We start from the raw sequence: 72089 nt of genomic DNA on the forward strand, positions 1-72089 counted from the left end.
AACAAAATAATTAACTTGAATTGCCGGTTAGTTTGAGTCAATTAGTTAAATAAAAGGTGAAGAATAAGTCCACAGTTTCTCTTCATAATCTAGACAAATACATGAAAGATATGTATTTTACGTATAGCTTAATATTATAAATTTGTTAGCGAGTATTTCGAAGACAAAATGAAGCCCAAATGATTCAACCAAGCGATATCAAATGTCAACTTGCCATTTCCTAACATTCGATCAATATATAGCGAGAGTACTATCTAGCCGATAAATATGTTGATTACATTCCACAACTTGTCAGCAAAGAATAAAAAACAAAGTTTACATTTTTTATTTTTTTATTTATAGATTAAGCTGACAACATGTTCTTCCTCCCTTAATTTGAAGGCTAAAATTATGCATCCATTTATGCCATGTGCTGTGTCTGAAATGGAAGTAACTTTCAACCTTAGATTTAAATCTACTACGGAGTATGAGTCCAAGAAAGGTCAAGAAACACTTGGTCAAATGCTTGTAATAATTAGATAACTTGTATTTTCTTGCATGTTAAGATACATTTACTACTGGGGTTAATTTACATCCACCAAATTTAATGCGTACAGAGCTATGAGACTCCGAGACCAAATAAATACTACGTACAAATCAAGAGCTTTTATCGAAAAAATAAAAGCAACTGAAACCGAGCAAATGCAATGAGAACGAGTGAACGACTAGGTTCGAGACCAAAAAACAAAACTAACAAGAAATGCGAATTGAGCCTAGCTTAACAAAACAGTCGCAAACCCTAAACGAAAACCAAAATATAACACACCTTAAGAGTGCTCCCAATGGAGACATGTCTCCACCTTAGTCCTCAGCGCTACATCAGTACTTTTTCTCACTTCCTTCTCAGGACTAAACCCATGACTAAACACTCTCAACCATAACACTCCTTTCTTCCTTTTTTTTTTTAATTTTTTAATTTTTTATTATTTCCAAATAATATTAATTTATATATATATATATATATATATATATATATTTATATATTTAATGAAGAGGGAAGTGGTTTTTTGGGAAGGGGGAAGTTGATAATCTCACTCTTCATTTTTTGATCAACAGCTCACATGTATTCAACCTCCCATGTTCAGCCTCCTTATTCCCGTCTCATTAAATTACACTGCCAAGGGTAGTTTCGACATTTTGTCAGGTTCATTTTCCCCAAATAATTAGGGTTCAAACTCAAAACTTTGTTCGATCTTCATTCAAGTTCATAATTATCTTTCAAATTTTCATATAATGAACCTAAACACAAAAAAATTACAGATCTGAGACCCTTAACATCAACAAAACCTTCTTCAATCATTATTTCATGATTAACAACATCAAAAATCACATCAAATTGATGAACATATGGTGATACTAACTGCAGATTTTCATATCCTAACATCTAGATCTGAGCTCGAATTTATGAGTCAAATTTCGGATTCAAAAAGTCAACTGAATCTTCATTAATCAAATCCAAAGGCTATGTGTCGTTACATGTTAAGATGATGATTTGCGAGTGTTAGTAACATGGTTTCTAACAATTTTCATGAAGTAATCGTGATCTGAGGTAAAAAAAAATCATGATTTCATATTTGTTCAGATTATTTTTTCTAACTTGTTTATATGAATTTTGCTAATCAACACATGTGAATTGACCTCCTGTTTTTGCTTTGTATGCTCCACTAATTTCATTATCGATTGAAATCTAACTAATTAAATAAATGACATTTACATTATTCATGTTGAATATGTAGGTGCGTAGGGTTGAGTTCAAGTGAGCATAAACATTCACAACAAGTTCTACAACTTAAAAGGCACTTCTTTGTATCAACTTACTTTTTGCACTTCATGTTTTTCAATAAGTAACTGCTACGAAGGCCTGTTTTATGATATATTGGTTTTACTTGTTTAGATACATGATGAAGCTTTGTTTTCTTATATAGGCTGTTGTGTCCCTGTTGTTACGAAAGTCGGCTTCTTTAATGAGCTATATTCAAGTAAGTTTTCAAATAAATTGGATTTGTTTTGGAATTTATAGTAATTTTTCGATAACATTACACATGATGAATGTCTTCATTCAGTGTACTTTTTTGAACTTGTCATTATTGATTTCATTTATAAAAATATATTTGTTTCATGCAGTTTTGACTGTTGGTTTGACAATTTCAGATATTGCTTGACTGTTAGGGTACACTATTATTATTTTTATGAAAGCTGCTTATTTGTATCCTCAAATCTTGATCTATAAGCTTGTAGACTACATTTATTTTAGTTTAACTGATATAAATGGGTCGGTAGGCAAACAATATACCTACAACGAATGGGTTGAAATCACCACCTGTAGAGGCAAAGAGTTAAATTCATTTTTTGTCATTAAAACTTGTAAGAAGCTTAAAGTTTTTCGTGTTTCACAGTTGTGAAACGTTTGACTTGAATAGTCAAAGCGTTTGATGTCTGCAGATTGAAGAATTATAATGCTAATGCATAGTTTTTGAAAATGGAGAATGCTAATATTGTGTTGTTTGTTTGTCTTTTAGGTTTAGGTTCTGGATTTGTTTATTAATAAATAATTTTTATAACATTACACTCATTGCATGTTTTTATGTGACGTGTTTTTCTGATTTTCATACATGATTTTTTATTGATTAAAACATTAAATATGATGAATATTTTTTTATTTTTGGGTTCTGGACCTGTTTCATTCAGATAAACTTGCTCTTCAATAATAAGAGAATATGTTGATGGCTCACAGGAATGGATAACTGTTGTTGACGATAACTTGAAAGATGTTATTGGTGCTTTTTTTCATCATATGATGCATGCTCTGTTGTTCCATGAGAGCTGTGGATTTGTCATCAAAAAATGGGCACAAAATAGAAATGAAGATGGGGTCATTACTTATAATTGTGTAGGTGTAACAGCCTGGTACTTTTAAGAAATTAGGTTAAGATTCTCTATTAGATGTTAGTTTACATTTAGTTGAAGATTCTGTTGAATGTTCTGTTGAAGGTTCCGTTGAAGGTTCTAAAGGTGATAAGAAATTGTCTAATCGCAAGTCGTCGACAATTAAGACAGGTTGTCATGCTAGCCTTAGATGCAAGTTAATTGGTGATAAGGTCCTTATTCATAAATTTTATGAAGGACATAACCACAAGATGGTTTTTGTACTTAATAGAAACCAAATGAAGAAAAATATGAGGATTGGTTTAGATAACGCACAAAGTTTCTTTAATTTAAATAGGAGGAGTTTGACGATTCTGAAGTCTCATTAAAGTTTTCATCTATATATCATATGTTTACCTTCACTGAATGTTATTATATTTAGACTTAGCACTATTACTTATATTGAATGTTTATGTTTTAGACTGTTTTATTTCATATATTTGTTCTGACTGAATGTTATTATGTTTTTAGATCGAGTATCAGTTTATATCAATGATTTTTTCGTCGATAATCATTAAATTAGGGTTTTGTTCTCCATTCGTCAATATTCATTTACGTTTCTTCATAAAAAAATTTCAGTGATTTCGTCTTCATCATAAACGTTTGAGTTAGGGTCTATATGTTCATATGTTTCGTTTTTTTGCTCAATTTAGTGTTATAACCCTCGTATCTGATTCGTTTGTATCTTTTTATGTGTAATTAGGTTTTGGGATGGCTTCCAGTTCTATTTGTGCTTCAGATTCTACCTCTCGTGTTGAAGTTTCTATCTGATTGTTGGTGCTACCTCTCGTGTTGAAGGTTCTATTTTTGTTCATATGTTTCATTTTTTTGTTCAATTTAGTGTTATAACCCTCGTATATGTTTCGTTTTTTTTGCTCAATTTAGTGTTATAACCATCGTATCTGTTTCGTTTTTACCTTTTTATGTGTAATTAGGTTCTACCTCGTGTTGAAGGTTCTACCTCTCGTGTCGAAGGTTCTACTTCTCTCGCTGTTTAATCTGGCTTCGATTCTGGACATTCTGATCCTGAATGTAAGTTTTTCAGTTTATTCTTATCATCATTCAATTCTGGACATTATGATGCTTCTACGATGAATGTTCAGTTTCATATTTTAACTTATCTGTCTGTATTCATTAATATTTTAGTAATATTACATTCACTGCATATTTGTTTTTGACTTTTTTTTATAAGATTTTCATTCATGATTTTTTTATTAACATTACATATGATGAATATTATTATATATATTCTGTTGTATATTTGTTTCTTAGGGTTTATGTTCTGTGTATCTGTTCATTAATAAAAAATTTTGAAAACATTACACTCGCTGCACATTTTTTTTTACTTGTGTTTTTCTGATTTCTATACATGATTCTTTGAGTAATATTACATATGAAGAATACAACAACAACAACAACAATACCCAATTCCACTAAAGTGGAGTATGGGGGAGGTTAGATGTAGGCAGAATGAAGAATATTATTATCTATCTTCTATTATTTGTGTTTTCTTATGGTTTATGTTCTGTATCCGTTCATTAATAAAAAAATTTGAAAACATTACACTCACTGCACATTTTTTTACTTGTGTTTTTTTGATTATTTTTACATGATTCTTTTGAGTAATCTTACATATGAAGAATATTACTATGTATCTTCTGTTCTTTGTTGGTTTCTTAGGGTTTATGTTTTGTATCTGTTCATTAATAAATTTTTTTTTGAAAACATTACACTCACTTCACATTTTTTATGCTGAAAAACTAGAGCTGTTAAAAGACAAGTTTGAGGAGCTTTTCACTGATTTCTTTTAATCCTGATGAGCACACATTGTCTTCTAGATTTGCTTTAATTTAACAGTATGGTTTTCCTAAGCCCGGTGTTTTAAATGTAATGCTCATAAGGGCGTGCGTAAAAAAGGTCAGGTTAGCAAAGGTGAGACAAGTAACAAGAGATATTTACCTGCTGCCCAAAAAAGTGTTAAGAGAAGGGCATGCAAAATATGTGGTATACTTGGTCATAATAGGAGAAGCTGTAAGAAACGAAAAGCTTCTCAACTCGAGCTTGTTGATGAAGAAGATACTGATGAAGATGATCAACAGTTTGAAGGTAATGAAGACTTTGACTCAAGAAATGAACACAATGAAGAATTTGCCAAATCTCAAGACTGACTAAAGTTTTCATCTATTATTTCATATCATTACTTAGACTGAATCTTATTATGTCTTTAAAACTGATTAAAGTTTTCATCTTTTATGATTACTTATATTACTAAATGTTATTATCTTTCTTGACTTATCATCAATTTTATATCATTCATCCGACTCAATATTTTCATTCCTTAAGTTATTTCCTTGTTATTGATTTATATGTTAATACATTTATGACAAAACATGCTAAATCCAATCCGAGCTGTTTGACCCGTGAACCATTTTCACCGAAACCACGACCCAATCGAACACGACCCATTTGACATATGTAGAATAGAAACAAATAGTTCCACACTTCGACCCAAACCTCAACCCAACCCTATCTGACCGAAACCTGTTTTGACCCAACCCAACTTCTTTGCCATGTATACTTTAGTAACATAGCAATTCAAGCACTTCAATATTTCACAGAATGAAAACGAAAACCAAGTATATAAAGAATCCTTCAGACACTTAGCTAATCATATAAAAATAGATGTTACTTATCCCACACACCAATGGTGTTTACTTAATTCTCAATATTCAATTCATGTAATATTATTACATAAATTTTATAAATTTTAATATTTGATTTTAATGAATATTGAAATTAGCTTCATATATTTTGTTATCATTAATTACATTCACTCAATAACTGCAGATGTTTATACTCTATACACCAAGTGGTGCAAATTAGTCAACAATAGATATCAAAGCATGTAACTAGAGAAATATCAACGTAAATCATATGAAGTTATGTATCTTTTTATTGATCGTATATAATACATCTAAAACATAAGGGAATTTCGACCCATGTCATTATAAATGTGTCAATTAATGCTATGTTAAATCTCTAGCTGCTTCTTGACCAGGTAACATCAATATAGTATATCTCAAAATATGCAGGTTAAATGATTCACAACAAACGAATAATATTATCAAAATTCAAAATATATTTCGTTTACATACTGAGAATATCTCTAGTTGCTTGACCAACTAACATTAAAACAGTTTCTCAAAATACATAGGTTAAACGTGTTACATCATACGATCGATATATCAAGATCCAAAATATAAACTGTTTACATTCTGAGCATGAAATAGAATACATTCTATCTTTTGTTATGCCATTCATCGAAATTCTTGATTGCCTTTCTCTTTTCTTTAAGGGTCCTTTGTGTTCCACTGTATTTTCTATTGAAACATTCCATATCTTCAGTGACTTCACCTTTTATTGTATTCAGATCACTCAAAATGATTTTTTTTTTTTTGCACACTTCTTTCTAAGCAAATTCTATTTGACTTCTCTGATGGTTCCCTTCGATATCTAGCCCGCAATCCCACTGAATTTAGCCTCTATACAACTCCATGTGTCTCAGCATAATCACCCCATAATCAATGTTGTTGTCACTTATGCCCCACGATATCATCTTGATTTTTGGTATACATTTTGAAATCAACATCGCTTTCGGATGACCAACCTCATTCAAGTATGTTTAAAACAAGTATGTCTGCAACTGAAAAAACTAAACTTAGGGCTACAAATTTATTAAGTACGGACTAATTAAATGTGCTTTTTCAATTTTATAAATTATTTACTTACAATGGTTGTTGGGGAACTGCCATACTTCAGATGAACACAAATATTATGTTTGCTTTGATCTATTTTTTCAACCTCTGATTTTTTCAGATTAAAGACCATCAGGTAATTCATCCCTTTTGACATTATTGGAAAGAACACCTACATTAATATTTTTACTGTAATATGAGACATAAGAAAACATTACATGTAATTAATGTTATTTATTTTGTCTAAAATGTTAACATTTTTACTCTAAAATCATATTTTTCTTTTATGAATGATGATAATTTTCAACAAAATTTTTAAAATTTCAGATTAATTTTAAAAAATTTCTGCTTATATAATAACATTACATTTATATTTATATAATGTTTTACTTCCCCCTTCACCATTTAAATTTGCTACCCACTTGATTGGCCCTTATAATATATAATCTATAAATTTATTATAAATTGTCTCATACCAGATCTGTTTTATGAATCTGAAGTCTATATTATCTAATGTTGCTTGTAGCATCAAGTTCATTCTGAATCTTGTATAGAATTCTTCTTTGTAAGGAGCTTCATTCAGCATATCCATATCTTCTGACTGCATTTATCATAAGAATATAATTTTTTATTAGTTATTAATTAAGCATTACAAATTACTTATTACTATTTATTATAATTATAATAAGTAACCATCAAACATTTCATGATCAACAGTACAAGACTTACTATGATTGTGCTTCCAAAAATGTATCTTGAACAAACATTACTTCCATGTAATCTTTCTTCATGATTCATGATGGTTGACCCGCAATCTACAACAGATGGCGATATTCTTGTGTGATGAAGTAAACTTCGAACTTGTATTCTATTTAGCGTCTGTCCCTTTTTAGTCCTGAATACTACCTTCCTGTAATTATGTAAATCAATGTATCACATATCAAAATTACTGTTTATATAAACATTGTTCAGTAACTTTGTTACATTATTTATTATTTACAAACTTACAATGGATGATCAAAGAAACAATGCATGAAGGTTGATACTTGATTTTCGAATTCATAAACTTCAATAATCTTGTGTTTTTCTTCATCTTTTGATTCTGCTTTTTGAAAATGATCTTTATCATCTTCACTTAAAAGATCAAATGTCGGAGCAGAAGAATCATCCATTATTTTCGCCTTCAACTTTGATTGCATTGTTTTCTTCACATTTTGATCAATTAGATCAAGGAACTCATTCATAGGAAGACGAAGACCAGTTAATTCATCTTGTACAACTTCTATTTGTGGTGTTTCTTCCTGTTTTTCTTGTTGATGTTCCTTAAATATCTGAACTATTTTTTTCGCACAACAACTTTTATCTTTACTGTTTGGATACTTCTTTAATGCTTCCTTCAGAATTTCCATGAGTTGTTCACTTTCTTCAACAATGTGCGTACCTCAAATTCAAGCACTCAACATATTGCTTTATGTGTACAACAATAAAAAGATCATAAGCATATCAAACATCACTATATTTCAATAACATGCATCATGATTAGTATTTTCAATAACATTCAATGTATGTAATATAATGGATATAATTTATATTCATTTTAATAGTTTTGTTTTAACGTACCTTTTCTTCATTTGGATTGGATATAAAAAGTTATACACATTATTAACCGCCTCAAACAGGCTAGAAATTAATATTAAGAAAAATCAATAAAATTTGGTAGAAGAAATGTAGACCTGTAGTAGTACTAATATAACAACATGAGTAATGTACTATGCTATCCAGTATTAATCACAACATATGCTATATACATGGAGAGAGAGAGAGAGAGAGAGAGAGAGAGAGAGAGAGAGAGAGAGAGAGAGAGAGAGAGACATTTACCAAGTATGGTGAAACTTGCCCAAATGTTAGTAAGAACTTCAGTGTGTTCTGTACTAAAAGCCCAACAACGACCCCCTGACAAATAATTTGAGATTTTAGCCACCAAAAAACATGTTCGCACAACATTTTTTATCAGCTATTCAACTGTCACGCTAGATTAGATCTTGAAAAGTTGGAATAAGCATGGTTGCATAAATTCACAGCAATACCAGAGTTTTAAACAGGGCAAGGATCACTAACGGGTTGAGGTCTTATTTCTAACAAGTCAAATGTGTAAAATTCAGAAAATAAAAGATAGCTTGAAAAGGAACGGGTCAAAAGTGGCCAAGTGTAATAAAATACCTAAAAAACTCCAGATAATGTATAAATCTTGAAATTAATATCACAGTTATAGACTAGTACATTTTTATATATACGCTTTGACATTTTATGCACTAACTTCTTGATAAAAAGTCAACTCAACCTACCCATTTGGATCCTTACCGAATATAATACATGTATGACCTGTTACTCAAACACCAATACCCATATTACCACCAATATTCATATATAGGAACTATTAATAACAGAGACTTAAAACCAAAGCATTTGATGGGTACATAGGGAGTTGCTGACCATAGTAGTAGGCAAAGATGCAGCACAAACTCCTTCACGCTTAAGTGTTCGCTCATCAACTCCCGATGCGACAACCTAAAAAAGCACAAAATCACATTTAAAAATAGTGAGTGAAACTTCTTTTTACAAAAAACTAATACAAGTAATTTGGAATGTTATACAATACGAGATTCAACAAAGTCTTGTGAACATTTAAAGCGTGTTTATATAGTTACACTAACCAGAGGAGGCGCACAAGCAAAACAAGCAATTTCCCAGGAATCAATAACTGTATATGACCCGAAACAGCATCCTCAGACACACCTGCCCAAAAGCAAAATTTAAATCCTCAAAAACTCACAAAAAATAGGAATTGAATTACAATATGAATGTAAAAGTTATGAACTTTAGAAATCCTTCATTATGAATAAATGGTTACATTATGAACCTATATACAAAAAAAAAAATTGAATATATTTCAATATATCAATCTCGTCTGTTATACTTGGAAGGAACTTCTTGCAAATTCCATATTTGGTTGATCCGGCAAAGCACGTTGCAAATAAAATGAGAAAGTTCAATATGAAAATCCTGTTAGCTTCTTTTCTTGTTTTCATATACTCAACTATATCTCCACACCTTATAGTCTGCTTGAGATAATTCGCTTTCCACATTTATTGGTTTTTTCCCTATTTGTTGTTGCACTTCTTTCCTTTTTCTATTTTTCTTTTTCGGGTTTGTCACCTGTAACATTTGTTATAATATTCAGTATGATTATTGATGTTAAGTTATAAAATTCAAGATATGTAAAACAATCAGGATATATATTATAAATAACATTCACTACATGTAATAGTTTTAAAAAATAGTAGAAGTAAATCGTAGTACCCAAATATGTTTTATTATGAAACATTCATCATATGTAATATTATTAAAAATTCCCTGCAACAGAAAATCTTAATGATTTTTTTACATCAAATCTCTATTCTAATGCTGAATTATACAAAATACAATGTACATCCAAATAACATTCATTACATGTAATAGTTTTAAAAAATTGTACAACTAAATCGTATTATCCAAATATCTTTTATTATGAAACATTCATCATACGTAATATTAAAATTCACTGGAACAGAAAATCTTAATGATTTATTACATCAAATCTGTATTCTAATGCTTAGTTATACAAAATACAATGTACATCCAAACATCATTCATTACATGTAATAGTTTTATTATAACTAACTCATATTATCCAAATATTTTTTATTATGAAGCATTCATCATATGTATTATTCCATTACATTCAATCTGTATTTTAATTTTGAAATATACAGAATACAATTCTTTAAAAATTAGAATCGCCCAAAAAATCTTCAAATGCAAAATACAATTAGTTAAAATTCATAATACCTAATAAATTTAGTACCTGAATCTTCAGTTCACTTCGATTTTCCTTTCTCTCCTATTCTTTTACCCTATTCCGACGATTCTCCGTCATTTCGTATTTTGTTGATTCTTCAGTTGTCGTACCTTCAGTTGTTGATTCTTCAGTTGTGGAAATTAACGATGATTATTCAATTGAAGATTTTATGTGTTAAAATCGAGCCAACGAAAGAAGGATGAAGATCGATTAAACCCTAGAAAATTGATCGATCTGCTATTCCGTAATATTCATCTTATTTTATTTTTCCAATTTATTTTTATTCAGCGCTATTTTATTAAATTACGATATGACAAATATACCCCTCCGTGTTTTTAATGTTCAGCATCAGATCCAGCTAAATTGGTTAACTTCCCCCTTCCCCCTAAAAACCACTTCCCTCTTGATTAAGCCCCTATATATATATATATATATATATATATATATGGGCATGATCAATGGGGAAGTAACCAAGCGGGGGGAAGCAAATTTTTTTTTTTCGTTTTATGAAAAAACTTTGTTCACGAACATTATAGATTGGATGAAAATAAGAACATTTAGAAAAGACACTTTGTGATGAATGTTATTATTTTGGCGGGAAAACGATCGACAAAAATAACATTCAAGATAATATTGTTCGTGAAGAATGTTAACGCTTTTTTTTCTTCATGTTTTGTGAAGTAAAATTTAGCCCGATTTAGAGTTTAGGGTTTAGGGTTTGGTGTTTTGGGTTTATTCCATAAACCCAAAACACCAAACCCTAAACTTTAAACCCTAAACTCTAAACCGTTCGTGTTAAAAACTCAATCTAAACCCTAAATCTAAACCCTAAACCCTACATTTCTAAACCCTAATATCTAAACCTTATAAACCTTAATATCTAAACCCTAATGTCTAAAACCTCAACATACGCTCGAAAAACACGATAATTGTTATATATTACTTCTTCGAGCGTTTTCCCGCCAAAATAATAACATTCATCACGAAGTGTCTTTTCTAAATGTTCTTATTTTCATCCAATCTATAATGTTTGTGAACAAAGTTTTTTCAAAAAACGAAAAAAAAAATTTGCTTCCCCCCGATTGGTTACTTCCCTCTTGATCCTACCACTATATATATATATATATATATATATATATATATATATATATATATATATATATATATATATTATAAATAATAAATATGTAATAACATAAAACTAAAATTTCATTGATAAATAAATAAAAAACATTACAAATAATTAAAATTAAAAAAATTACGACGATAAATAAAATGCGACAATTATTAAAATAAAACACTAGAAAACTAAACGAACTGCTCGTCGTCGTCGGGACGTGCCAATTCCTTAGCATATTTCTTCTTAATTCTTGCTCGATAATTCATCATCATTTCATATTCGTTGATGTTTCGCGAGGTGTATATAAAATACTATTAAATTTTACAAGAAAATACTATTAAATATGATACAATTTTACACAAGATATTTATTTATTTAGAGAATGGATATACTTAAACCTTGCTACAACACTTATAGGCAGTGTACCTAATCGTACAGTAGTGTAGTTTTTAGTAAGTCCGGTTCGTTCCACAGGGAAAATCTTTAAACAAAGCTTAACGCTATATTAGTTTACTTTTATTAAAATACAAATATATATATATAAGTAATATTATTATTATAAAGGGGGGGTTTTTACCGTTTAATGACCGGTTTGTCGATTTTAAAACTTTAGTCGCAGTTAAAACCAAATGTAAAATATTAAAAATAAATACAAGACTTAAATTAAAGCGTAAAGTAAATAACGATAATGAAATTGTGAATAATAAAAGTGCGATAAAATAAACTTGGAATTAAAAAGTACGATAATTAAAAGTGCAATTAAATACAATAAAAATAAAAATGTGATAATTAGAAGTGCAATTAAATATAAAATAAAGGAAATTAAATATGAAATAAATGAATTATGCTTATTTAAACTTCCGTAATCATGATGTTTGACGTGTTGATTTTTAGTTTATTCCCATGGGTTAATTGTCCTTTGTCCTAGATTATTTAATATGTCCGTCTGGTTTTTGTCCATAACAGTCCATCAGTCATAAATATAAAGTGCGAGTGTCCTCGTCAAATTATCCTTATACCCGAAGTTAAATATTCCAACTAATTGGGGACTTAAACTGTAACAAGATTTTAATACTTTGTTTAATAATTACACCAGGATGTCGACTGAGTGTAATCCAAGGTTTTAATATTTTGTTATCAATTATACCAAGTGTCCTTGTACATAATTTCACCCCTGTTTTAATTATTCTAGTGGCTATTAATCCATTCCCGTGTCCGGTTAAATGAACGATTATTCGTACATATAAATACCCCGCCCATCGTGTCCGATCGAGTGTATATGGTAATTTATAGGGACGCCCAATTGTAAATCTTTATATTAACATTAACAAACTATCATTTAGTTAAACAAATATAAAGCCCATTAATAGCCCATAGTCTAATTTCCACAAGTGTCGTTCTTTTGTCCAAACCCCAATTATGGTACAAAGCCCAATTACCCAATTTTAGTAATTAGCCCAACATCATGATTACTTCGTTTTAAATAAGCATAATAATAAATTAGCTACGAGACATTAATATAAAAAGGTTGAACATAACTTACAATGATTAAAAATAGCATAGCATTACACGGACAGAATTTCGACTTACACCCTTACAATATTCGCTAACATACCCTTATTATTAGGATTAAAATTAAAATATAAATTATAAATATAAATATTACGATATAGATAGAGAGATGGATATATGAATGTGTAAAAATGATCAGAATTCGGTTGGCTTTATAGGGAATTGAGTTCAGGTATACTCCGCGACTCGCGGCATTTTTTGCCTTCAAACTCCGCGAGTCGCGGAGTTTGAAAATACAGCTCACTCCATCTTGGAGTCTTTCTTGCCGACAGTTTATTAAAATATTATATAATATATAAATAATTATAAGAATTATTTAAATATTATATTATATTTATGTGCATAGTTGATTTGTAATTTTTAGTCCGTTGCGTCGAGCGTTGAGAGTTGACTCTGGTCCCGGTTCCGGATTTTCGAACGTCCTTGCGTACAATTTAATATCTTGTACTTTGCGTTTTGAATCTTGTACTCTTGTAATTTCGAGACGTTTCTTATCAATAATTGGAACCTCTTTGATTGTCTTTTGTACTTTTGAGCTTTTTGGTCGTTTGCGTCTTCAATTCGTCGAATCTAAATTTTGTCTTCACCTTTTATTATTTAAACGAATATCACTTGTAAATAGAACAATTGCAACTAAAAGCTTGTCTTTCTTGAGGAATAATGCTATGAAATATATGTTCGTTTTTAGCATTATCAAATATTCCCACACTTGAGCGTTGCTTGTCCTCAAGCAATATCGTCTTGAAATACTAGAATCACTTCTTTATTCTTCACACTTTGTACATCAGTGATTTCTATACGGCGGTATAAACAATGGTAGTAACGATATGGTTTACAGTCCCACATGACTATAAAAATTTAGATCCATTAAGGAAATTGGATCTTTATGAAAACATTTGATCTTTTGAAAATTAAATCTAGTTTTTACCCTAGATAAGTTTTCCGGAATAACCCTTTACCGGTGTTTGCAAAATATTTTTGTGGGTTTGGTGGGTTTCAGATTTGAAAATTTTAGCTCAAAACTTGCGGTTTTGTGTCACCCACTTGCTAACCTTGTATTTGGAAAGCAACACGTCCAGTTTACTTGTCCCGTATATTACCTTTCGGTAAACTACCGTCCGGTTGTAAAGGAAAGCGTTGAACAAGCAACTGTTAAGGCAGTGTCCCCTGACATGCTTTTAATTATGGTCTATAACGTGTCGGACGCAATTACTATCCTTGGTAGGAGCAATAGTAAAGCTCACCCTTATGATTTTTCGGGCTGGTACAAGGTCCTGTCTTCGACCATGCTATGCAACCACCATTCTTACGGTTGACACCCGATTTGGTTCAGGTGACCTAATGAATTCCAGGTGAATTCCTAGGATTTTACGTTCAATGGTAATGAACGCATTGAAAATGGGTTTTTAGAAAACAAATCGGTTTGTAATTTTGATCAAAATATTTTCTCGTTCAAGCTCGAGTTTAGATATCATTGAATTCCATGAGTTTGTAATTCTCAATCTTTAAGGTCAATCTCAAGGATTGAGTAATATCAGGCTTAAAAGCTGATTTTTAGTCTTTAAGGAGATTATCCTTTCTGGAGATCTGATTCATTAGTCTTATCAAGCTAATTTGCATGGTGCCCCCCATTGTACGAGATAAATCCTTCTCATGGTTAGGATAAATCTGACTACTTGGCGACCCTGTTTAATGCTGAGGTCCGTGGATTTCCTGCTGATTTTAGTGATGACTTTTCTAGATCTTTCGTCAACCTACAGCTGGTCTGGACGACAACTTCTTGACCTAAATCAAGAAGCGCGTGTCTTTTTCGGAAGACTTTACTTCCTTTTAATGATGGAATTGATTCATCGTGTAGATCCATCTTTCTTACAGTAAATCAGGTAAAGCTTTTTAGTTTAGTCCAAAGCAAAAGTATTTTCAGTTATTTGTACAAAAATATGTGATATATGTTTTGAATAACTTGGAGAATTTTCCCACACTTGGCTTTTATTTTCCTTTTTATTGTCCCCTATTCCATTTTAAATGAATTTTAACATTTTGGTTTGTTTCTCAATTTATGTCCTTTCCGAGGTTACAATAATTTCGGTGTTAAAATCTAGTTTTATCGTTCATAAATATGTATAAACATGATTTTGAGTTCATTTAATTGAAAATTTTGAAAAATTTTACTAGAATTGGGTAGTCAGTATATAAGACTAGGGCTGTTCTTTATTATCAGAGAGCACTAGATTCTAATACAACTACTGCTTTACTAGTATTTTTAATGGTAACCCAGTGTTTAAGATAAAAATTTTAAAATCCGAAAGAATTTAACCCCTTCCCACACTTAAGATCTTGCAATGCCCTCATTTGCAAGAAATCAGTAACAATTTAAATTATTGAGGGTGATTTGTGTGAAAATGATTAAATTTTTACCAAAGTTTCCAAATATATTGGCGTTTGTTTGCTGAATGATAAATGGTGCACATCATTTGTTCATTCCGTCTTGTTGTTATTTCACATATATTTTGCATCTTGTCGTCAAAATTAGTTGCTTTTACTGAACTTAATGCCAGTCTTTGAAAATGCGTTGTTTTACCCTGTTGTGTACATAAGATAAACTGCAAACATATATACATATTTTTGAAGTTTGGTATATTACCCCACATTCAAAAAATTTTAAAATCTAAGAATAAAAGTTAGAAAATTATAAAAACTATTACAATATTAACATAAGTATTAAACGTATTAACATTACAAATTACAAAATAAATAAAACTAAGTAGACTAGGGATGATACTGATACCAATAGGGGTTCCATGCATAACCATAGGTGCTATAGAATGCTTCGGCTGGGTTATACGTAGGATACGGTGGTTGCATCTCTATAGACCAGGGAGGGAATATGGGTTTTGGAGTAGGAATATAGTTTCTACCTATATGTTGGCAATGAGCTATGATTTGGTTTTAATGAACTTGCCAATCTTCAAATGCTCTCTGTCTAGCATTTTCGTACTCCTGTGAAGCTATAAACCTTTGCATTTCTTGCATTTCATTTCCCCCTCCTACATTACCTTGTTGTTGGTTTCTCTCAACCTGTGGATGTCTACCATGGTATTGTACTGCGGCGTTATTTCGCCTCTTCAAAACTTTCGCACCATGGTATACATTTAAACCTATTGTATCGCGGGGTTCTGGTTCTTCGACTAATAATCCCCCCCGACTTATATCCACACCGAGATATTCAGCAATCAAAGTAATAAAAATACCACCTCCTATTATGCTATGCGGTCTCATCCCCCTAACCATAGCTGATAAATAATAACCCACACAATAAGGTATACTTACAGCGCTTTGTGGGTCTCGAATACACATATGGTAAAACAAATCCTGTTCATTTACCTTTTCCTTGTTCTTACCTCTTTGTGTAATCGAATTAGCTAAAAACCTATGAATCACTCTTAATTCAGCTCTATCTATATCCAAATAAGAGTAATTTCCCCCTTTGAATCGGTGATGGCTTGTCATTTGACTCCATACACCATGTGTATCAAAATTTTCATCTATCTTTCTACCATTTAGTATCAACCCTCTACAATCGGCAGATGCTAACTCCTCAGGCGTATATATACGTAAAGCCTGAGCCATGTCTAGTAAAGACATGTGGCGCATCGAACCTCCTAACAAAAATCTAATAAAAGATCGATCGGTTAAACTAGCTACCCGATCATTTAATTCTATACTACACAACAATTCTTCACACCATACTTTATATACAGGTCTACGCATGGTGAATAAACGTACCCAGTCGTTAAAAGTAGAATTACCATACCTCTGTGCAAGTAATTCCCTAATTGGCCCGGCCAATTCTACAGCTTCTAATGGTCCCCATTCTATGACCCTAGGTACCTCAACAACTTTAGAATGAAGAGTATGCAAACCCCTTTGGTATTTTGGATAATCTATCCAAAGTCTGTCAAATCTCAGGTTCGGGTGCAAATCTTCCAAGTGCATATCAGAAAATGTCATGACTGGATGAGGTATATCTTGCTTGTAGTAGTTATCCACCTCCTGTTGTTCCGCATTCTCAGCAGGAGCATTGCGAGCTTGGGATGAAGATTCACCCCTTTCAGTCTGCAAAACACATCAAACACAGTTTTTGTGCATCCAAATATGCATTAGTGTCAGCAAAATCATCAATAAAAATAATTACAATGACATGATCAATTTATATCAAACTTAAGCTCATTTTCATATTTTCATCAAATCTACACTTTTTCAAATAAGCATATACGAAAATGTTCGCCAAGTTCATAAGCATTCAACTCAAATAACATGTCAAAACAATCATTACTAGCAATTAAACAAGTTTCAAATGGCATTATCTTTCAAAAATCAAGTTCATGAATTTTAGACTTGAAAAAGTCCACTTTAATTCTCAAAATCATGTTTAGCCTCAAAGTTTGGATCATTTAACTACCTAAACATGTTACACTACTTAATTTAGTAACAATGCATTACAAAAATCGGCCATAACCTGTTTATATCAAAAAGCCCCAAATTTGCTCAAGAACACAAACCCTAGATTACTCAAAATTTGAAGTTTAAGACTTCTAATCATGTTAAATAGCATCAATCTAGGTTATACAAGCATAATACATAAACAATTTAAGTATAATTACACTAAAAAGCATCAAAATCAAATTGGGGAAAAAATTGCTCAAGAACACTAATTTTTCGGATTAAATGGTGTTTAGGTGTAGAAATTTACCGTTTTTTTTAGTAATTCCTTGATAGCATCCTTCTCAACATGATTTTAGTAAAAGATTTGATGATTAACGGTTAAAAATTGTGATTTTGGGGGTGTTTTTCGGGTTTTTTCGCGCAGTATTTCGCAGTGTTTTCTGTTTTTGTGGTGTGGACTGATCAGTTCTGCGTTTATATTTTTTTTTCTGTATTTTGGTCCTCCCGCGAGTCGCGGGGTTTAAACCTTCAAACTCCGCGAGTCGCGGAGTTTTTTTTTTTATATATATCTTATACTAATTAAAACAATTAAGTAATTAATTTTAAAATTTTGTTTCCCTTGTTATTTAGGACGAGGTCGTTTCGGATCGATGTCCTAGTCCGTCCTTCGACAAAATTTTAAAATTTGTCTTTTTGTAGCGATTGTTTTAAAAGCTAAGATTTTTGGGTTTTTTTAATGTTTTTGGCATACTTTAATTCAATAAGATTAAAAATAATGATAATAAAAGTTCTCGTCCCTCCCTTGGGTAAAGCAATTTCGGTTCAAAGACCTAGTCTTCAACTCACGACGAATTTTAAAAATCATATTTTTAACTTAATGAGATAAAGTAAATTTTTGTTTTTAAATTCACACAACTTAAATATAAAATTCAAAATTAATATTAAAAATTCACACCAAACTTAAAATTTGAAATGCTTAAAAATAAAATTCATATTTTAAAAATTAAAAATTCACACCAAACTTAATTTAAAAATTCATATTATAAATTCATACCAAACTTAATTTAAAAATTCATATTCTAAATTCACACCAAACTTATATTAATTTTTCAAATATTTACAATTTTAAATATATTGATTTTACAAAGTTTATAATTTTAATTTAAGATTTAAATATTAATTTTAAAAACATGGTAAAAATAAAATTAAAAATCTTTTTGGCTTTTTATCCCACTTTAATCAATCAAATATTATCAAAAATATGCGCCCCTCTTTTCGATAAAGTAATTTCGGTTCCAAGACCTAATTTAACTCATGACGAATTTTTGAAATATTTTGGGTTGATTGATTAAAGATACTTATACCTTAAGAATAAACGTTAAATTTCACAGTGATGTAATAAATTTTTGAATGATATCAATAATTTCGGTCGCCAAACCTAATTTTATTCAATACCAATTTAATATTTTATAGCGAACAAATTAGCGTTTATTATCAAAAGGTTAAAAATAAAAAAAAATAAAGACTGTACAGACTTACCTGTGAAATAGATTTCTTAGTTATATGATCTATTCCATTCATAAGATAGTCGGTTTAATTGGTTTTCCATGGCTACATAGGCGTAACCTCGAGCATTCAGTGTCTTTTCTTCTAAACATATGAACGGTCCGTCTCTGCATAAAGTAACAAATTCGGTGTTTGAATAGGTTTGATTATTTGAACATTTACCTCCATGTGACCATTTTCCGCATTTGTGACATCTTTCTAGGTGTCGTGCTCTTCTTTTCGCTGCGGATTTTGATTTTCCTTTACCAAATTGTAACTTATTATCTTCGCATCTGGATTCTTTTCTAACTCCGTCCAATCTTTCTCTGATTACTGATACTATTTCACTCGGTAGTGTGTCATTATTACGTTTAGTGATCAAAGCGTGTAGCATTAGACCATGGTTTAGTTCACAGGCAGTCTTCATTTCCTAAAAAAATAAAAATTCAGAATGGGGGGAGAAGACTAGTTCTTTAGGGTCTGCTAGGGAAAGACCATTCGGGTTCCATTTTCGAGAACTACACGAAAACAGACAATCTAACTCTAACAGAAATACATATTATCCTTTAAAGACTTGATTCTCCCCACACTTAGTTAGCTGTGGTGTCGAAATTGTGATTAACTTCGTTGTCGACTTCCATCGGACTATCTATGTAGTGTTTAACTCTGTGACCATTAACTTTAAATTCAATCCCATTTGAATTTATTAATTTTATCATTCCGTATGGAAAAACTCTTTTGACTATGAATGGTCCAGACCATCTTGATTTCAATTTTTCAGGAAATAGCTTGAATCGTGAATTGAAAAGAAGAACTCTGTCTCCTTCTTTAAATTCTTTTGAACTTCTGATTCTTTTATCATGCCATTTCTTCATTCTTTCTTTATAGATTAACGAATTTTCGTATGCTTCATGTCTTAATTCTTCTAATTCGTTTAGTTGACTTAATCGTAGAAGTCCGGCTTCATGTAAATCAAGATTACATGTCTTCAAAGCCCAAAATGCTTTGTGTTCAATTTCTACTGGAAGATGACATGCTTTTCCATAAACAAGTCTAAAAGGTGTGGTTCCAATTGGAGTTTTGTAGGCTGTTCTAAAAGCCCAGAGTGCATCCTCCAATTTAATGGACCATTCCTTCGGATTTGATCCTACGGTTTTCTCTAGAATACGTTTTAAAGCTCGGTTGGTATTTTCAACTTGTCCACTTATTTGTGGATGATATGCGGTGGAGATTTTATGAGTTACTCCATATCTTTTAAGAACTTTCTCAAGTTGATTATTACAGAAATGAGTACCCCGATCACTTATTAAAGCTTTCGGTGTTCCAAACCTTGCAAAAAGACGTTTTAAAAAGTTGACTACAACTCGTGCATCGTTAGTTGGGAGAGCTTGTGCTTCCGCCCATTTAGATACATAATCAATGGCTACGAGTATATATAGGTTATTATGAGATTTTGGAAATGGACCCATAAAGTCAATACCCCAAATGTCAAATACTTCACATACTTGGATGACATTTTGTGGCATTTCATCACGTTGACTTATTTTTCCGGCCCTTTGACATGCATCACAGGATTTGCAAAGAAGGTGTGCGTCTTTGTAAATTGTAGGCCAATAGAATCCAGCATTATAAACTTTTCTTGCTGTTAGTTGAGGCCCATAATGCCCTCCTGTTGGTCCTGTGTGACAATGGTTTAAAATTTTACTAGCTTCATCTCCAAATACACATCGGCGTATTATTCCATCTGGACAACTTTTAAACAGGTGTGGATCTTCCCAAAAATAGTGTTTTATATCACTGAAGAATTTCTTTCGTTTTTGGTACGATAATCCTTTTTCAAGGAATCCACAAACTAAGTAGTTTGCATAGTCTGCAAACCATGGGATTTTTTTATAATCTATCTTCAATAGATATTCATCAGGAAAGTTGTCTTGTATGGCCGATTCATTTAGAACTTCTAATTCGGGATTTTCAAGACGAGAAAGATGATCAGCGGCGAGATTTTCTGCTCCTCTTTTATCTCGAATTTCAATATCAAACTGTTGTAAGAGTAAGATCCAACGGATTAATCTTGGTTTAGCATCTTGTTTTGAAAATAGGTATCTAAGAGCAGAATGGTCGGTATAGACCACCGTTTTTGCTAGAATGAGATATGATCGAAATTTATCAAAAGCAAAGACAATAGCAAGGAGTTCTTTTTCAGTAGTTGTATAGTTCGTTTGTGCTCCTTGTAACGTCTTACTAGCATAATATATAGGTTGAAATCGTTTTTCAATCCTTTGTCCTAAAACGGCTCCCATTGCAAAATCACTTGCATCGCACATTAGTTCAAATGGTAGATTCCAATTTGGTGTTATCATGATCGGCGTATTAGTGAGTTTCTCTTTAAGAATATTAAAAGATTTGATACACTCATCTGGAAAGATGAATGGAGCATCCTTTTCTAGGAGTTTATTCATAGGAGTGGCAATTTTTGAAAAATCTTTTATGAAACGTTGGTAAAAACCGGCATGCCCTAGAAAACTCCTAACTCCTCTAACATTGGTGGGATGTGGAAGTTTAGCAATTACATCTACTTTAGCTCTATCCACTTCAATTCCTTCTTTTGAAATTTTATGTCCAAGAACGATGCCTTCTTTAACCATAAAATGGCATTTCTCCCAATTAAGAACTAGATTTGATTTTTCGCATCTAATTAGCATTCGTTCCAGATTAACTAGACATGATTCAAATGTATCACCGAAGACTGAAAAGTCATCCATGAAAACTTCCATGCATTCTTCTATCATGTCGTGAAAAATTGCCATCATGCACCTTTGAAAGGTTGCAGGGGCGTTGCAAAGTCCAAATGGCATGCATTTGTAAGCAAAAGTACCATAAGGGCACGTGAATGTGGTTTTCTCTTGATCTTCGGGTGCTATTGGAATTTGAAAATATCCGGAAAATCCATCTAGAAAACAATAGTAACTATTTCCGGCTAATCTTTCCAACATTTGATCTATGAAGGGTAAGGGAAAGTGATCTTTTCTGGTGGCGTCATTTAATTTTCTATAATCAATACATACACGCCATCCTGTTACAGTCCTAGTAGGAATAAGCTCATTTTTCTCATTTGTAATGACAGTCATGCCACCCTTCTTAGGTACGCATTGAACTGGGCTTACCCATGGACTATCAGAGATTGGATATATCAAACCTGCATCTAGCAGTTTAATAATCTCTTTCTTAACTACATCTTGCATATTAGGATTTAGTCTTCGTTGGCGTTGCACATACGTTTTATGACCTTCTTCCATAAGGATTTTATGTGTGCAATACGAAGGACTTATTCCTTTAATATCATGAATCTTCTATGCAATGGCTGGTTTATGAGCTTTCAACACAGAAATGAGTTGTGATTTCTCATTTTCAGTAAGAGAAGACGATATTATTACAGGTAATTCAGATTCACCATGTAAATAAGCGTATTCCAAATGGTTTGGAAGTGGCTTTAACTCTAATTTCGGAGGTTCTTCTATCGATGATTTGTATCGATATCTGTCTTCTTCTTTTAGCATTTGAATTTCTTCTGTTGTTGGTTCATATCCATTAGCTATAAGTGTAGCTAACATTTCAGCTTCATCAATTGGTTCATTACCTTCTCCTAAAGAACATTCTCCTGTTCCTTGTAATTCTGGAAATTCTTCTAATAATTCTGCATGTGCATCTATAGTTTGAATATAATAACATCTATCATCTGCAGATTGTGGTTGTTGCATTGCTCTATCAACTGAAAAGGTAACACTCTCATCCTCTATACTTAGGGTCAATTTTTTACCGAACACGTCTATCATTGCTTTAGCCGTGTTTAAGAATGGTCTTCCTAATATGAGAGGAACTTGAGAATCTTCTTCCATGTCCAGAACAACAAAATCTACTGAAAATACTAAAGTACCAACTTTAACTAGCATGTTCTCCATTATCCCTCTAGGATATTTTATTGATCTATCGGCTAGTTGTATGCTTATTCTGGTTGGTTTCAATTCTCCAAGGTCTAGTTTAGCGTATAGTGAATACGGCATTAGATTTATACTAGCACCTAAGTCTGCCAATGCTTCTATTGAACCAAGACTACCCAGAAAACATGGAATTGTAAAACTTCCTGGATCAGATAATTTTTCTGGTATCTTATTCAACAGCACTGCTGAACAATTAGCATTCATGGTAACAGCCGAGAGTTCTTCCATTTTCTTTCTATTTGAGATTAGATCTTTCAAGAATTTAGCATATCTAGGCATTCCTGAAATTACATCAATGAAAGGAAGATTTACATTTATCTGTTTAAACATATCCAAGAATTTGGATTGCTCGGCTTCAAGTTTCTCTTTCTTCATTTTACTCGGGTAAGGAAGTGGTGGTTGGTATGGTTTAACATAAGGTTTATCCTTAATTGTGTTATCTTCATTAACCTTTTCAACTACCGGTTCTTTTTCCTTATCTTGATCAGGTTGTGGTTCTTGTGGAGTAGGAATAGCTTCATTAGAAGTTACAGGTATTTCAGGTGGTTTAAGTGTTGTACCACTTCTTGTGGTAATGGCTTTAGCTGTTTCATTCCGGGGGTTAGCATTTGTATCACTAGGTAGACTTCCCGATTTTCTTTCACCTATTAACCTTGCTAGGTTACTTACTTCTTGTTCCAGATTTTGAATAGAAGCTTGTTGATTTCTAAATGCTTGAGCATTTTGTTCATTGGTTTGTTTCTGAGATGTGAAAAACTGCGTTTGAGTCTCAACTAGCTTCGTCATCATATCTTCTAAATTCGGCTTTTTATCATCGGTTTGTTGTGGTGGTTTGTTTTGAAAATTAGGTCTTTGCTGATTGTAATTATTATTGGATACTTGTTGATTGCTAGGACCTTGTTGATTGTTGTATGGAATATTTCTGTTATAATTCTGGTTTTGATTGTAAATCGGTCTTGGCGGTTGATAATTATTCTGATAATTATTTCCAGGCCTTTGGTTTATGTATGAAATATTCTCTCTTTGTTCTATTGTTAATTCAATACTGAGACAATCTTTTGTCAAATGTGGTCCTCCACACTGCTCACAACTAATTCGTATTGAGTGAATATCCTTAGTCATCTTTTCCATTCGTCTCTCGACAGCATCTATCTTTGCGGAAATAGAATCTAAGTCATGGCTAGAATCGGCTCTAGCTGCTTTAGATGATCTAACGATATCTTTTTCTTGGTGCCACTCATGTGAGTGGGAAGCAGTGTTATCAATAATTTTGTAAGCATCAGTTTCGGTTTTCTTCATAATAGAACCACCAGCTGCTATATCTATGTCTTTCCTTGTAGTGATGTCGCATCCTTGGTAGAATATTTGTACTATTTGACAGGTATCTAAACCATGTTGCGGACATCCTCTTAACAACTTTCCAAATCTAGTCCACGCCTCATATAGAGTTTCATTTGGCTTCTGTGTAAACGTAACAATTTCTCCTTGAAGTCTTACAGCTTTAGATGCAGGAAAGAATTGTTTAAGAAATTTTTCAACTAAAACATCCCATGTATCAATCGCCCCTTCAGGTAACGATTCCAACCAATCTTTGGCTTCTCCCTTTAAATTCCAGGGAAATAACATGAGATATATCTGTTCATCCTCCACTTCTCGGATTTTAAATAGTGTGCAGATCCTATTAAAGGTACGTAGATGTTCATTTGGATCTTCCTTCGGCGCACCACTAAATTGGCATTGATTAGTCACCATGTGTAGAATTTGTCCTCTGATTTCATAATCTGGCGCATTAATGTCTGATGAGTAATTGCGTGACCTTGGCCAGTGCGTTTAGCTCTCATTCGGTCTTCCATACTTAAAGGTTCCAGATTCTCCATAATTGAATTTGTTGAATCGGAATCACTAGAGGATTCTGATTTTATGGTTCGTTCCTCAACAATCTCTGTTTGAATGATTGGTGGTTCCGGAGGAAAGTTTAGTGGTTCAGGATCTACGAATCGTTCCTGAATATTCTCCGGATTCTTAATTGTGAGGTCGGGTTCAAAAAATGGATTATCGGAAATTTGAACTGGAGTACTTGGTCGACTGGATGACGATTCTAAAGAAAAATCAACGGCAGTAATATTTGCTAAATGTCTTGATCTAGTTACAGGTGGTGAACGTACAAAAGGTGGTGAACGTCTTGCCCGGTGCATTCACTGAATATCCTATTAGTTTTTAAAAGGAAAGAAAAATTATAATAAGTTATCCAATCAATAGACTTTTCTGATTTTGCCCACGTTTCGAATAGCCAAAAGATGCAGCAGAGGGGCAGGATTCGTTTGGTCTCAATATAATTGAGGACTGTTTGGCTCCAATAACCCGGTCCACGTACAAATCCAACTATTACTACGAACCAGAAAATTTTGATGTCTATCAATTTAACCACTTAAAATAAATTTTCGTAATTTTAAGAAATTTAGATAAGAAGTAGAATAAAAATCTATGTCCTAAAACTAGAATAGCGAGAAATAAGAAAGAAAAAGAGTTCGTCGAAAAAGGTCGAAAAAGAAAAATGGTTGAAAAATAAAAGGTGACGGAAAAATAAAAGAAACTTATAAAACTTAAAAACACTTGACTAACCTAACCTTATTACTACAACTAACTTAAAATTATAATCGCAAATTGAGATTACTAATTGGAATGATAATTGATACATAGGTAAAAGTCGTCTAAAAATATTAAAGCTTACAGGAAAAACTAAATCTCAAATGGAAATAACTTAAAAAGAAACTAAAACTTAAAAAGGCGTAGCAAAATTCTAAAGCACCTAAATCTTAGTCTAAAGAAAAAGCACTTAAGGAATTCTACGGCAAAGCCTAAAAATCTAGAAGTAAAAATAACTATGGCAAAAACTAAGTTTAAAACTAAATATGAGCTAAAAATACAAATATTACGCTAAAACAATTAAAAAGGGACAAAATATAAAAATATACAAAAAGTTGTAAAAAGTACAATTTTTATAAAAATATTATTTTTATATTATTTATTTATTAAAACTATTAATTTTACAATTTAATTAAACTAATTAAACAAAATAATAATAAAAACTAAAATAAATAATTAATTAAAACCTAATTAGGGTTTTATAATAATAATTATAATAATTACCCGTAATTAATGCTTGATTAGGGTTCTGTGTACCCGTGTCAGAGTGGCTCCGCGAGTTGCGGTGTCCGAAGCAGAAAACTCCGCGAGTCGCGGGGTTCCAGAATTCAACTCAGGTACAGTTTTTTATTCGACGTGTTTTTATTTTTTTTATTTTATATTTTCTGTTTTTATATTTTCTGTTTATATCAAAATATTTATATAATAAAAACTTATATTTAAAAACTTAAATAAAAATAGAACCACTTTATAAATTTAATAATATCTTAAAAATAGATTTATATATATTAAATTTTTTTTTCGGTTTTTTTTTTAATTTTTTATGTTTTAAATAAAAACAAAATACTTAAATAAAACTTATATAAATATAAAGAAACTTTATAAAAATTAAATATTTAACAAAATCTTAAAAATACTTATATTTTTGTTTTCTTTTTTATATTTTCGAATATTTAAAACGTATTTTTATAAAAACGAATTTTAATAAAAGTAAACTAAAAATCTTTTTTTTTATATTAGCGTTGCGCTTCCGGTGTTTAAGAGTTCCCCGGCAGCGGCGCCAAAAATAACTTGATGTTTCGCGAGGTGTATATAAAATACTATTAAATTTTACAAGAAAATATACTATTAAATATGATACAATTTTACACAAGATATTTATTTATTTAGAGAATGGATATACTTAAACCTTGCTACAACACTTATAGGCAGTGTACCTAATCGTACAGTAGTGTAGTTTTTAGTAAGTCCGGTTCGTTCCACAGGGAAAATCTTTAAACAAAGCTTAACGCTATATTAGTTTACTTTTATTAAAATACAAATATATATATATATATATATAAGTAATATATTATTATAAAGGGGGGTTTTTACCGTTTAATGACCGGTTTGTCGATTTTAAAACTTTAGTCGCAGTTAAAACCAAATGTAAAATATTAAAAATAAATACAAGACTTAAATTAAAGCGTAAAGTAAATAACGATAATGAAATTGCGAATAATAAAAGTGCGATAAAATAAACTTGTGATAATTAAAAAGTACGATAATTAAAAGTGCAATTAAATACAATAAAAATAAAAATGCGATAATTAGAAGTGCAATTAAATATAAAATAAAGGAAATTAAATATGAAATAAATGAATTATGCTTATTTAAACTTCCGTAATCATGATGTTTGACGTGTTGATTTTTAGTTTATTCCCATGGGTTAATTGTCCTTTGTCCTGGATTATTTAATATGTCCGTCTGGTTTTTGTCCATAACAGTCCATCAGTCATAAATATAAAGTGCGAGTGTCCTCGTCAAATTATCCTTATACCCGAAGTTAAATATTCCAACTAATTGGGGACTTAAACTGTAACAAGATTTTAATACTTTGTTTAATAATTACACCAGGATGTCGACTGAGTGTAATCCAAGGTTTTAATATTTTGTTATCAATTATACCAAGTGTCCTTGTACATAATTTCACCCCTGTTTTAATTATTCTAGTGGCTATTAATCCATTCCCGTGTCCGGTTAAATGAACGATTATTCGTACATATAAATACCCCGCCCATCGTGTCCGATCGAGTGTATATGGTAATTTATAGGGACGCCCAATTGTAAATCTTTATATTAACATTAACAAACTATCATTTAGTTAAACAAATATAAAGCCCATTAATAGCCCATAGTCTAATTTTCACAAGTGTCGTTCTTTTGTCCAAACCCCAATTATGGTACAAAGCCCAATTACCCAATTTTAGTAATTAGCCCAACATCATGATTACTTCGTTTTAAATAAGCATAATAATAACTTAGCTACGAGACATTAATATAAAAAGGTTGAACATAACTTACAATGATTAAAAATAGCGTAGCGTTACACGGACAGAATTTCGACTTACACCCTTACAATATTCGCTAACATACCCTTATTATTAGGATTAAAATTAAAATTAAAATTAAAATATAAATTATAAATATAAATATTACGATATAGATAGAGAGATGGATATATGAATGTATAAAAATGATCAGAATTCGGTTGGCTTTATAGGGAATTGAGTTCAAGTATACTCCGCGACTCGCGGCATATTTTGCCTTCAAACTCCGCGAGTCGCGGAGTTTGAAAATACAGCTCACTCCATCTTGGAGTCTTTCTTGCCGACGGTTTATTAAAATATTATATAATATATAAATAATTATAAGAATTATTTAAATATTATATTATATTTATGTGCATAGTTGATTTGTAATTTTTAGTCCGTTGCGTCGAGCGTTGAGAGTTGACTCTGGTCCCGCTTCCGGATTTTCGAACGTCCTTGCGTACAATTTAATATCTTGTACTTTGCGTTTTGAATCTTGTACTCTTGTAATTTCGAGACGTTTCTTATCAATAATTGGAACCTCTTTGATTGTCTTTTGTACTTTTGAGCTTTTTGGTCGTTTGCGTCTTCAATTCGTCGAATCTAAATTTTGTCTTCACCTTTTATTATTTAAACGAATATCACTTGTAAATAGAACAACTGCAACTAAAAGCTTGTCTTTCTTGAGGAATAATGCTATGAAATATATGTTCGTTTTTAGCATTATCATTCGTCGGGAGGCAAGTCACGTGAAACCGGTTTGGAAAGTAGCTTTAAACTTTTTAACATTGTTCTCGTCTCGCTTTCTTCACAAAGCTTTTCCATGGTTCGAGCAGCCGCTTGTTGAGAAGCTTCGGTCGATTGAGCTATCTTTAAACGTACTTCATCGAAAGACATACGACTCGCGGCATCGGATGAGTACGAATCCCTTTGACTTTTAGCTCGACTTGGAGGACGTCGGATTGGGTCGTGATCCTTAAGTAAATTTTCAAATTGGGTTGGGTCGGGGTTCGAGCTTATGTTTGGGTGGGAACTTCCCTCGATTTGAACATTCATCGGTATATCATCTGCTTGTTTTCGTTTGTTCGTAGCCGCTACACCTTCACCTTCTAAAAACTTCGGGCAATTCCTTAAAACTTGCCATGCATCCTCAAAAGCGAATTGTCGTTTGGTTTGAATTTTGAATTGTTTTCGAGCCGCGTTCATAATGTCTTCCCCCGCTGCTCCACTTTGCCACATCTTCTCGAGCTTTGAATAAATTGCAATAAATATCTTCACATCCCTTTGAATTTTAGCCCATTTTCCACTAATTTGATCCGCACGTCTTTTCTCTGGAACGATCGAATTATATTGTGTAGAGACCCGTCCTAATCCATCTGGACGAATACATTACATTTGGTTACATCGAGAGGTACTTGACCTCTATATGATACATTTTACAAACATTGCATTCGTTTTTAAAAGACAAACTTTCATTACATCGAAAGTTGACGGCATGCATACCATTTCATAATATATCCAACTAAAATTGACTTAGTAATAATCTTGATGAACTCGACGACTCGAATGCAATGTCTTTTTGAAATATGCCATGAACGACTCCATGTAATATCTCTAATATGAGCAAATGCACAGCGGAAGATTTCTTTCATACATGAGAATAAACATGCTTTAAAGTGTCAATCAAAAGGTTGGTGAGTTCATAAGTTTATCGTAAACAATAAAAATTCATCAATTTTGATAGACCACAAGATTTAAATGCTGCATGGTACAAATGGGCCCGAATCGTATACTCACCTGTAATGTACATGCGATATCTTTTAAATACAGTACACATTTCTCGTGTACGAAATCATCTTTCATAAATCTTAGTAACCATACACATATCTCGTGCACAAAAATAACATACACATAACTTGTGTATAAAATCATTCTCTCGATACATAACATTCACTTTTCATTGCTTTCATAGCTTGGCTTGGTAACCGACCTTAACATATAATGCGCATAATAATATCCCCAAAACAGAACATCTCGTCTGTATAATAATCATATAAACTTCGAAGTACTAAACACCACGCCCACTAGCCCTTCCGTCTAATGAACATTCTGGGTGGGGATGTTAAACCCGGTAGCTACCTTTAGGATTCGCGCCAATTAGGCGTGCACTGATTCTCAAAATTAGTGATGTTCCCTAATTCTTAGGTTACCAAGCAATAATAATCAGGGGAAAAATATTCATATCAATTGTGGCAATTATCACGTCCATATAATTCAATGGTGGCAATTATCACGTCCACATAATTCATTCGAGGAATGTTTTGCTTGTGTCTATCTCGTCAAACATTTATAAAAGCATTTCATGTATTCTCAGTTCAAAATGTATTTCAAAAGCATTTAATAAAGCATTTGTAAAAGTAGCGCATGTATTCTCAGTCCCAAAAATGTAAAGAGTAAAAAGGAATCAAATGAACTCACCATACTGTATTTTGTAGTAAAAATACATATAACGACATTCAACAAAAGTAGGGTTGGCATCGGATTCACGAACCTATATCATTTATATATATATATATATATATATATATATATATATATATATATATATATATATATATATATATATTAAAACATATAAATGGAGATCACATCATTTTATTTATTAATATATATTATTTATATATATATTTATAGTTATATAGAATTTATTTTAAATTCCATTTAAAAACATATACTTATATTATATCAGTTATATAAAATTTATTTTAAATTCCATTTAAAAACATATACTTATATTATATCTTAAATTATATGTTATATATATATATATATTGTAACATCCCGCCTTTTTCCGTTAAATTTATTTTTAACACCGTCTTTTTTTTTTAAATAATACCTTTCGTTATTTAAATTCGTAGTTTCCGTTGACTAACGTTCATAATAATTCCGTCATTGAATTACAACATCTCTCGTTAACTTGCGTTTTAAAAATATTCGATCGGTTAAATCCCGCACCCGCTTTGAAACTCGAGGGACCGGAGTTGCCAAATGGGCAAACTAGTTGACTAGGTCAACTAGTCAACCCATTTTTCCACCATTCATTCATTCCATCATCTCCCTCATCTCTTTTCTCTCCATCTCAAGAACACACACACAAACCCATTCCATTCATTCATCATCTAATTTGGGACTAGAAAGCTCACAACAAATCCGACTACATATTCTTGATCCTCTCATCATTCTCTACGATTTGATACTAACTACACCGATTTTGGGTAACATTTCTAAAACTCTAGATTTCTTTAAATTCGTGTTTTTGACTTGAAATTGTGTTAGTTAGTGTCTATGGCTCGTGTCTAGCATGAATATATGTTTTACTTGCTCGATTTGTTGTTTTGAGTAACTAGTAAGAACAATTGAAATGGGTGTGCTTAATATTTGATTTTGGATGAGTTAATGTTGTTAAATTGTTAAAGTTCATGTTTTAATTGTGTTACTAGTATCACTAGCTTCAATTTGATGTGTAGGTTGATTTGGAAAAACATCACTAACATGATTATTGATTTTGTGATTCTTGGCTAGGGTTTGATAGCTCTTAAAATGGACTTTTGATGCTTGAATGCCATGAAATGTTAATTGTTAGTGTTTAGTAGTAATGTATGCTTCATTACCTTCAAAACGGCATATCATATGTGTAAATTGGTTGCCCGAATCATGAAATGCGTTTTACAAACTTGAAACTTTGATTATGAACGTTCATTGAACATTTGACGAGAATTTGATTATTTTAAATGCATGTTTTGATTGATAATATGTACTTAGTTGCATTCCTCGTCAAAATACCTTTCCAACGATGTATGATAGGCGTTGTAAGTGTTTGCGGGTCAAGTGTTGTGTTAGAAAAGGTTTTGGTTCGTGCACATTTGGAAAAACTGACCAGAATTCTCTGCCCAGGTAGTGGCGCGGCGCGCCACATCCCCGCGCGGCGCGCAGAATCACCTGGCCAGATTCTGACCTCTTGGACCCATTTCACGTGAAATGTTTGACTAGCTATCGACCTCCGATTCACATGAAACTTGTTTTAATATACTTGTATATGAATAATTAGCATAGAAAAATAGTCCGGGGTCCGACCCGAATATGTTGACTTTTTCGTTGACTTTGACCAAGTTTGACTTTTAGTCAAACTTAACCAAACTTTTATGCAAACATTCTAACATGCTTTTATACGTGATTCTTGCATGAAACTTGACAACGTGATTCACATGCTATACTATTCGAGTCGTAACGAGCCATAGGACTAATTGAACACATTTCACCCGACCTTGTGTCGTAACCGGTTAATTGATATAACTTACTTGTTTAGGTCAAGGCTAAGCAACTTTCATGCACACGTTTACTTGTTGAAGTACCTTTATACTCGTGCACTCGAGGTGAGATCATAGTCCCACCTTTTCAACAACTTTTATACTTTTAAATCGTGGGCTGAGAAAACATATACTTTGTTACATCTTGTACTACTTACTTTTATGTTTTGAACACAAGTGTGAAAAACAAACATTCCACGTGCGAGTTAGAACAAAAATGCCTCAATTCGATTATCATTAGTTACACTTGCAGGGTGTAAGCGAGAACTTATATTGTGTGGCCATACGGGTTTAACAAACCCTCATTCGGACGGTTCGCTACCGTTATGCGGATGAAATATATTTTTGTGTTCTAGTGTGGGTTCTAGCACTGTGTGATGGGGTAACGTTGGTTAAGTTTTGATAATTGGGTGCTCGCGAACAATACTTTTGGAATGCAAACGATTTTGATAATCAACTATGGGAATACTAAATCTTGTGGTTCAAAAACAACGTTTACAAACACCTATGATTTCACCAACGTTTTTCGTTGACAGTTTTCTATATGTTTCTCAGGTTCATACTTGGCTATTTGATATATGCTTCCGCGTTCACTCATACTTGCTTGGGGTCAAGCATACATGCATACACTCTGATCATTTGCTTGGAGTCAAGATACATACATACATACGCTAGTGATAGTACCTTTGGATTCAAACATATTGTTTACATACTTACGCTATTTATAGCAACTGTATTTTTAAACTAATTATGTCGCAAGTTATTTCATTCATACTTTATGACTTTTGTAAACTTAGACTTGTTGTCGAACGGTTTTGTAAACTAAACTTGCAAGTCTTGCACCTTTCAAATGAATGCGACATAATTTTGGTCAAACGAGTCTCATATAGGGACTACGACCACGCAACGGGACCTAAGTTAACGGCGCCGTCAATAACGGTTTTGGTCGGGTCGTTACAAGTGGTATCAGAGCGTTGGTTGTAGGGAACTAGGACGTGCATTAGTGTGTCTAACAGAGTCGTTAGGACGCATTAGTGAGTCTAGACTACAACCGGATAGTTAGCATTTGCATTCTGACATACATTTGCTATAGATAGCACTTACTTGACTACTTGTGCATTATACTTGAATCATTCTTAGGCAAACTTTTTAATGGTACCCAACCTTCGTCATACGAACTCGTATTCCGCCACTTTTTGGTAACACACGTAAATTCATGATTCATACACGTATGGATGACGACGACTTCATTAGTCACACTTGTTCGGGAACTCTGTCTCCCGGATTGTTATTTGCCACCGTTTCAACTTACTATCGGTTTTCCACTGGTGTTTCTTACTATCTACTTTTTGGTGTTACTACCATCACTACTCTAGGTGAGTATCGTCATCAACATTTATCACTACGGTTGCGTGCTACTCGTTATCATGACTCGTTACTCTTTTCATACCTGAATACCTTATTGTCTAACTCGAACCACATTGACGTGAACAATCATTTATACACTTCCCTCGGGGAACGCTTCTTTATAGTTGCACTAATTCTTTCGATTCAATACGAATCACGTTAGAGACGTCGTTACACTTTGTTTATTTTAAACTTCACGATTACACGAACTTGAATCTATAGAGTGATGTGGGGATGGAGGTATGAGTTAGCGTAATATAACGACACTCGATCAACGTGGTTATATTACGGTAAGACATACCAAAGTTCTAGTGACGCGTGATGGTGGTTAGACTCGATCAACCTAAACACCACCATGTGCCATGTACATGACTTCATCTATTCATGTTTGGACATCTGAAAAACTCCGAAAGTACTGACAACAACCATACCGGGGACACACCTTCGAATATTGTCGAACCATATTTATGCTTCCGAATGAATGACGAATTCTTTCAACTTCAAACATACGTTATACATGAATACTATCTCGTCCTCGCACAGTTTTATCAACGAACTACAATATACCTGTTATGCTCACACCGAGGTGGAAAACTTCTCTCGCCTTACACTCGTACTTCCGTTTAAGGAAATATTTTATCTAAATTCTCAATGGAGAGAGAGACTCTTCACACTATACTAGTATTCGCCTCGAGGGTGAATAGTTCTATCGAACATTTTCGGAAACCGATAAATCTTTCGCGGCGCGAAATTCTTGAGAAACAGAAACTTGTTCCAACAAACGTTTTCACGTCCTAACAAACTCTTTCAAATATACCTTAAAGAGATGTACCTCGTTTCAGATTGAGATCCTCGTTTCACTTCTAGATTTTGGAGTGCCTCACAAAAAGTCTCGGGACCACGTTTAGACATGAGTACCGCACATCAACCACAACCCGACGGACCGAGCAAACATACGATTCAAACCTTGGAAACCGTAATACGAATTTGTGTTATCAACTTCAAATTTACTTGAGAAAAGTTTTTGCCTTTAACCAAATTCTCTTACAACGATGGTTATCATTCAAGTCTTAACGTCACACTTTTCGAGGACCCGTATAGCCGTAATCGTCGTTTTCTTAATTTTTTGAACCGAAGTAGGTGACAAGCGAACCACCGGACCCGAAATCATTCATGAAACAACCGGAAAATTTTTCAATTCCAAGAAAGGCTCAAGGCGGATCGTAGTCGCCAAAAGAACTATGCCGATGTTAGACGTGAACCTCTCGAATTCCACGTGGGAAACCGCGTCACGTTAAGAGTCGCACCTTGGAAAGGTGCAATCCGTTTCGGGAAACGTAGGAAGCTAAATCCGCTATATTTCGATCCTTTTTGAAATCTTGGGGCGTTTTAGACCCGTTGCTAGCCGTTTAGATTTTCCGGCTCATTTCGAGTCTCCGTTTATCCTACATTCGATGTATCAACTTAAAGACGTGTTTTGCGAAACAAGAACTTGTTATCTTCTTTGATGAGCTTACTATCGATGATAAACTTCACTTCCTAGGAGAACCGGTTGAAACCATGAATCGTGAAACAAAAACCTTCAAACAACATACGACCCCGACCTTCAAATTCGTTGAAATGCCCAAAGACGTACCTTCACTTATTCGTAAATTTTTTTACAACGCAAGACCTCGAGGAAGATTCAACAACTACTACTTCCAACTAAATTTCGGGACGAAATTTCTTTTGAGGTGTGGATAATGTAACATCCCGCCTTTTTCCGTTAAATTTATTTTTAACACCGTCTTTTTTTTTTTTAAATAATACCTTTCGTTATTTAAATTCGTAGTTTCCGTTGACTAACGTTCATAATAATTCCGTCATTTAATTACAACATCTCTCGTTAACTTGCGTTTTAAAAATATTCGATCGGTTAAATCCCGCACCCGCTTTGAAACTCGAGGGACCGGAGTTGCCAAATGGGCAAACTAGTTGACTAGGTCAACTAGTCAACCCATTTTTCCACCATTCATTCATTCCATCATCTCCCTCATCTCTTTTCTCTCCATCTCAAGAACACACACACAAACCCATTCCATTCATTCATCATCTAATTTGGGACTAGAAAGCTCACAACAAATCCGACTACATATTCTTGATCCTCTCATCATTCTCTACGATTTGATACTAACTACACCGATTTTGGGTAACATTTCTAAAACTCTAGATTTCTTTAAATTCGTGTTTTTGACTTGAAATTGTGTTAGTTAGTGTCTATGGCTCGTGTCTAGCATGAATATATGTTTTACTTGCTCGATTTGTTGTTTTGAGTAACTAGTAAGAACAATTGAAATGGGTGTGCTTAATATTTGATTTTGGATGAGTTAATGTTGTTAAATTGTTAAAGTTCATGTTTTAATTGTGTTACTAGTATCACTAGCTTCAATTTGGTGTGTAGGTTGATTTGGAAAAACATCACTAACATGATTATTGATTTTGTGATTCTTGGCTAGGGTTTGATAGCTCTTAAAATGGACTTTTGATGCTTGAATGCCATGAAATGTTAATTGTTAGTGTTTAGTAGTAATGTATGCTTCATTACCTTCAAAACGGCATATCATATGTGTAAATTGGTTGCCCGAATCATGAAATGCGTTTTACAAACTTGAAACTTTGATTATGAACGTTCATTGAACATTTGACGAGAATTTGATTATTTTAAATGCATGTTTTGATTGATAATATGTACTTAGTTGCATTCCTCGTCAAAATACCTTTCCAACGATGTATGATAGGCGTTGTAAGTGTTTGCGGGTCAAGTGTTGTGTTAGAAAAGGTTTTGGTTCGTGCACATTTGGAAAAACTGACCAGAATTCTCTGCCCAGGTAGTGGCGCGGCGCGCCACATCCCCGCGCGGCGCGCAGAATCACCTGGCCAGATTCTGACCTCTTGGACCCATTTCACGTGAAATGTTTGACTAGCTATCGACCTCCGATTCACATGAAACTTGTTTTAATATACTTGTATATGAATAATTAGCATAGAAAAATAGTCCGGGGTCCGACCCGAATATGTTGACTTTTTCGTTGACTTTGACCAAGTTTGACTTTTAGTCAAACTTAACCAAACTTTTATGCAAACGTTCTAACATGCTTTTATACGTGATTCTTGCATGAAACTTGACAACGTGATTCACATGCTATACTATTCGAGTCGTAACGAGCCATAGGACTAATTGAACACATTTCACCCGACCTTGTGTCGTAACCGGTTAATTGATATAACTTACTTGTTTAGGTCAAGGCTAAGCAACTTTCATGCACACGTTTACTTGTTGAAGTACCTTTATACTCGTGCACTCGAGGTGAGATCATAGTCCCACCTTTTCAACAACTTTTATACTTTTAAATCGTGGGCTGAGAAAACATATACTTTGTTACATCTTGTACTACTTACTTTTATGTTTTGAACACAAGTGTGAAAAACAAACATTCCACGTGCGAGTTAGAACAAAAATGCCTCAATTCGATTATCATTAGTTACACTTGCAGGGTGTAAGCGAGAACTTATATTGTGTGGCCATACGGGTTTAACAAACCCTCATTCGGACGGTTCGCTACCGTTATGCGGATGAAATATATTTTTGTGTTCTAGTGTGGGTTCTAGCACTGTGTGATGGGGTAACGTTGGTTAAGTTTTGATAATTGGGTGCTCGCGAACAATACTTTTGGAATGCAAACGATTTTGATAATCAACTATGGGAATACTAAATCTTGTGGTTCAAAAACAACGTTTACAAACACCTATGATTTCACCAACGTTTTTCGTTGACAGTTTTCTATATGTTTCTCAGGTTCATACTTGGCTATTTGATATATGCTTCCGCGTTCACTCATACTTGCTTGGGGTCAAGCATACATGCATACTGTAACGACCCTGGTTTTACCAACGTTATTTATTAATAATTATTATTATTAATACGCTTGATTAAACGAATGTATGTTATTACATTTACATGTTGCTTTAATTGCCCGTACTTGAACTTTAAATGCCCGAAACGTCTTTGTGACACCCGGAACTTGCACGAATAATATTTTAAGGTATTATTTACATTCATGATTAATTTTATTAATCATTTTAATTAACTAAGATGGTTAGTTAGTTACTTGGGCTTAACTTGGACTTTTAGTGGATTAATTGTTAAACTACTTGCAACTTGGGCTTTATTAGTTAATGGACTAGTGTAAGCCCACCCTACTTCTATTTATGAGTTAACTAGCCCACATGACCCTTGTAAGTGTTAGTTGGAAGGTTAACTAGATAGTTAAAGGCTTTAGGAATCTTGTTACTTGCTATCCCCATGCACAACCAACTAATAACCAACTTTAAGCCTTCTTTACATGCAATTATCCAACAAACTTCTTCCTCCCCCTCCCAATTCTGCTGAATGCCGAGTTTTAGAAGACCATAAGGTGGTTTTTGATTTCATTTATTCATTACTTCATTCCTTGTATCTCTCATTCAAACACACACACACTTTACTTGCAATTTTCTTCTCTCTTTTTTTCTCTCAAGTTCTTTGTTCTTTGTAAGTAATTTGAAGACTTTTTCTCTTCTTCTTTTCTTCTTAAAACCTTTTACATACATGCAAATCATCATCATCTTTTGTTGTTTGTTACTTAATCTTGTTGTAGTTTAATTACTTGTAGATTACTAAGTTGTTTATTTACTTACTTACTTGTCTTTATTTACTAAGTTACAAGATCAAACTTTCTAGTTTTGATTCTTCATCTTTATCTTGTTATAACAAGAACATTCAAGAACATAATCTATCTAGTTATGTTCTACATATTTTGTTTCAAAGAATTAAAGTTCATAGTTGTATAAACTCTTTACTTGTAGTTCTTGAAGTAACTTGAAGTTACTTCACTTAAAGATCAACTTGGGTTGAATCTTTAAAAGTAAGAGCAACTATGAATCATCTTCTTGTTTAGATTAGCTTTCTACTTTATTTATTTCAAAGATTTAAAGTTTATAATCTTTATAATTGTTACTTGTGTTCTTGTTTGTTGTATGTTACTAGAATACCACCTTCATGGTTGGTTTAGGCTTATCATTTATTTTCTTTATTTCTTATTGTTAGTTGCTTACTACACATTTGAACAAGGACATGAAACCAACAAGAGCTTACACTTTGGTGCAAGTATCATGGATCCAACACTTGGTTGTGATCTTTCTTAGTGTTCATGAACTTGTTCATAAACTTACATGTAACTTTGGTTCATCAAACACTTACAACACTTGCACTTGAGTTATGATGGACAAACCTTGGTCAAAATGATGTTAACACATCAACGAGTTGTACACTTGAAGCTATACGCATCAAGGATGAGAACCGTGATGAACATCAAGCACCGAGACAACCGGAACTCTCCAAAACCCACTGTTCTGTCCAAAACCTACTGACCTGATGTTTCTGGAACAGACCAGTAGACCTGGGCTGTTCTAACCTTGATTTTTAGATAGAACTTTTCGAGTAGATAACTTTTCATATAGGACTCGTCTTAATCCGAGTTACGGTTTAGGATTTATGGCCCTCCGATCGTTACCATGTCCTTTAACGTTGTGCAGAAATTTCTGACCTACTCGCACTTAGACCGTCGCCACGGTCAAACCAAGACGAGTTTGCTTCTGTAAATTTTACCACACTTAAGGGACTCATAGACGGAGCCATGACCACTGGTCTCACCTTAATTCAGTAAGGGTAGAGGCCGTGGTGACTGACCGAAGTCAGCCTTTGTTTTAAACGACTTTCATAAACGAGTCTTACTTGTTACCTTTTGTTTAATGATGATTGATGATGACCCTTATGACCTTAATTACGTACTTGTAAACCTTTTGAGACGACTTATTGACTTAGTGCTATTTGACTTAGGTTGAGGACGTTTGGACCGTTACTTGCACACCACTTTCCGACTACTACCTTACCGTTACTACTAATCATTGTGAGTTATAGCATTCCCTTTTTACTTTAACTTATTTTGGGAACTGAGAATGCATGCGGATTTTATGTTTTACATACTAGGCACGAGTACTTAAACTTTATATATGTGTGGGTTATATAACGGCAGAAACATTCCCTTTAGCTCGGTAACGTTTAATCATTGGTTTTTGAACCGTGAACGCGAATCTTAGATATGGATCCATAGGGTTTGACATCCCCACTCGGGCTAGTAGCGCTAGCATTTAACGAGTGTTTAATACTTCGAGGTTATACGCACTTGCCAAGTGCACTTTAAGGGGGTACATTAAACGTTAAGTTAGTTACCGGGTGCCCACGGTTAAGCATATACTTTTACATACTTTTGAAACGCTCGTTGTAGCACTGAAATCTCGTGGCCTACTTACATTACTGTTATACTTAAACTATAGCTCACCAACCTTTGTGTTGACCTTTTTAAGCATGTATTTTCTCAGGTGCTTGAAGTCGCTTCCGCTATCTTACTAGTCGTGCTGTAGAACCCGCTGCCTAGAGTTGTATCGCATGACTACTTATGTTGCATTCAAACTTTTTCTTATGAACTTATGTTATGTAACGACCATTATGGTCACGTACACTTATTTAATGCTTCTACTTAGTGAAGCATACTTTGATTTGTAAAACAATTGACGTATGTTATGACGTCACTTTTATTAATGAATGTAAACTCTGTTTTGAAAACGCATGTAGTACTTAACCTTGTAATGATCCTGTTGTTGATGGTCCGTACATGATGATTTAGTACGGGGCGTCACATTTGGTATCAGAGCATTGGTTGTAGGGAATTAGGATGCATTAGTGAGTCTAAGACCGACCCGAGTAGGATTCACTAATAGGGCTAATCTACAACTTGTTAGTTTACTTGTTTCCGCTGAACTTACTGCATGCTGCTGCTTACTGTTACTGCTATATGCCGTATGCTACTACGTGATTTCACTACTGCATGCTATTACTTGCTTTCGATTGCATGCTAGTTTCGTACGATTACTGATATTGCCATGCTACTTATTGTTATACATGATTTAAACTGTTGGCCTATTATTTGCTTGCTTTATGACATACTGACATGGAAAATTTATTTTTCCTTGTTCAGATGTCGGACGTTCCACCTACTGACATCCCGAGCGGCTCAGGCCCCGTTGTTCCACCCACTGCTGCACCTGTTGCTGCTGCTGCTGCTGCTGACATTCCGGCCCCGACACCCACTGGCGACCCCGGCGCCTCTAGTTCTGGAGCTAGCTCTAGTGTGCCTATCCCGGCGTCTTCTTCCAGACCCCTGAGGCAACTGGCTCGCATTGGCGGCATGGAGATCCCCGCAGAGTTCGGGGAAGGTCCCTTCCGTAATCACTGGCGCACACCTTGCCGACGCACTGCCGACGGCCGCTTAGCCGTGATTACGCCAGGCCGACACCGACAGATGTTGGCCGCTTTCGGATACGTTGAGCCACCCGCGCCACCACCGCATGATTCAGACGACGGTTCTTCCGCCGATGCTTCTTCAGACGACACCTCATCTGACGACTCCAGTGATGAGGAGGATCCCGCTGACCGACCGATTCAGGCACCTTCTACCCCGCCGAAGAAGCGGTATCGCTTCGCTGGCATAATTCCTGGTCGTACTGTCACTGACGCTTATGGTCGGCGTCGTAGGATCACTGCTCGTAAACGGCTGGTGCCGTACCCCGCCGACCCACTGATATTACCGTCTCCACCCAGAGCCGGACCATCCACTTCAGCACCACCGGCTCCACCTGCACTGCCAGCACCACCTGCCCCACCATCTTCCTCTAATGAGGAAATGAGGCGGGAGATTGAGATTCTCCAGACTCGAGTTACTGAGCTCGAGGAGCAGTTGACTCATGTTTTGGACATCTTGTACCCACCATCGCCGTAGGACTTTGTACTAGATTCTGTATTGTAATCTCTTTTGTAATTTCATATTTCACTTATGTAATGTACGAACTTATTGTAATGTATGAACTTATTATCATTAATGAATGGAATTTGTGTTGTTACTTTGTGCGCAAGTGTTCTATTTACATTATCATATCATGGTTTTGTGGTACTTATATATGCTTGCATTACTTAATCAACATGTGTTGTGCTGTTTTCATGTTGGTTGTTATATACTATATTATTATTATTTGCATAATGGATTTTGACTTGAGTCAAAATGTTTGTATAGAACATCATGGCCAACGGGAGATCTATCCCCACCGCGGCACAAATTGAGGAAATGATTAACGAGCGAGTCGCTGCTGCACTAGCTGAAAGACAACCCCAAGTTCCACCACCACCGCCTGTCAATCCACCTGTCGTCCGAGATGGGTGTACTTACAAGGAATTCCAAAACTGCAAGCCACACTACTTCAGTGGCACTGAGGGACCCGTCGGTCTCACCAGATGGTTCGAAAAGTTGGAATCGGTATTCAGGGTTAGCAATTGTTCTGAGGATAACAAAACGAAATTTGCATCTTGCACGCTGTCTGATGGCGCGCTCACATGGTGGAATACCATGGCCCAAGCGAAAGGAATTGATGAGGCGTATGCTACGCCTTGGGAAGAATTTAAATGTGCTATGATCGAGGAATACTGTCCGAGAACCGAGATTCAAAAGATGGAAATCGAATTTATGCAATTGAAGACCGTAGGGAACGACCTTAACAGCTACAACCGTAGGTTTTTGGAATTGGCTCTTATGTGTCCAACCATGGTCACCCCCGAATTTAAGCGTTTGGAGAAATACTTCTCGGGACTTCCTAAGTCCATCAAGGGTAATGTTACCTCATCCAAGCCACCAAGTGTTCCCGAAGCAATGCGCATGGCGCATACTCTCTTGAATCAAATCATCCTTGACGAGCCGGAGAAGGCTAAGTTCGAAACTGTTAGTGGGGAAAAGAGGAAATGGGACAGCAACCACAACAACAACAGGGGTAGGAACTATGATCAAAACCCGGCAAAACGACATGAAGGGTTCAGGCAAAACAACAACATGCACAACAACAACACCAACCCCAACAACAACAACCGCACCAATCCAAACTACAAAGGAACCTTACCACAATGCAATAGGTGCTACAAGCACCACACTGGGTATTGCAATGTTATCTGTGAGAAGTGCCAACGATCTGGACATGTTGGCAAGGATTGCAAGGTTACCACTTTGAATGCGAAGCCAAACCACAACAACAATGGGCCTAAGAAGTGTTATGAATGTGAAAAGACGGGCCATTTCAGAAACGAGTGTCCTAACAAGCGTAAGGATGGCGGACCACCACGTGCTAGAGCCTTCAATGTTAATGCAAGGGACGCTCGCGACAACCCCGACTTGGTGACAGGTATATTCAAGATCAACAATCTTTTAGCTTCTGTCCTATTTGATACTGGTGCCGATAGGAGCTATGTGTGTAGACATTTTTGTGATAAGTTAGATTGGTCGTTAGTTCCTTTGAAGGAAAGTATGCTTGTCGAGGTCGCCAATGGAAAACTTGAAAAGGTTGACCATATTAGTCGTGGAGCTATTATCAACATAGCTGGTGCAGATTTCGAAATTGATTTGATACCTATCAAACTGGGAAGTTTTGACGCGATCGTCGGTATGGATTGGTTGAGCAAGATAAAGGCCGATGTTATCTGTGGAGATAAAGCACTTCGCATACCACAAGGAGATGGCGAACCACTGGTTATCTATGGAGAGAGATGTACCTCGAAGTTGAACCTCATTAGTTGCGTGAAAGCGCAAAAGATTATGAAGAAGGGACGCTTTGCTGTCCTAGCACATGTGAAAGCGGTAGAAACTGAGGTGAAGAACGTGAACGATGTGCGTATTGTGAACGAGTTTTCCGATGTCTTTCCCGAAGAATTGCCTGGATTACCACCGCCGAGAGCCGTAGAATTTCAGATTGATTTAGTGCCAGGAGCTGCACCTGTAGCTCGTGCACCTTATAGACTCGCACCTTCCGAGATGCAAGAATTACAGAGTCAACTACAAGAACTATTAGATCGAGGGTTTATCCAACCAAGCTTCTCGCCTTGGGGCGCACCTGTGTTGTTTGTAAAGAAGAAGGATGGATCCTTCCGTATGTGTATCGACTACCGTGAACTCAACAAATTGACTATCAAGAATCGATATCCTCTTCCACGAATTGATGATCTTTTTGATCAACTACAAGGATCGAGCGTTTATTCAAAGATCGATTTGCGATCCGGATATCACCAGCTGAGGGTGAAGGAAAGTGACGTGATGAAAACTGCATTCAGGACCCGTTATGGTCATTATGAGTTCCTCGTGATGCCATTCGGTTTGACAAATGCACCTGCCGTATTCATGGATCTCATGAATCGTGTCTGCAAGCCTTACTTGGATAAGTTTGTTATCGTCTTCATAGATGATATCCTCATCTACTCTAAGAGCGAAGAAGAACATGAGCAACACCTTCGGCTTGTGCTTGAACTCTTAAGACAAGAGCAACTTTACGCCAAATTCTCCAAGTGCGAATTTTGGTTGAAGGAAGTACAGTTTTTGGGTCATGTTGTGAGCGACCAGGGTATCAAGGTTGATCCCGCCAAGATTGAAGCCATCAGCAAGTGGGAGACCCCCACTACTCCAACGCATATTCGCCAATTTCTAGGTCTCGCCGGTTATTATCGAAGGTTTATCGAAGGATTTTCTCTGATTGCGCGTCCTTTGACCGCACTGACTCACAAGGGCAAGAAGTTCATTTGGGAACCCACACACGAATCAGCATTCCAAACTTTGAAGAAGAAGTTAACCTCCGCACCTATCCTATCACTTCCTGAAGGCAGTGACGACTTTGTTGTTTATTGCGATGCATCGAAGAGTGGTTTTGGTTGTGTACTGATGCAACGATCAAAGGTTATTGCCTATGCCTCCCGCCAATTGAAGATTCATGAGCGGAACTACACTACACATGATCTTGAACTTGGAGCCGTTGTCTTTGCACTCAAATTGTGGAGACATTATTTGTATGGAACTAAGAGCACTATCTTCACCGATCACAAGAGTCTCCAGCACATCTTCGATCAGAAGCAATTGAATATGAGACAGCGTCGATGGATCGAGACGCTCAACGACTACGATTGTGAACTCCGTTATCACCCTGGCAAGGCCAATGTTGTAGCTGACGCTTTAAGCCGAAAGGAGAGGACGGCACCTCTCCGTGTTAGGGCTCTGAACATCACCATCCATTCGAACCTCAACAGCCAGATCAGAGTAGCCCAAGTTGAGGCTCTCAAGGAGGAGAACATATCTCACGAGCATTTGAACATACTTGTCTCTCGATTCGAGGTTAGAGAGTCTGGACTCCGATGTTATGCCGGAAGAATTTGGGTACCTTACTATGGAGATCTACGAAGCCTGATACTTGATGAAGCACACAAATCGAGATATTCGATTCACCCCGGTGCAGGTAAGATGTACCACGACCTTAAAGAACAGTATTGGTGGCCGAATCTTAAGAAGGACGTTGCGACTTATGTTGGTAAGTGTTTGACTTGCTCGAAGGTTAAAGCCGAGCATCAGAGACCTTCTGGGTTACTTCAACAGCCGGAAATCCCACAATGGAAGTGGGAAAGGATCACAATGGATTTCATTACTAAGCTGCCGAAGACGGTGGGCGGATGCGATACTATTTGGGTTATTGTTGACCGCCTCACCAAATCTGCACACTTCCTAGCGATGAAGGAAACTGATACAATGGAAAGACTTGCTCAGCTGTACATCAAAGAGGTTGTATCTCGTCATGGTGTACCTTTATCAATCATCTCCGATCGCGATCCCCGTTTTGCTTCCAGATTTTGGCGTTCTTTGCAAGAAGCCATGGGAACTCGTCTTGACATGAGTACTGCTTATCATCCTCAGACTGACGGGCAAAGTCAACGAACGATTCAGACCTTGGAGGACATGCTGCGTGCATGTGTCATTGATTTTGGAAAGGCCTGGGAAAGGCATTTGCCACTCGCCGAATTCTCGTACAACAACAGTTATCACTCAAGCATTAATGCTGCACCTTTTGAAGCATTGTATGGTCGTAAGTGCCGATCTCCTATTTGTTGGGCCGAAGTAGGTGAAAAGCAAATCACCGGACCCGAGGTAGTTCACGAAACCACGGAGAAGATTGCTCAGATCCAAGCTAGACTTAAGACTGCCCGTGATCGCCAAAAGAGCTATGCCGATCTTAAACGGAAAGACTTTGAATTTAATGTTGGTGATCGTGTAATGTTGAAGGTTGCACCTTGGAAAGGTGTGATCCGTTTTGGAAAACGTGGAAAGTTGAACCCACGATACATTGGTCCTTTCGAGATCTTGGAACGTGTTGGACCAGTTGCATACCGTTTGGATCTACCAGCACAATTGAGCTCAGTTCATCCTACCTTCCATGTGTCAAACTTGAAGAAGTGTCTTGCTGCACCCGAACTCATCATACCATTGGAAGAACTTACTATTGATGACAAACTCCACTTTGTGGAGGAACCTGTTGAGATTATGGATCGTGAGATCAAAACTTTGAAACGCAACAAGATTCCGATTGTACGAGTACGATGGAATGCCAAACGAGGACCTGAGTTTACTTGGGAGCGAGAGGATCAAATGATGCGAAAGTATCCTCACCTTTTCCCGACTCCTCCATCTACCTCAGCTTAAATTTCGGGACGAAATTTTCTTTAACAGGTGGGTAATGTAACGACCCTGGTTTTACCAACGTTATTTATTAATAATTATTATTATTAATACGCTTGATTAAACGAATGTATGTTATTACATTTACATGTTGCTTTAATTGCCCGTACTTGAACTTTAAATGCCCGAAACGTCTTTGTGACACCCGGAACTTGCACGAATAATATTTTAAGGTATTATTTACATTCATGATTAATTTTATTAATCATTTTAATTAACTAAGATGGTTAGTTAGTTACTTGGGCTTAACTTGGACTTTTAGTGGATTAATTGTTAAACTACTTGCAACTTGGGCTTTATTAGTTAATGGACTAGTGTAAGCCCACCCTACTTCTATTTATGAGTTAACTAGCCCACATGACCCTTGTAAGTGTTAGTTGGAAGGTTAACTAGATAGTTAAAGGCTTTAGGAATCTTGTTACTTGCTATCCCCATGCACAACCAACTAATAACCAACTTTAAGCCTTCTTTACATGCAATTATCCAACAAACTTCTTCCTCCCCCTCCCAATTCTGCTGAATGCCGAGTTTTAGAAGACCATAAGGTGGTTTTTGATTTCATTTATTCATTACTTCATTCCTTGTATCTCTCATTCAAACACACACACACTTTACTTGCAATTTTCTTCTCTCTTTTTTTCTCTCAAGTTCTTTGTTCTTTGTAAGTAATTTGAAGACTTTTTCTCTTCTTCTTTTCTTCTTAAAACCTTTTACATACATGCAAATCATCATCATCTTTTGTTGTTTGTTACTTAATCTTGTTGTAGTTTAATTACTTGTAGATTACTAAGTTGTTTATTTACTTACTTACTTGTCTTTATTTACTAAGTTACAAGATCAAACTTTCTAGTTTTGATTCTTCATCTTTATCTTGTTATAACAAGAACATTCAAGAACATAATCTATCTAGTTATGTTCTACATATTTTGTTTCAAAGAATTAAAGTTCATAGTTGTATAAACTCTTTACTTGTAGTTCTTGAAGTAACTTGAAGTTACTTCACTTAAAGATCAACTTGGGTTGAATCTTTAAAAGTAAGAGCAACTATGAATCATCTTCTTGTTTAGATTAGCTTTCTACTTTATTTATTTCAAAGATTTAAAGTTTATAATCTTTATAATTGTTACTTGTGTTCTTGTTTGTTGTATGTTACTAGAATACCACCTTCATGGTTGGTTTAGGCTTATCATTTATTTTCTTTATTTCTTATTGTTAGTTGCTTACTACACATTTGAACAAGGACATGAAACCAACAAGAGCTTACACTTTGGTGCAAGTATCATGGATCCAACACTTGGTTGTGATCTTTCTTAGTGTTCATGAACTTGTTCATAAACTTACATGTAACTTTGGTTCATCAAACACTTACAACACTTGCACTTGAGTTATGATGGACAAACCTTGGTCAAAATGATGTTAACACATCAACGAGTTGTACACTTGAAGCTATACGCATCAAGGATGAGAACCGTGATGAACATCAAGCACCGAGACAACCGGAACTCTCCAAAACCCACTGTTCTGTCCAAAACCTACTGACCTGATGTTTCTGGAACAGACCAGTAGACCTGGGCTGTTCTAACCTTGATTTTTAGATAGAACTTTTCGAGTAGATAACTTTTCATATAGGACTCGTCTTAATCCGAGTTACGGTTTAGGATTTATGGCCCTCCGATCGTTACCATGTCCTTTAACGTTGTGCAGAAATTTCTGACCTACTCGCACTTAGACCGTCGCCACGGTCAAACCAAGACGAGTTTGCTTCTGTAAATTTTACCACACTTAAGGGACTCATATACGGAGCCATGACCACTGGTCTCACCTTAATTCAGTAAGGGTAGAGGCCGTGGTGACTGACCGAAGTCAGCCTTTGTTTTAAACGACTTTCATAAACGAGTCTTACTTGTTACCTTTTGTTTAATGATGATTGATGATGACCCTTATGACCTTAATTACGTACTTGTAAACCTTTTGAGACGACTTATTGACTTAGTGCTATTTGACTTAGGTTGAGGACGTTTGGACCGTTACTTGCACACCACTTTCCGACTACTACCTTACCGTTACTACTAATCATTGTGAGTTATAGCATTCCCTTTTTACTTTAACTTATTTTGGGAACTGAGAATGCATGCGGATTTTATGTTTTACATACTAGGCACAAGTACTTAAACTTTATATATGTGTGGGTTATATAACGGCAGAAACATTCCCTTTAGCTCGGTAACGTTTAATCATTGGTTTTTGAACCGTGAACGCGAATCTTAGATATGGATCCATAGGGTTTGACATCCCCACTCGGGCTAGTAGCGCTAGCATTTAACGAGTGTTTAATACTTCGAGGTTATACGCACTTGCCAAGTGCACTTTAAGGGGGTACATTAAACGTTAAGTTAGTTACCGGGTGCCCACGGTTAAGCATATACTTTTACATACTTTTGAAACGCTCGTTGTAGCACTGAAATCTCGTGGCCTACTTACATTACTGTTATACTTAAACTATAGCTCACCAACCTTTGTGTTGACCTTTTTAAGCATGTATTTTCTCAGGTGCTTGAAGTCGCTTCCGCTATCTTACTAGTCGTGCTGTAGAACCCGCTGCCTAGAGTTGTATCGCATGACTACTTATGTTGCATTCAAACTTTTTCTTATGAACTTATGTTATGTAACGACCATTATGGTCACGTACACTTATTTAATGCTTCTACTTAGTGAAGCATACTTTGATTTGTAAAACAATTGACGTATGTTATGACGTCACTTTTATTAATGAATGTAAACTCTGTTTTGAAAACGCATGTAGTACTTAACCTTGTAATGATCCTGTTGTTGATGGTCCGTACATGATGATTTAGTACGGGGCGTCACACATACACTCTGATCATTTGCTTGGAGTCAAGATACATACATACATACGCTAGTGATAGTACCTTTGGATTCAAACATATTGTTTACATACTTACGCTATTTATAGCAACTGTATTTTTAAACTAATTATGTCGCAAGTTATTTCATTCATACTTTATGACTTTTGTAAACTTAGACTTGTTGTCGAACGGTTTTGTAAACTAAACTTGCAAGTCTTGCACCTTTCAAATGAATGCGACATAATTTTGGTCAAACGAGTCTCATATAGGGACTACGACCACGCAACGGGACCTAAGTTAACGGCGCCGTCAATAACGGTTTTGGTCGGGTCGTTATATATATATATATATATATATATATATATATATATATATATATATATATATATATATATATATATATATATATATATATATATATATATATATATATATATATATATATATATATATATATATATATATATTGTATATATATTTTAAATTGATTAATATCTATTCATTTAGTTATATTATTATTATTATGTTTGAAAATCAATAGTTTTTACCTGTAATTATTTATTTAGATAATGTTAATGTATATAGTTATATGAAGAAAATCAATATAGTTATAGTATATGTATTAAATACATTTTATATACAAAATTATTTATTTGTTAAAAATAATAGTTTTTAACATTAGTGAGTTACTAATAATAATAACTTTATTAATAATGATAACACTAATAATAATAATAATAATAATATTATTAATAATGATAATAATAAAATACTAATAATTATAAAATGATACTAATTAAAGAAAATAATAATAAATTTTGTTGTTTTTATGTTAATGATAATAATAGTAATCCTAAACATGTTAATAATAATAATACATATATTAGTAATGACATTCATAATAATAGTTATAATCCTGATAATAATAACACTAATTTATAATGATAATCATAATAACAACCCCTAGTTTCATTAAGCATATTAATAATACTAATAAATAATGATAATATAAGCAAATATTAATTATATTATCAATAACAACAATAATAAAATTAATATTAACAATAATAATAATAATAGTAATAATAATAATTTTTAAAATTTAAAAACTACCTCAAAGGCTCTTCTAAAAAGTAATGTCTCAGACCGGAATCGAACCCGAGACCTCTTGTTCACTCCACAATACCCTCAACCATCGGACCATGTTTGTTTATCTGTTATGTTTTAACTTTTTATAAATATAAGACGTATATACTGTTATTTCCCTCTTCATCTTCTTCTCAGAATCATTCGCATGCCAACATTTACCAATTCAAGTTATATCTCACGAATTACATAACTGACTTAGAGTTTGAAAACAATATAACCTGATTAGGTTTGTTAAAAAAAAAAATAATAACAATAACACAGCAGAAGCTGTTTTGCGTAAAGAAAAAAAAATATGAACATAAATTATGATATTGAAATATAGATCGTTTTAGATAAAAGTTGCTACATGGAATTGATTTAAAATCGTTCCTATAAACTTTATAAACCATCAGTTTCAACAGAAACCACTCAGTGAATTCGAATTTCTTGAAGAACAATCCTGTTGACTTTTTGAGAACAAATCTTTGACCTCAAAATTTGATTTTTGTTTCTAAAAATTGGAAGTTAAGATTTTAGAGAAAGTTTATATAATCGATTCCTAACACAACTACATTAATGGATTTTTAAAACTGATTCAATTCTTAATTTTGGCCATAAAGTAAAAAATGCAGGGGAACCGTTTGAAAAGAAAAAAAAATAAATAAATAAATCAAACTGTTTTTCGATTGTGGTTGCTGAAGACCAGTTAATATGTGGTTGTAGTCGACCAATTCAATCACAAGAAACCAAATTTTAAAAGCAGAAAACGAAAGGTAACCATTATTGTACGATTAATGATCCTGGTAATCTAATATTTTTGTATTTGACTGGTTGATCGAATATATATATGATGTCGACTTATAAAAGCAATCCAGACAGAATTTTCAATCAGATAAAGTCGATTAGGATATAACAGATTCCATTTATTTAGTTGTTTAGTTTATTTTAATTTTTTTTATCAATAATACACCGTAGTAATTTTATCAAAAATAAAAAAATAAATAAATAATAATACTGAAATATTATTAAATAACATACTAATACTGTTAATAATAATTATAATAATAATAATATTTAGAATAATTATGCTAATAGTTATATTAATGGTTTTAAATGATATTATTAATGATTACATTAATAAATTGTGTTATTTATAATAATAATAATAATGATAGTATATATTAATAATAATGATTCTTAAATATAATACTAGTGATATCAATTTACATGTTTCAATTATATATATATATATATATATATATATATATATATATATATATATATATATATATATATATATATATATATATATATATATATATATATATATATATATATATATTATATAATATTAATAATACAAATAATAATATTAATATTAATACAATAATGAGAGTAGTTCTAACAAAATTGATATAACAAATTATGATTATCAAATCTCATGTGTATATACTATATATTAAATTAATAATACTGGTATCAATATTAATAATAAAAATAATATAATAACTATATTTTAATTTGCAATTAAGTTTAATATGATAATATTACATTTATTAATTATGTAATACTTTTACTATATAATAACATATTTTGAATATTTAATATTTACTTATAGTATATTTATATTACTATATTCATATGATATTAATTGTGTACAGAATTCATATATATTTCTATATTTATTTTGATAACATCTTAATTATATGTATATTACTTAACATATTTAATTCAAATGATTAAATGGTGTTATATTAATTTCAATTAATATATATATTTATATATATATATACTTATATTTATATTTACATATATATATTTATTTTATATTTATTTTTTTTCACACAGTTGTTCGTGAATCGTTGGGAATAGTCAAAGGTCAAATGTAAATATGAACACAGTTCGAAGATTTAGAGATTAAATTAAATAGACTTTGCTTATCGTGTCGAAAGTCATATAAGATTAAGTTTAAATTTGGTCAAAAATTTTCGGGTCGTCACATATTGTTTTCGCACCTCACCCCAAAATGAATTAAAGTTTTGATCGTTTCCCGCATCCGGATGTTCGGAAACCTACACATAACGCTCGGCTAATATTCGAGTTTCATAGTCGGACCAAGGCACTTTTGGACACTTCACTTTTTTCCCTTTTGGATCGGCTACGGGTTCGGGCTCGGGTTCGGGTTGTCGAGGAGTTTCGGGAACTTCTTCCTCGTCCGACTCGTCACGTAGCCTAGGATAATAAGGTGTTTGTTGAGATTGTGATTGGTTCGGGTAGTGTGTATAAACTTGAGTTTGTGGTTGGTTCGGAAAGTGTGTATAAACTTGAGATTGAGGTTGATTCGGGTAGTGCGAGTAGCGTTGATTAAGTGGTAGGTTCGGGTTGAGAATGTAAACATTGGCGCAAATTGATTCGAGCTTGCAAATTGAGAAAACCCGGTTGTTTGTTGCGTAGAATCTATTAAAGATTGGAACATATCGTTTTCGACCGAACCCCGTTCTTGAGCTTGAGCGCGTTGTATTGATTTTCCTTTGTTTGAATTTTTTTTTGCAACTCATTTGTAAAATAGAAAGTAAAGAAATGTAAATGAAATGTGTGTGTGTTTGAGATGTATGTTTGTAAAATGTATATGTATATATAGAAGTGAGAAATTAAAAAAGAAAAAAAAAAAAATATATATATATATATATATATATATATATATATATATATATATATATATATATTTAATTTCCAACGGCCCAAAAATGGATTGTTGGAGGATACAACGGCTATATTCCTCGTCCACAAATCTTACCAAAAAGCACGATTATAGGGACGATAAGCTGGACGGGTTCGAGGGCGGCCCCCCGGGCTAGCCGCTGCCATCGGCGCCCAGGAGGGCGGCGGCCTGGGCGGGGTGGTGGACGCAAACGTTGGGAGTGCTCTAAGACAAGCCACAATCAAGCATTTTAAACAAGTCAACCAAAGAACAACCACTAAACATGTAAAAAAAACCCTGAGACATGATTTAGTCGAACCTAGAACGTTACCTTAAAAACCCATCAACCTTTAGCAATTATTGTATTACGGGGCCCTGTATTGTTCCAATGCTGCTGTGGGAAAGTAGGATAGGTGAAAAAAATAATACTAATATGGCGTACTGATTTGTCCCTTTTATGATACAGAACACATAGATCATAAAAAATGGCATCAAATCATGAATTTGTTTATATCAGGAGTGCAAAAACAGGAACCATCACAACACGCAGTTACATGACAAGCATAAATGAAGATAATGTCAATAAACAATAGTGTTGCTAACAACGTTGAACTTGAAAGAAACGGGCATTTTCTCACCCATACCCATTTATTACCATACCATTTGTTGACAAAATGCAAAACAAACTATGGAAGTGTGCGCTGCTGAAGAGGCAATGCTCCCAAAGCTTCACGTTCTGCTTTCTCCCTTTCGACCTGCAATGCAAAACGTCATTCAGATACAATTGTGTTTGTGAAACCTCATAAGTAGTAACAGATTTGATTTCCAGACACACACAACTGATCACACAAAGTAATCGATCGCATGATATATACACCAGATACATGATTGACATCATTTTGAGAGGTGCAATGTCCTAAATATTAACATAAATCATCTTGAAGGGCTCAAAACAAAGGACTGAGTCTCACCGACTCGTAATGCTGATACATGTTATCCCATACTTGTAAGAATCTTTAAGACATCCCAATTAATCTCACAAAATAGTAACCATACTTTACAATGCTTCAACCACTATAAGGCAATAAGTTAATGAAGCAATCATCTTAAACAATCCTCGTATCTCAACTTTCACTTATAACTAGCTATTTTGCAATCGAAGTATATTGAATGTATAATGCGGTAAGTCGAAGCATAGTGAGTTCCTATTGGAATCACAATTTATAAATCCCTTAATAAACAGATGGAACTTTGCATGCATGGAATACCTACTTGTCACATCGCTTCACTAGTAAGTAAACTACTCGATATATTGACTTCGAACTGATATGCGCTATAATTTAAATTTAACAGGCCAAGAACGTGTAAATATATGAAGTAGCTGAAACCCCACAAATCCTGTCCTTTACTTAGAAATTCTGTTCAGGATGAGTAGCAAATTCAATTGCAGATTTTGGTATATGTTTACAATTTATCAGAACATGTTTGCTTGGACCTGGAAAGCTATAATTGATTACCCATTGTAGCTAATAGCATGCTTATAAGCTTTTATAAAGCACAGTGTATTTAAAGGTTTTAATTCTTTTCAAAGTACTTTTACAAAATCACATTTTCACTTTTTTTGCATGATCATCAACCTACTATACTCAGATGTAGGTACACCTAGTGTCAGTAGTTTAATTCTTATGCTTATAGAATAATCCATATAGAATAATCCAAAAATGATTCCTAATTGTACGCGAGTGACAATACGGCTCAAATCAAATTCTTAATACTTCACATCCTTACACATCAATATTAACAATTAGAAGCAGAGTAATAACATATCCCCTCCTACAGTATATACGCATGACCATTTCGGGCTTTCATATCCAATCTCCAATCAGATATCATCAAAAAATAGCTAATCATCAATTTAAGTCTTCTAATATAACTTTATCATTTCCTTTCTCTTTCTCCAACTTGTTAGTGACGGTGATTTTTTATTTAAGTGTAAACGTTTGCAAGGCAGAACATAGACACGCTTAACATTGTCATCTTTGTTAAAAATTTAACATCTTACAGCAGGTGCTTATGCACCAACCAACATAATTTCTCAAATGGTTTTAATGAACACGGAAGTTGGTTGGCACAAGTCCATCCAAATTAAAATTAGAAGTGTTCAGATGATATTAGGAAACCATTTCCAATATATCTTTGCAATTTATAAAAAAAAAAAAAAATGTGTGATTTTGCTCACGACAACCCTTAGGGTTGTTGTTAACACGCTTTATTGTATTGTACACAGCGGTTACTTGTCACTTTCATAACGGCAATTATTAGATTGTACAACATATTAAAGCGTGTTAACGACAACGTTTAGGGCTGTCGTTAGCAAATGTTAGATGGATGACTAAAGTTTAAACCTAGACATATCAGAAAATCATAAACGATCATTCCCAAATTAGTATTGCAAATTGCAAACAATTTCAGTAATTCAATGCATTAAATATTTCTGGCAAAAAATAATTAATCAATCGGTAAAGAAATTACCAGAGCCAGCATATCTGACAGGTAACTCCTAAACGGAGTCTGTTGTGCCTGTAAATTAATAGTAACAATAAACATCTTATTAATAAAAGTATTTTCAAATATTGTCTCAATTTCAAAATTCATACATAAACGCATACAAATATAAATCAAAATTAAAAATGAACCTGAAGATCTGCAGGAAGATATTCATGTTTCATAGAAAGATCCATGGCGCGTAACAATCGTTGATTTCTAGCATCAACGATCTCACGAGGAAGGCGTGCTAGGGCTTCCTTGATATCAAGAGATTCCATCGGATCGTATAAATCATCATATCGTAACCCTAATTATACATCAATCATATCAAATTAGATTATAATTTATTACAATTAACACAAATACTCAAATTAAAAAAAAAAAAAAAAAAAAAAAGTGAGTGAAGAGATTGAGACCGACCGTACGGTATGAGGCGCTTGGCGATGGTTTTCTTGTGCAAAGCAGAGAACCAGTTTTTCTTTGGATCTAAAATTGCTTTAATCAATTTCGAAGACGCCATTTTTGTTGATTTCAAGCTTTCTCGCACTTCCCCTAATTTTGTTTCCAGATTCAGGTCTTTATAATCTAGACACTTCTAAAAAGTACTAGTAGCAGATAGCCAGATATACTTTTGCAAGGCCCAATACAGGTCCAATGAAATATCACAGTGGGCTATTAGTTACATGAGAATGAGAATACTTTTTTAACATGTTAGTAGTCACTTACTGGGTCCATCACGTGTAATATACTTTCCTCAGCGCAAAGCGTACCCGGAATGTTTTAGGTTAACTGTTAAGGCCCGCACAGAGTGAATAATACCAAAGGTACAACCTTAGAGAAAATTCTCCCATGATTTGAATCTGCACCTATTTTTTCAAGAATACGGGTCCACAACCAACTGATTCGGTGGTAAGTAACTCAAAATTAGTATATTTATATAGGGAAATGATTCATGTTACTAAAATTGCAGATGCTAACTATTACTATTACTATTACTATTGTTACTAAAATTTGCATCTTATCTTTTGATTTATGTTTGGAAGTTCATTTTCCCAGGATGTGGCTAATGGTCACTAACTCAATATTAGTATATTTATGTAGGAAAATGGTACATTCACATATATTTCTTTAAATTGAGGTAAAATAATTCTCAATGATAAACAATCAATAAATTTGATTGTTTAATATCAATAATCATAATAATCACATGCTATATGATTTTATGAAACTTGTTCGTATGTTTTGTGTGTGTACGTGTATTCCTCGTGTATATATAAAAGAATGGAATTCTAAGGTATGTACTTTCTTAATATTGACTTGTTAAGGTTTAAAATATAATTTAATTAGGGTATTAAAGAAAAATGAAGTTGGTGAATGTTTAAGAGAATATTTTTACTCTGAATAATTTCACATACAAATAGGTTGATTACTACACAATTTAGCATCTAATTTTTGGACATCAGTTTGGGATCACTCAGGAGAACTAAACCACCTACGCATACATCTCATGTAGTTGCATAACCTACCCCAACTACTGTCCTGGAGGAAACTCTGACCTCTCGCTAAAAGAGTTAAGTCACTACCAATTGAGCTATAACTCAATGTTAGCATCTAATACTTTTAAATGTAATCGAACAAAACCTTACATCAAATTTTTCACGGAACTGATTAGCTTTTACAAGTTACTCACGGACACAAGATTACAAGATTACCGGGACTTAATTTAGTTTGAAACAAATTTATGAGAAATCCATGAGTAACCCTATCTACCCACGATTCCAACAATTTCGACCATAGACAATTGACATAAAAACTAATTTTTTTTTTTTTTTTTTTTGGATCATATGCTTTTGACAGTAAAAACAACTTTCTAACAATGGTTATGGATCATACAAGAGGAACAGAAATGAGAAGTCATACTTAAAGATTCTTTATATGGTTAATAAAATTATGACATGTGTAACTAGATTATGAGTAAAACAAAAATAGAGAAACAAAAGAATTTCCTTCTTTCATATCGGTCTAATTTTGGCGACTTGTCAAACTCTCTTTCTCATTAATTGATTGTACTTTTTTAGAAAAGAATAGGTTACATAAGCTCCAAGTGGAAATTCTTATTCATCGCAGTGACGGGGGGCACCGCCACCTTTACACGAGTGTCGGCCTAAGAGTTAAGTACATCACACAAGATCTTAACCTTAATTACTAGTAGACACCACTTATATACCACCAAAAATCTGCTTCCTTGCCCAATGTGGGACAATTAAGTCTCATTTTATTCACATTGTTTTTTCTAACAGCAGTTCGGATCATTAAGAGAGACTAAACCAGTCACGTGTTCGCCCAATTCGATAGCATAGGCGATAACTGCTCCCGCAAGGCAATGTACGAAAGGCACCCTTAAGTGAAATATATTACTATGTGATATATTAATTTATTTATCTCCACACACTGAAGAAACCAATTTTTTCACTACTAAAATCTGAAATTAGTTACGTCAAATTCTGTCCCTAATCCGTTTTCAAACGGGTTTTACAATGAATTCGCGATGAATATGGGCCGACCCTAAAATCGCCCTTAGTAAAATTAAGGAACGGATTTTGCAACATTCATAAATTTTAGCGACGGATTTCTTATGGTAGATTTTGAGACGGATTTGCGATGGTTGTGTTAGCGACGGATTTGAAATGGTATTTTATAATTGAATTACCATTGGATTTATAACCGGTTATTTCAACATATAAAGTAACGTCGATGAAGAAAAAAAACTAGAAATCATTGTCCTCTTAAATAAATATTTTTCAAAATCAAAGGGGATGAGTCCCTACTTAAATAAATATTTTTGGATCCATTCGATTTTTTTAATATGCTAATTAAATCAAAACAACGACCTTAATCCTCTATTTCTTCAGCATATAACTTATATAAATTATCTGTCCGTATTTATAGGGATCGATCATCTATCATGCAAAAAACAGTACGTATGTGTACGTTTAGCAATAAGTAAATGATGAACAGATGTGCGTAAACTGTAACAGCCCGCACAACCCGTAGTAGATATTGTCCACTTTGACCTCCGGCTTACCTATCCTTCAGCCATCCACAGTCTGACGGTTTTGTTTTTCAAAACGCGTCTACCAGAAGAGGTATCCACACCGTCCCTTATAAAGGATGTTTCGCTCTTCCCCCCCACCGACGTGGGACGAGTCTTACAACTCCCCCTCCCCTTCGGGACACTGCGTCCCCGCAGTACACATCGATGTGAGCCCCAACTCTGATACCATCTGTAACAGCCCGCACAACCCGTATTAGATATTTTCTGCTTCGACCTCCGACTTACCTATCCTTCAGCCATCCACAATCTCACGGTTTTGCTTTCCAAAACGCGTCTACCAGAAGAAGTATCCACACCCTCCCTTATAAAGGGTGTTTCGTTCTCCTCCCCCACCGATGTGGGACGAGTCTTATAACACTCCCCCCTTCGGGACACTCCGTCCCCGCAGTGCACATCGAAGCGGGCCCCAACTCTGATACCATTTGTAAAAGCCCACGCAACTCGCAGTAGATATTGTCCGCCTTGACCTCCGACTTACCTATCCTTCAACCATCCACAGTCTCATGGATTTTCTTTCCAAAACGCGTCTACCAGAAGAGTTATCCACACCGTCCCTTATAAAAGGGTGTTTCGTTCTCCTCCCCCACCGATGTGGGACGAGTCTTACAACTCCCCCTCCCCTTCGGGACACTGCGTCCCCGCAGTACACATCGATGTGAGCCCCAACTCTGATACCATCTGTAACAGCCCGCACAACCCGTAGTAGATATTTTCTGCTTCGACCTCCGACTTACCTATCCTTCAGCCATCCACAGTCTCACGGTTTTGCTTTCCAAAACGCGTCTACCAGAAGAAGTATCCACACCCTCCCTTATAAAAGGTGTTCATTCTCCTCCCCCACCGATGTGGGACGAGTCTTATAACACTCCCCCCTTCGGGACACTCCGTCCCCGCAGTGCACATCGAAGCGGGCCCCAACTCTGATACCATTTGTAAAAGCCCACGCAACTCGCAGTAGATATTGTCCGCCTTGACCTCCGACTTACCTATCCTTCAGCCATCCACAGTCTCATGGTTTTGCTTTCCAAAACGCGTCTACCAGAAGAGGTATCCACACCCTCCCTTATAAAAGGGTGTTTCGTTCTCCTCCCCCACCGATGTGGGACGAGTCTTACACTAACTTATTTGCGGTAAACAATATACAGTTATCCACTTATCCTGCGTGTTTAGCACATCAACTTTTAAGCATTAATTTATGCGGGTCTAATTTTATTTTTTCTATAAACTACAACTTGTGGTATTGTTCGAAATGCCAATTTATTGTCATGTTTGATACCCATATATGGAAACAATAATTGAAGTAGATGATAAAAAAATGAGTGCATAAAAGAATTTGGAAAAGGTAAAAAATATATCAAGGACTATTGATGTAATGGTATTAAGGCGTCTCTAGTGATATTACAGTGTCTCTCTAATTATGTAATTATGAGTAGAGGTACACGAGTGGATGGGTTGACTATAAATTTTTTTTTTTCTTTGTTCCATTATAAGTATCTACTCCACTATTAACTTTTTCTTCGTTTCATTATAAGTATATCTACTATTAACTTTTATTTCTTTGGCTCTAATTTTTTTTCTTCCTTGTGTTATATAATACTTAATGTAAGTTATATTAATGAAAACATATCTAGAACTTAATTTATTTATATAATTTTTATCAAATATTATATGACAAGAATAAAAATAGTTAAAGTCAAAATTAAAAAACAATATTGAAAATTTATCAGTGAACACTTATAATAAAAAATGAGACTACTCGTAAATGTAAATAATATATATTGAAAAACAATAAAATGTGAGTGTTTAGCGTGAAAGGACCCGTCCTAATTCACCTGGACGAAGTCATCAACATTTGGTCCCATTGCGATGATCGGCTCCAAGTAATGTCCTTATATTGAGCAAATGCACAGCGGAAGACTTAATTCGTACCTGAGAATAAACATGCTTTAAAGTGTCAACCAAAAGGTTGGTGAGTTCATAGGTTTATCATAGCAATCATTTCAATATGTTAATAGACCACAAGATTTCATAATCATAAACATAATACACTCGCAAGTGTATGTAAAGCATTCTAAGTGGTTGAGGACTTGGTAACCATACTTAACATTTAATCAACGTCGCATATTCCCTTTATTAAGAAATCTCACTACACCGTACCAAGTGTAGTCACCAAAACGAAGTACTGTGCAACCGTTGAATACTGGTCGTCCAGTCCGGTTGGGGTTGTCAGGCCCGATAGATCTATCAACAGGATTCGCGTTTACAATACCCATGTAAATAGTAGTTACCAAGCTACAGGAAAATATGTCGGTGGTACAACTCAACGTAGAATATATTTTTAAGTACTTGTGTCTATTTTGTAAATATTTATAAAAGCAGCGCATGTATTCTCAGCCCAAAAATATATATTGCAAAAGCAATTAAAAAGGGAGCAAATGAAACTCACTTTTGCCTTAAAGGTATTTAATTCGACTTGGTCTCCGATAGATATCACGAACCTAACCATATATATAATATATCAACATATTTTCTTTTTAAGTAATCGTTACATATATATATACTTTTAATACTTTTAATATTTTCTTAGTCCGTAGTTAGCAGTCCGATGTTAGTGGTCCACAATTAGTTGCTTAAATAAAATAAATAAAGACCCCATCGTATTCGTATTGATCAGAATTAATCTCGACCCATGGTACCATGTTGTTAAATGACGTGTTGCGTACATAAAGTACCGTGTTGTCAAATGACGTGTTGCGTACAATCATGAGGTCTTATGATTAATCTTCTAGTGTTGTTTACGGGTGGTCCTGAAATATATAAAATCAACTCATAAATAATTATATATAAAATATCATATTAATTAGAAAAGATATGACTAATTTACTTTTTCTCCAAATATTTTCGTAGCTAAACTAGCTTCGGATACCCAATCTTGTTTTAGTCGTAGTTTCTTCATTACAACTCCGTTTTTGTTGGTTCAACTTGCCACTTCCTTGGATCGAGTTAAATTTTAATAATATGAACTGAAAATACCTTAGTTTGTATTCGAAATCATAGGTTATAGGTCAAACTTTGGTGAAACTTATGAAAGTGATCATTTTCCATCATAAAAACAAAATTTAATGATCATTTTTCTAAAAATACTTACACTTTGAGTTAAACCATGAAATTTTTATGTGTTAACATATTCATAAGAAATATCATTTTTCCAGAACATGAACTTCCAATTCAAAGTTCAAGATGGTTTTTAATTATCCAACCCAAAACAGCCCCCGGTTGCACTCCGACGACGTAGATTCAGTTTTTAAGATGTTCTTTGTAAAACCAAGTTATATCTTGTTAGGTTAGCATATCATTATGATATATTACAGGTCTTGAAGTGTTTTAAAAGTCAAGTTAGAAGGATCTATTTAGTTTGCGAACAAGTTTGAAATCATTCAAACTATGTTCTTGTTGTTAAAATTTTATACCACAAAATAAGATAGCTATATGAATATGAATTGAATAAGATTATGAACAAGGTTACTACCTCAAGTCACTTGGACAAAGTTACTGCAAAAGATAAGAAATAATCTTGAAATCAAAGAGTGGTGGAGTTAGATCAAAAGGTTGGAAGTAAACTTCTTCAAATGAGTGGTTATTTTGATATGTTCTTGAAAGAGTTTTCTTATGGTGTTTAAGGCTTGTAATTGAAGCTAAATGATGGGGAAAATGCTTGGAGATGATCAAGTATGAAGTTAGGAGTATTTTGAGAGAGAAATGAGGGTGTAGGTATGAGAAAATGGAGTGAAGAAATGGTGTTCATTTATAAAAACGTTTTTAGTTTATAAAGAAAGAAAAGGATTCCTAATTTTGTTTTCTTACTAATAATTCATACTACTTGACAAATTCTAGTTACCTCATATCTAGGGCAGTAATAATGTTGATTAGGATGTTGATTTGATGTGTATATACTAATAGTAAATACGTATAGAAGCTGGGTATGATACGGGTACATATACCCTAGATATACGTATAGAAATCTTGAGGAAACGGAACGAGAATTCAAATATAGCTATCTTTTGTGAATATACTTATATTGTTTTATGTATTTAAGTCCTTAAAAAGTGATTAAATACATTATATATATGATACATGTATAAGCATTATAGATTATAAGTATATATATCAAAGAATGTTACGTATAGTTATCGTTTTGAAAACTTAAGTTAGTAGTTTCAAAATATACTTATAACTCATTGTCATTAGTACACAATGAGATGTTAAACCATCCTTAGATCATGTTAAATATATATAAATACATATATATACACAAACGTATAATTATCGTATGTTATATAGTCCGTGATATCATCGGTCATATTGGACGGTCAAACGTTGTGTAAAACTCTTTTCAAAAACACAAGTCTTAACAATTTGGATTGCTTATCATGTTGGTATGGTTTAATTTATGTAAATATTAATCTCATAAGTATAATTTGGTCGGAAAATTCCGGGTCATTACATAGCGAGACGTAGAATTTGGACTAAGAAAATCTAGTTGTGGGCCAAGTGTAACCCCAACAACCGAATATCGTTACTTTCATGTTTTCCTTTGGTGCAACCGAATGACTTTTTTGCTGTGTTTGTCCCTTGATTTACATCAAATAGCAATCGGAGACTCTCGGCTGTTTTTTTGCATATAGAATCCTTTTATTTTCAAAATGTGCAATCATTGTTCCTCTATCTAACATCCGTTCAAAGTGTCCTTTAAGTGCAATCATGTGATTAACACGTGATGGGTATTTTTGTCTTTTTGTTCATTTAGAATCATTTAATATCATTTGTTGACTGTAAATTGAATGACGTTGACACACTCTATTTGTTAATCACGTGATGGCATTTAACGGACCCTTTAGACGGACGTTAGACGGAAGAACTCTGTCACACCCCCAGTTAGGGCCTGGGCGAAATGTGATTCAATATCATAATACATACCAACATATTATAAAATGAGAACAATAACTATATGAATAAAACCAAATTTTATTTGAATAAACGCAGCGGAAGAATTAATAATGTCGTTACAAGAATTATAAATTATTCAAATGCAGAAAAGTAAATATGCGATAAGTCTTGATCCTAGCCAAGTAAGTCATCACATAAGCAGTAGATATAGAGGTCCTGATCATTCAGTACCTGAGATAAACATGCTAAAAGTGTCAACCAAAAAGGTTGAGTGAAATTCATAGGTTTAACAAATATGTTTGACCGTTTGTTTTTAGACCACAAGATTTGTTATAAAAGTAGATCACGCAGATCCAAAAGTAGTACTGATTCGTGATATTTTAGACTAAACGTTTGTTTTGTTGCCCCGATGATAAGTTGGCAGTACCTTATCACCATGTTTAAATCATTATTAAGTAATACAAAGACATCGCGGTCAAATGTATCGGGGACGTTACTCCCGATAGGCCTACCCCCAATAATTAAGAATGCCTTATCCTGAAAGCAGTTAAAAAATATCACTGTAGGGTCTTAGTAGCATAAGCTAGTCATAGTACAGTTTAGGTTCGTACTTGTGTCTAAGTTGTTTAAAGTATAAAAGCAGCATGTGTCTCACCCCAGTAAGTATAAAAAGTGCTATAGCAATAAGAGTGGGGCTATGAAAGTCACCTTAGTAATTCGGTGAGATAAAGTAATCCTTAAAGAGGAAGTATGGATGATCGAAGCACGGAATAAGTCAACCTAAGAATAAGTTGAGAATAGTTTAGATGTTTTGCCCGTATTATGATAAGTGTAAGTATTTTCTTTTATAGTAAGTTTAAAGAAGGTTTATCGTTTTGGAAAGGCTTTTCATACTAGACAAGCTTCCAATCTAACACTTTCAATTTAAAATGGCCTTTTCAGGTCATAGGTTTCTGAGCTACAGGATCCTTTAACTCGGTAATCCAAACTCTCCGCCTAGACTTTCGAGCGTCCATCCACTCGAGAAAGATCAAGATCTATACCCATCTAATATACCGTTCCAATACGTTTTTAGGTGCGTATAGAAATACAACACTTTATATACTTTACTTATAAGTGTTTAATATATATATATATTATATATATGTAAGGATACATATACATATATATATATATATATATATATATATATATATATATATATATATATATATATATATATAGTTTAAATTATGTTTTAGATCAATATAAGCACCAATAATTATCTAATGATGCTAACAAGTGTTTTATTGATTTCATAACAGTAAGTAACTTGTATAAAACATAATAAAAATTTTCTATACATTAATATTAAGTTTTGTGTATTAAATATTACTTTTTATAATTGTTTTAATAGTTAAAATGAAAATAAATAGGTAAACAAGTTTAACACCACATCTTATATTTTTCTTAGGTTCTACTGATCAAAATAAACTTAGGAAAATTTTATAAATTTTTGTTATGGTGTAAAAGTATTTATTGCTAATTTCTTTTTCGGTTTGCAATAAATCAAAGTTTATAAAGTAATAATTATTAAATCAACTAAATTAATTCAACCAATAATTTTCGTGAGCTTATATTGGTATATTAAGCTTAGAAAAATTATTTGTATAATTATATTAATAGTTTAACTATTTAATTCAACTTTTGTATTGTTATTAGTTTAAATTCGAAATTAACTAGAAATATATATTCATTAATTCAAAAAAATAATTTTTATAACTTTCTTAATAGTTCCAAAGTAGTTTCTATTAATTATTGTAGTCATAAAAATATTATACCATTTAGTCCTCTTTTTATTTTAAAAACACTGTTTTCGGCTACTGTAGCAAAACTAAATAAAATACAAATTAATTATTTAAAATGACAATTAAATCAAACATTAATTTTTATAATTACTTGTATAACATATGTGATAAGCGAAAATTGTAAAAACATATATATATAATCGTTTACTATTTATTTATTATATATCTATATATACCGAATATAAAAAAAATCAGTTTTTGATTTTTAATAAATATAAATTCGAATGTATAATTCATAAAAATAATTTTTATAGTCATTAGGATACTTAATACTAATTATAATGTATTTACATTATTTATTATAATTAATTTCATATTTATTTGGTATTTAACATAAAACTAGCACAAAAATATGATAAAAACTAAATAAAAACTATAAAAATAATATAGAGAACTTACAAAAATAATTTTTGCAGAGGTTTGAGAGAGAATTCTTCAAGTTTTTGGTGTACAAAATTTGTGAACTAGGCTATGGTATTTATAGTTACAATTTTTGGTAAAGAGAAAATAAAAAAATACAAAAGTTTATATAAAAAAATAACTAGTGTCTTATAAAAAAATTAAAAGTATTTATGGCCAGTCATGCCACCATTTCAAAATATAAATAAATAAAAGTAAAGTTAAAAGTAGGAATAAAATAAATAAAAGTGGATCTAGATCTAGTTTATATATAAAAAAATACTACTTTTTTAAAATATATATATATATATATATATATATATATATATTTCATAGTTCTAAAAATGTTAACTAACTAAATTTCTATTTTTATTTAATTATTAAATACGAATTTTGATAAATATAAATATATATTCTGTATTTATAAAATTATAATTACTAAATGTGGTTTTTATTTAATTAAATTATTACTTTATAATTTTATTAGTTTTATATATGTTACTACATTTATATATACTTGTATTTATTAATTGTATAATATATTAACTAAATACAAAATTAATATAAGTATTTTATATGTAATCATGTTATGACATAAAATTTTTTTATAAAAATTCTTACGCGTACGTTGTTGAATAAAATTTATTATTCATTTAACGTTCGTTAATTTCGTATGTATATAACGACCTTTTATTAGTACTTAGAGTTTATTCGCTTGCCGTGCGCCTGCGGGCAAAGCGGACAATATTGTGGTCATGTTAAGCTGGGGTGTTACAGAATGGTATCAGAGCCACTCATGTGCCGTTGGGGGTGGTGGGGCAAACCTCATCGAGGACGATGAGTCCCTGAGGGGGGGTGAATGTAACACTCTAGGCAAATCCCACATCGCCCACGGACATGAGTGATCATGGGATTATAAGGTAATACTCACGCTTAAATGACACAACGCGTTTTGGGATCGCAGGCTGAGTAGAAGTGCGAGTACGTTGTGGTTAAGCGTGCTCGGGCGAGAGCACTACCAGGATGGGTGACCTCCTGGGAAAGTGCTTCTCGTGTGTGGTCGCCAAGAAAAAGCCGTGCGCCTGCGGGCAAAGCGGACAATATTGTGGTCATGTTAAGCTGGGGTGATTGGACAAATAAGATATATAATATACTATAAAAAATAACTAGTATATATAACCAGGCTGTTATAGAGAACCAGGATTGCATTTTTATGTGTGCCTTACTTGCTAGCTAGGGTGCCTTAGCAATCTAGGAAACTATAACCTTTCCTGCCTTAGACTTAAAGCATTTAGAATTGCCTTATAATCTTAACAATCATGCTTTACCAAACTTGACTTAAAGATTCTAATCAAAGTCTCTTTCCAAATGTAGGACTACAACTTTCCTTGACCATAGTGCCTTTAATTGTTGCCTTTAACTGTTAAATGCTACACTATACTTTAGAAACTTTACTTATCTTAGAATGCCGAGCTAATCTAAGAAATCTGTCACTTTCCTGAGTGCTATCCAATTACACCACCGCATCTAAATGCGACACAATGATTTCAGAAATTCTTGACATTCATAAGTCATCTATCATGGTTATGTGTATTACATATGTATTACATGAAATATTATCCATGATTTTGAAACTCTTATAATTGTTACTACTCAAACACAAACGTATATAACTCCCTGTTATATCACGTACCTATATGCCTTATGCCTTTATGCATCGGTTTGTGAATCGAAAAATGTCATTGGGTTATCACAGTATTCGAATTGAAAGTCTTTAATCAAAAGATTATTAGATTACATACTTATCACTTTATGATCTCGACACGTCATACTGCCATTATTAAAGTATAGACACATCATATCTTATTATATCTTATCGTATCTATCCCAATAGATTTTGTCTAACACTTTTCCTAAATTCCCTCCGTAAATTACGGAAATCTTTTTGCTATATACACGTATTCGAGGAGACGAATATATCATCCAGTATTCAACACTAATCTCATATCAAAAACCCTAATTCCAAACACATAATATGGATTCCTCGAACTCTTCGAGCTCCAATGGCAGCGTAACCGGAATGAACCAACCAATTAGCCATCATCTATTTTGGATGAATTAGGGATGGGTTCGTAGTAAACTTAATCAATGGAGACAAGAAGAAGGTGATCCCTTCCACCAACCGAATTCACCTCTTGGTGAAGAACCTGAAGCACTTACTAGCGAACCCGTTCGGAACACTATTTTCACCCTCATTTCTAGGATATCCAGTCACGAATATATAATATCTAAAATTTTAGATCTTATTCATCCACTTGTCCGAACCGCCAATCATCCCGGAATAATAGAAGAAGTCAACGAGCTTCGCGCTCGAGTAGTGGCTCTGGAGAATATGGTGCGAAACCTACAAACACCAGCAGCATAACCAGTACCACCAGTACCATCGGCATCACCACCAACATCACCAGCTTCACCAACGACAACATCCGCATTCCACGCCTCAACATCACACTCAGTACCTCAAACATCAACATCATACGCCCCATAGATACCAAGGAATATTATTAATAAAGAGTTAAGATGTATTAACTCATTCTTCCTGAAGAATTACATATGTATACTTTATATATATGGATTGGAACAATAATAAATCTTTTCGTACTAAGCTATTACGTGTGAATCTTAACTAGTATGTACTACATGATTAATTCATATCATTAATATGCTATGATGTACATCCTTCGTTAATGACTTAACAATCGTTAATCACTGCTTCAACACAATAAACTCCATTTCATAATAAACCAAGTGTATTACTCAAATACATGATTGATTGTATACTTTCATTTTCGATGTACTCGAAACTTTCTAGAAAACATCATTCGTGCCTTATGAATTTCACAAGAATTCCACGAGCACCAACATCATATACTGAGGTATATCAATAACAATGAATGATGAAGTATTGATTCATAACTTCATTAGCGAAATATTTCGCGATAATTATGAAATCTCTAAGGTTTTGGAGATTATTTATTCTCGTTTCAACCGCAAATCAAATGAGTTTAATATTATATTAACTCATTAAATCTATATTATATCTGAAGAATACATATATGAACGTATATCTTCTCTTTTGTACAAACTGTTAATTGTGAAAATATTTTAATGGGTAGGTAATACCCGAGAAATATTTATATCTCACATTAATATGTTACATTGTACATTCTTCAAATTCTGATTCAATAATCAGTAACTATACTACTTACATCCACATATGTATCCGCGCACCAAAGAACAACCATTTTCATTCAAATCAAATTACATATTCTGAATTTGACATATCAGAATTCAAGTAAAGCTATAGCAGATGTTATCTTCCTAAAGATCACTACATTCATGAATTATATTCATTCGTATTCTATGATGAATTATCACATCAAACCACCAAAATTATCATTCATTACTTTTGAAATCAACAACGCCTATTCGTCAACCATTAGATCCATTGACGATTACAATCAGCGTTTAATCATCTAAAAATGAAATTTCTTGAAACCATTTCGGATTGATAACCGATGATTCAAATATGGCTGCATTAAATGCAGAGGAAACAGAAAAATTGTAGATGGTCTTAAGGGCCAACAGTTTGATAATAAAGAATGGTACGTTGGAAAAGCTCAAAAGAAAATTTGGAACTGAAAAACGGATTGAGCTAACCATGGAGGAGACCAAGGACAAACACAAGGGCCAAACCCTATATTCAAAGAATCCAGGTAATTTTGGATCCGGTGAAATCTTTAGAGAATATCTTGCTCCGAAGTCATGTTAAAAGCTTGCGAAAATTTTTCTTCATCAACTTTCGAACTTAGAAATTCCAAAATATCATCATAAATATCCTCTATATTTCGAAAGATATCTTCATAACGATTCATGTCCGCAATTAAGTATCTCTTTGCGATATCTTTATAAAGGAAACTGTTTTAGTTTCTATATTCTGTAAAATTCGAGTTTAAATTATAAATGCTTTGAAGAAGTGTTGGGAATTGAAGCATGAGTTAGTATAATATAATGACGTCAGGCCAACGTGATTATATTACAGTAAGTCATGCTAAGTTTTTAATGGAAGATGATGATTCATAGATTTTATAATCATCATTTTCCATGTTACACGACTCTTACATTCTATTTAACCTCTAAACATATCAAGAAAATATTTTTCTTGATGATTCGGTCTTTTCCGGATATTCTGGTAATATGACAAATCAAACCGTGCTATTACCTTTCCTTTCTACTTTATATATTATGATCATTCGAAACTTCATACCTATGAATTCTGGACCATTACTCGCTTGACTTGAAGTCGGGAAGAAGAAACAAAGCTCCGACATATAAGGGAAAATATAAAGCCCGATAACGACTCCGAAATTACAAACCGTGTATATCAATGCGTATAGCAATATAAAGACACGGGATAATTAAAAACACTATAACCCCAAGAGCATAGTAGAAGTAAACAGATTCCTCTGGCGGTAAAAGAAAAAGAAGAATGACTGCATAGATGGTCAATATAATAACCAGAATCAGAACTGGATTAAGCATTTTCTTAATCTTTTGGAAGTTTGAATTGAGAAAGAAAGTATAGAAGTGGTGAAGATAATGAAACGGAAGAAGCTAATTTATAACAAAATTCCAAACACATCAATCGAGGCAAATCACCGTATTTAATCAAACAAATCTCAAAATTTCATAAATACCGGAGAATCAAATCTTATAGATTACGAAGATTTCCTTTAATTCCTTGAATTCCGGAAATCAATCGTGACTACGTCAAAAGTTAAGGCGAACATTTAATTTTCTCATTTCACTCTTTTATGATAGCTTCTTTTATACTCTTCCTATAAACGAATCGTTTTATCCATATTATTCAATAGTGATAAAACTTTATTTTTCAACTTATATTCATCATTAAAATATTCTTGTTGTAAACAATAAAGATCTCTATCAAATTTCATGACTGTGATTTTCACGAACTCCTCTCTGTTTGTCTGCCCTAATATTGTGGCATAAAATGCTCAAGGTTTTAAATGAGCTCAATACCATTCATAACACATTTCATGTATCCAATTTACTGAAATGACTTGTATAACATCATCATTTTGAATGATCTTCGCATTAATGATAAATACACTTCGTTGAAGAACCTATAGAAATCATGGAAGGAGAGGTCAAACAAACGCGTAAAAGCAACATACCTATCATTAAAGTCTGTCGGAATTCGCGTAGAGGCCCCGAATATACCTGGGAACGCAAAGACAATATGAAACGGAAATATCCCCATCTCTTCTCAACTGCTGATGCATCCGAGAAGTCTACCTAAAACTTCGGGACGAAGTTTTTATTAACTGGAAGGTACTATAACAACCCTCACTTTTTGACTTCTGAAATTACTGAAATGACCCTAGGGTTTACTGTCTGACTATACGTATTAATTATTTAAGGGTTGTTATATACACAATCAATTTAACGTTGACCAAATAATAAACTTTTATTCGACACTCACTGCTAATTAAAATTTATGCATTTCAATAATATTATTTATAACTATTAATCTATAAGTAATAAATAAAAAGTGACATTTATATAAATAATAAAACAATTGGGAACTAAATAAAAATAAATACAAGTCATGAATTAGTAAAAAGAAAATAATACTTATCATGTAGTAAATGTAAAAATAATAATAA

General features: G+C 33.6%; 2 protein-coding genes and 1 long non-coding RNA gene across 14 annotated transcripts; 1 reads left to right on the top strand and 2 right to left on the bottom strand.

Annotated features, from left to right (window-relative positions):
- The first annotated feature begins 1146 nt into the window (after positions 1-1146).
- LOC139852547 (uncharacterized) lies at positions 1147-5216 on the top strand. Of its 5 annotated transcripts, none has more exons than XR_011761118.1 (6): positions 1147-1588; positions 1776-1835; positions 1965-2018; positions 2728-2964; positions 3668-3762; positions 3900-5216. It is a non-coding gene; the product is annotated as an uncharacterized lncRNA (long non-coding RNA). The 5 variants fall into 5 exon arrangements; XR_011761117.1 differs by having other exon boundaries at positions 2728-2929; XR_011761120.1 differs by having other exon boundaries at positions 2774-2929.
- An 898-nt stretch (positions 5217-6114) lies between these two features.
- On the bottom strand, positions 6115-51389 carry LOC139851709 (uncharacterized). 8 transcript variants are annotated; one of them, XM_071840853.1, is made up of 12 exons: positions 50772-51389; positions 30774-30846; positions 10624-10727; positions 9697-9935; positions 9434-9515; positions 9213-9287; positions 8598-8672; positions 7728-8186; positions 7449-7629; positions 7196-7320; positions 6754-6866; positions 6115-6667 (listed from the first exon to the last, which is right to left on the bottom strand). In XM_071840853.1, the coding sequence occupies exons 8-11, from the start codon at positions 8126-8128 to the stop codon at positions 6842-6844; spliced, it is 732 nt and encodes a 243-aa protein (XP_071696954.1). In that variant the 5' UTR covers positions 8129-8186; positions 8598-8672; positions 9213-9287; positions 9434-9515; positions 9697-9935; positions 10624-10727; positions 30774-30846; positions 50772-51389; the 3' UTR covers positions 6115-6667; positions 6754-6841. The 8 variants fall into 8 exon arrangements, with proteins under 8 accessions (XP_071696954.1, XP_071696956.1, XP_071696957.1 ...); XM_071840855.1 differs by lacking the exon at positions 30774-30846; XM_071840856.1 differs by lacking the exons at positions 30774-30846; positions 50772-51389 and having other exon boundaries at positions 7728-8160; positions 10624-11445.
- A 2584-nt stretch (positions 51390-53973) lies between these two features.
- On the bottom strand, positions 53974-56615 carry LOC139854644 (cytochrome b-c1 complex subunit 7-like). Its single transcript, XM_071843937.1, has 4 exons — positions 56455-56615; positions 56184-56341; positions 56020-56067; positions 53974-54242 (listed from the first exon to the last, which is right to left on the bottom strand). Exons 1-4 carry the CDS (start codon positions 56552-56554, stop codon positions 54174-54176), a joined length of 375 nt encoding a protein of 124 aa, XP_071700038.1. The 5' UTR covers positions 56555-56615; the 3' UTR covers positions 53974-54173.
- Between the last annotated feature and the right edge of the window lie 15474 nt (positions 56616-72089).

This window comes from Rutidosis leptorrhynchoides, chromosome 6 (genome assembly GCF_046630445.1).
Source record: "Rutidosis leptorrhynchoides isolate AG116_Rl617_1_P2 chromosome 6, CSIRO_AGI_Rlap_v1, whole genome shotgun sequence".
NCBI lineage: Eukaryota > Viridiplantae > Streptophyta > Magnoliopsida > Asterales > Asteraceae > Rutidosis > Rutidosis leptorrhynchoides.

Coding starts and splice junctions, on each gene's coding strand:
- LOC139854644 (XM_071843937.1), bottom strand. CDS start 56,554: ATGGCGTCTTCGAAATTGATTAAAGCAATTTTAGATCCAAAGAAAAAC. Junction 56,342..56,454: donor CAAGCGCCTCATACCGTACG/GTCGGTCTCAAT, acceptor ATGTATAATTAG/GGTTACGATATGATGATTTA. Junction 54,243..56,019: donor TGTCAGATATGCTGGCTCTG/GTAATTTCTTTA, acceptor TTTGCATTGCAG/GTCGAAAGGGAGAAAGCAGA.
- LOC139851709 (XM_071840855.1), bottom strand. CDS start 8,128: ATGGAAATTCTGAAGGAAGCATTAAAGAAGTATCCAAACAGTAAAGAT. Junction 7,321..7,448: donor TTTTTGGAAGCACAATCATA/GTAAGTCTTGTA, acceptor TGATAAATGCAG/TCAGAAGATATGGATATGCT. Junction 6,867..7,195: donor AGATTCATAAAACAGATCTG/GTATGAGACAAT, acceptor TAATGTCAAAAG/GGATGAATTACCTGATGGTC.